Source organism: Manihot esculenta, chromosome 8 (assembly GCF_001659605.2).
Source record: "Manihot esculenta cultivar AM560-2 chromosome 8, M.esculenta_v8, whole genome shotgun sequence".
Classification (NCBI taxonomy): domain Eukaryota; kingdom Viridiplantae; phylum Streptophyta; class Magnoliopsida; order Malpighiales; family Euphorbiaceae; genus Manihot; species Manihot esculenta.
In genome coordinates this window covers 14595647-14667735 of record NC_035168.2, presented here as the reverse complement: position 1 = coordinate 14667735, position 72089 = coordinate 14595647, and the positions used below count along the sequence as shown (strand labels likewise).

The 72089-nt window shown below is 38.3% G+C and overlaps 1 protein-coding gene across 1 annotated transcript; it reads right to left on the bottom strand.

The window, feature by feature from the left end:
* Positions 1-20779: 20779 nt before the first annotated feature.
* LOC110621465 (LRR receptor kinase BAK1) lies at positions 20780-58540 on the bottom strand. The gene is made up of 4 exons (XM_043958905.1): positions 58319-58540; positions 57885-58235; positions 50577-50974; positions 20780-21196 (listed from the first exon to the last, which is right to left on the bottom strand). The coding sequence occupies exons 1-4, from the start codon at positions 58368-58370 to the stop codon at positions 20882-20884; spliced, it is 1116 nt and encodes a 371-aa protein (XP_043814840.1). The 5' UTR covers positions 58371-58540; the 3' UTR covers positions 20780-20881.
* Between the last annotated feature and the right edge of the window lie 13549 nt (positions 58541-72089).

Here is a 72089-nt window from a genome sequence, read left to right as displayed (position 1 = left end):
AAGCTCTACTAACTCTGGCCCTGCAAGAGCCTTCTCTCCTATCTCTTCCCAACAAACAGGGGATCTGCACTTCCTCCCATACAAAGCTTCATAAGGGGCCATCCCAATGCTAGCATGATGACTGTTATTGTAGGCAAACTCCACCAAAGGTAGATGCTGCCTCCAAGAACCGCCAAAGTCTAACACACACAGTCGAAGCATATCCTCTATGGTCTGGATGGTCCTCTCTGACTGTCCATCCGTCTGTGGGTGGAAAGCAGTACTAAACTCTAATCTCGTGCCCATCGCACTCTGCAGACTTCGCCAAAATCTAGAGGTAAACTGAGGTCCTCTATCTGAAACTATCGACACTGGAACACCATGTAATCTTACTATTTCATCCAGATAGACCTGTGCCAACTTCTCCACAGAATAGTTACTCCGTACTGGAAGAAAATGAGCAGATTTCGTGAGTCTGTCCACAATCACCCATATAGAGTCTATCCTGTTGGACGCTGCTGGTAAACCCACTACAAAATCCATGGCTATGTTCTCCCATTTCCACTCTGGAATCGGTAATGGGTTAAGCATTCCTGCTGGTTTCTGATGCTCTAATTTCACCCTCTGGCAAACCTCACAGGCTGTCACAAACTGCGCCACCTCTTTCTTCATGGCTGACCACCAATAGACCTTTTTCAGATCCTGATACATCTTGGTGGCTCCTGGGTGAACACTATACCGCGCATTATGAGCTTCCCTCATAATGTCTTCCTTCACACTGCCCCTATCTGGTACACAAAGTCGACGCCCATAACGAAGGATCCCTTTGCTATCAAATCGGAACTCTGCACTGTTGCCTGACTGAACAGTCCTGGCAATTTTCATCAACTCAGGGTCCTCATGCTGTCTCTGCGCTATCTGCTCCAGAAACACAGGTGTCACTCTCATCTGTGCTATCAACGCACCTGTACCAGACAACTCTAACTGTAACCCCTCTTCTAAGAGCTTGTAAAGCTCCATCACTATTGGTCTCCGCTCTGCTGCTATACGGGATAAACTGCCTAGTGACTTCCGGCTTAGGGCGTCTGCCACGACATTCGCCTTACCCGGATGATACTGGATCTTACAATCATAATCACTGAGCAATTCTACCCATCTCCTCTGCCTCAAATTCAGCTCTCTCTGACTCAAGATGTACTGTAAACTCTTGTGATCCGTGAAGATCTCACATTTAACCCCGTAGAGGTAATGCCGCCACATCTTAAGTGCAAAGATAACTGCTGCCATCTCGAGGTCATGGGTGGGGTAATTCAACTCATGCTTCTTCAACTGTCTCGAAGCATAAGCTATCACCCTATCACTCTGCATCAATACACAACCCAATCCCACTCGAGATGCATCACAGAAGACTGTGAAATCCTCATGACTGACAGGCAGAGCTAGCACTGGTGCTGTTGTCAATCTCTTTTTGAGCTCTGCAAAGCTCTCTTCACATTGGTCTGACCAGACAAACTTCTGGTTCTTCTGAGTCAATTTGGTCATAGGAGCCGCTATCTTTGAGAAGTTCTGAACGAACCTCCTGTAGTAACCTGCCAGTCCCAGAAAGCTTTTAATCTCAGTCACTGTCGTGGGTCTGGGCCAGTTAACTACAGCTTCTATCTTCTTGGGGTCTACCTCAACACCCTCTGCTGATACCACATGTCCCAAGAAGGAAATGCTCCTCAACCAAAACTCACACTTCGAGAACTTGGCATATAACCCATGCTCTCTCAGTGTCTGCAAAACTATCCTCAGATGCTGGGCATGCTCCTCTGCATCTCGGGAATACACTAAAATATCATCAATGAACACAATGACAAAGTGGTCCAGAAACTCACTGAAAACTCTGTTCATGAGATCCATGAATGCTGCAGGGGCGTTAGTCAACCCGAACAGCATCACTAAGAACTCATAATGCCCATATCTGGTCCTGAAAGCTGTCGTAGGCACATCTGCCTCTCTGACTCTCAACTGATGATACCCGGATCTCAGATCTATTTTCGAAAAACAACCTGCTCCAGCTAGCTGGTCAAAGAGATCATCAATCCGAGGTAGCGGATATCTATTCTTGATAGTGACCTTGTTCAACTGTCTGTAGTCGATACAAAGTCTGAGGGATCCATCCTTCTTTCTAACAAAAAGCACTGGACCACCCCAAGGTGAGGTACTAGGGCGGATGAAACCCTTATCTACCAAGTCCTGCAACTGTTCTTTCAACTCTTTTAACTCTGCTGGTGCCATCCTGTAGGGAGGAATAGAGATAGGTCTGGTACCTGGCATCAACTCGATTTCAAACCCTATCTCCCTATCAGGTGGTAGTCCTGGCAAATCATCTGGGAACACATCGAGAAACTCTCGAACTACTGGTACTGTGGCTGGTTCCCTCACCTGACTGTCTAGCTCTCTCACATGAGCTAGAAACCCCTGACAACCCCTCCTAAGCAAACGACGAGCCTGAAGGGCTGAAATCATACCTCTGGGTGTACCTCTCCTGTCTCCTCTGAAGACACACTCTGACCCATCCTGGTCTTTGAGACTCACTAACTTCTCTCTACAGTCCAAAGTAGCACTATATGTAGATAACCAATCCATCCCTAGAATGACATCAAAATCCGTCAACTCTAGAACCACAAGGTCAGCTGGAAGGTATCTACCCTCTATAAACACTGGACTGAAACGACAGACTGACACTGCCACTGATTGGTCACATTTAGGTCCACTGACCCAGAGAGGATACTCTAACTCAGAACTGATCAAACCCAATCTCTCTATGGCTCTCGAAGCAATAAAGGAATGAGAAGCACCGGGGTCCATCAAAGCATACACATCTGAACACCCAATGATGAGATTACCTGACACCACTGTGTTCGACATGTTCGCCTCCTCCTGTGTCACTGTGAAAATCCGTGCTGGGGCTACCGGATTTCCACCTCGGGAACCTGCTGCTGAAGTAGAGGCTGCCCCTCTCCCTCTACCTCTGCCACTACTCTGAGGCATGACTGGAGCTGCTGGCCGTACAACTGGCTGTACCACACTGCCTGAACTCATCTGCTGGGATGGTGCAAAAGTCACCTGAGGACAATCCCGAGCAATATGCCCTTCCTGTCCACATCTAAAACAAGCTGTAGATCCCAACCGACAAACTCCGCCATGTGGTTTTCCGCATCTTCTGCAGACTGGAGCTGTGCCAGAGCTTGAGCCACTATCTATTCCCAGACCTGACTTCACTTTACTCCAGAACTTATTCTTTGTTCCTTTTGCTCTATCCCATCTCTTGCTGCCTGACGTGCCTGCACTGGGGGCCTTAGAACCCGAAGCCTGTGCCTTTGATTGTTTCTGAATATTGGCACTAGCTTCCATTTTCCTGGCTGCGTCCACTATGGTGTGGAAACTCTCCTTTTCTGCTGGAAGAATCAAGGAAGCATACCTGGGATGCAATCTCATAGTATATCTCCTTGCCTTCTTCTGATCAGTATCATAGGCTTGACCCACATACTGAAGCAAATCTAGGAACTTATCTGTGAATTCATCAACACTCATCTCATCTGTCTGTCTCAACTGTTCGAACTCTATTACTTTCATCTCCCTGGAACTATCAGGAAAAGCCCACCCTGCAAACTCATTGGCGAACTCTCCCCATGACATACTGTCCATTCTAGGCTCCACATAATTCTTGAACCATTCTCTGGCTTTCTTGCATTTGAGTGTAAACCCTGCCATCTCAATGGCTCTACTATCATCAGCTCCCAACTCACTAGTTATCATCCTACCTGATCTGAGGTATTCAAATGGATCATCTCCCGTGTTGTATTTAGGAGCATCCAATTTCAAGTACTCCGTCATGTGTACCTTACCTCCAGATGAGCTAGGTTGCTGTCTGTCACCAACAGGGGCTACTGGTTCTGGTGGTGGTACTGGTTCATTTGGCTCTGGGTGTGCTGCACTTGGATGGGTAGGGGAAGATGGATACATAGGATATGGTGGGTAATAAGGAGGATAAGGCATATATGGCATGTAAGAAGGATATGGCACAAAACTAGAGTACTCCGACATACCTCCCATCGGATACTCTGGATAGCCAAAACCTGAGGTCTGAGCACCTCCCTGTGACTCTCCCATACCTTCCTCAAAGCTGCCTATACCCATGCTGTCATCTCTAGACTGATCAATCTCCATAGCTTCCATCCTTTCCTCTGATCTTTCTCCCCTAACTGTTCCTCTTCTGCTCTCGTCTACAGACCTTCTAGGGTCTATTGACGTACCTTCCCTGCTAGATCTCTGAGACCTTGCCCTTGGCAATGCAGGAGGACGAGCAGCTGGTCTCTCATTCTCTGGTGGGACTCCAGTCAATCGAGCTGATCGACGAGTTCCTCGCATCTTTACTCTCTGGAAACAACACATAACATAGCACTTTAGCACATAAACAACACATAACAATAAAGCACATGCATAACTCATGGCATAAAACAGATAGGACGCAACACCCTATCCTAGTGGACATGCTTTCCTATTGTGCTTGACCACTCTCTCTATGAGCCCGACACTGTCTCTATAGGTCCGATCATGTGAACCTAGGGCTCTGATACCAATCTGTAACGACCCCAAAATGGACCGTCACCGGCGCTAGGATTCGGGTCGGCTTAAGGCCGCCAGAACCCGTAGCAAGCCTGCTATACTCTCTGTGTACCTGTAAAACTCATACATGATCATATATTTTCTGTGAAAATAACACTCTTTGCTGAACCAAGGCTTAACCTGTGCATGCACTATATCTGTACTCTGTACTCTGTACTCTGTACCCCTGACTAGAGCTTGCTCTAGAAGGGTTAACTCATACCTGTTAAGCCTGGTTTTTCACATACAGAAAAAAAAACATATATACATATCTAGATCATGTACAACACATATATCACTAAGTCAAGCACATGTCTAACTTTAGACACACAATTATTACATCTCTTTAATATTACATGTCCACTCTAGGCTATTACAAATCTCTTTACTCTTTCCGTACTCTGCTGGACTGTCCCTGTACACTGTACACTGAACCTGCAAAACTGGGGTTAAGGGAGTGGGATGAGCTCTATAGCCCAGTGAGTAGAACAGTAAAATATCTCAGTAAAACATGATCTCATGGAATGCGTCATAACACAAACATTTCACATCAAGAGTAAACCTGTCACCACATAGTCCCAGTAACTCTGTGCCAGGGCGTAGAATCGAGCACCTGGTCTTTCTGTCATATATGTATATGTGTATATAACACCTCTGTACTTACCATTGCCAGGGCGTAGTCAAAGGCTCCTGGTCTTTACTATACCTGCCAGGGCGTAGTCAAAGGCTCCTGGTCTTTACTATACCTGCCAGGGCGTAGTCAAAGGCTCCTGGACTTCCTGTCTGTGACTATTGGATCATTCAGCATTTACCCACATCAACAAATAACTATGCAATGCAACAAAGTCGTGGATACTAATGCAAGCAACCTATGGCATAATCATGATGCATGAGATATGCTAAAACATTCCATTAGTCAATTAAAAGTTTTAAGTTTAGTTCCACTCACCTCTGGCTAACTGGACTGACTGACTCTGCAGGCTCTGAAAACGCTGGGCAGTACTCACTACTGCTCTCTCTGGTTCCTCTGGTCTGTATAGGTACAGATAAACTCAAATGAGGGACCAAACTAACTGCTGACCAGCTCTATTAAACTTCCCAAGGCTCCCCTTAAACTCACTCTACACCTCATGCAAAGCATGCAAAGGAAAGCTGGACAGAACACTTTCGGCAGCAGGTTCGGCGGCCGAAAGTCTTCTCCAGAGACGAAACTCAAGCACCTTCGGCGGCCGAATCTCAAGCTTCGGCGGCCGAACCCCCCAAACAGAGCCGAACATGCAAAACTCGCGGGGGCAAGCTGTGGCAGCCTAAGCCACCATGCAGGAGGTTCGGCGGCCGAATGACCTTTCGGCTGCCGAACCTGAGTTCATCCAGAACTCAGCTTCAACGGCAAACCATCTTCTTTCCTTCAACAACTCAAAGCAACTAATCAACACACATATACTCAGTATATGTTCACAGGGGTCCAAAACTATCTAATAACCCCAAACAACAAATCAAACATAATACATAAACATATATACATACATAACTCATCAAAACCACCACTAATAACCTAAGCATGCATCTCTTTCCTTTAACCCCATAAAACCTTCAGAAAACATATAAACAGGTTCTCAATCTTCCCTTACCTCTGTACACAGGAAGATACACGTACTGAACAAGGGAAACGGATCACCTTCTCTTCAAACTCTCAACTCTCAATTACTTAGTTTTTTTCGTCCAACCTTTCCCTATCTTTTGCACACTAGCTCATTCTTGCATGAGCTGCTCAAACTGAGCACATAAAGCATGGGAGACGTGGCCAAGGTTCTGGATAGGGTTTAGAGCCAACACCTGTCCACCATGCTGACTAAGGATTGCACAAGAGCTGGCTGAGCAACTCAGCTTCGGCTGCCGAATCGCATGCAAAACCATGCAACATTCGGGGGCCGAACTTGCCCTTCGGAAGCCGAACTTTGAGCACTTTCGGCGGCCGAACTTACCTTCGGCGGCCGAACTTGGCTCATCTGCCTTGGGTCATTTCAGCTCAAAACTTAATTCCATTTGACTTGAACACATTAACACACATCAGAACACGTAGTAAAACATAAATCCTTCCCTCCTATAATATTCCGACACCCCGGTTTCCACCGGACGACAGGAATTCCGATGCCGGATTTTAGCCGGGTATTACATACAGTGTCACATCATCAAGAACATACTTCCTTGTGATTTCAAATTAGAATAAAGTTTGTACAAAATTTTTAATTTTAAATTAAATAGCCAAAATTAAAAAGTTGAAATAAAATAGCTAAAGCACATAAATATTTGAATTTTAATATCAATTATTTTTTATCTTTGTGTCAAATGGAATTTGCATTTAATAATAAAAAAGCCATATATATTGTGACATTATCAGTTGTACACTATTCCACTACTAATTTCAAATTAAAATAAAATTTATGCAAAAACTTTCAATTCTTTATAAAATTGCTAAAATTGAAACACGTCGATAAAATCACCAAAAAAATATAAACGTTGAACTTTTTAATACAATTACCAAAACATTTTCATGTATGATTTTGACCGGATTTGCATCAAAGTGAATCATAATCTAGTCTCTTTTTATTTGTCCCTAAAAGTTGAAGTATTTAGGGTATGTTGGTTTTTGTTGTGTTTTTCTATTTTTTATTTTTCATTTGATAAAAAATATAGAAAACTTGTTCGGGGTTTCGTTTTTATTTTTATTACTTGTTAGAAAACGTTTTAGAAATAAAAAATCTAAAAATTAAAAATCACGAATATTGATTTTCTTATTATAGATTCTATTAAACCATTCTTTACAATTTTTATTAGATTATTATAACAATTCAATTTTATCTTCATTAATCAAATTCATTTTTCAAAAATATATATTCATTAATTTATAAAATATATTTTTATTTTATTATTGTAAAATAAATTACTATTTAATCCTTATACTATGAAGATTAACTCTTTAATTTCAAAAAATCCATTAAAAAGTGCTTGAGTTTTTAACAAATTCACTAGTTTTAATTTTGACGCAACTAATCAAATTTTTATACTTTAAATAAATTTTATCAAGATTAAAAATCCAATTTAAGGCTTGATTAAAAAAAAAATCCAATTTAAGGGAAGTGTGCCTCATTCTAGGTGGTACGTTATCTATTTTTTATTATTAAAAGTGGGCCCCACTTTCCACTCGTCTTTTGAGTACTAAATTGAATATTTTTTCAGTTTGATTTTTGATTTGGTTCGATTTTTTCTATTTGTCATTTTTTCATATATTATACATAAAAAAAATACTTTAATATTAACTCATCACTTATCTCATCCCATTGGTCCTTGCTGCCATCGCCTCTTCTTCTTTCTCAATCCCTTGCTATATTGATTTAAGCACAAGTATAACTTCTTCACTCCAGGCATATCGTCCTTCATGTGACAGTAGGAGGAGGAGGTGCATCAATGAGTAGTCGAAGGAAGAGGAGCAATAGTGAAAGCAATCCTCCATGGATGACGGAGGAACTTCAAAGAAGAAGTATCAAACTGTAATACCCGGCTAGAGTCCGGCATCAGAATTCCTGTCGTCCGGTGGAATCCAGGATGTCGGAATCTTTAGAGGGTAAGATTTATGATTTTCTAAAGTTATACAGTATGTTTTTATGTTTTAAAGCTAACTAAACTAAGTGTTTGAAAGAAAAGAACCAAGGCAGAAAAGCCAGGTTCGGCCGCCGAAGGTGACATTCGGCCGCCGAACATGCATGGCTTTCGGTTTCACATGTGGCCGCCGAAGGTGGTCTGGCCAGCCACCTATAAAAGGCCCTCAGTCGGTTGAAAGGATAAACATCACCGTTTTCTTTCACTTTCTGAGGTGAGACCCTGTCCTTTGTGAGTATTTCTTTATGTTTTCATTGACTCTTGCAAAGATTTGATTGAGTTTTATGTTATTTTGAAGGTTTTGAGCTAAAAACACAAAGTTGTGAACTTTGGAGAGTTTGAAGAAGAGTGGCTTCAAAACTCCACGTTGGGATCGTTCATCTACTTGATTTCAAAAGGTAAGTGAAGATCCTGAGCTTGTTTTTATGTTTTCTGAAGGTTTTATGGGGTTTATGGAGAGAGTTGCATGAATAGGTTAAAAAGAGAGTTTTTGATGATTTTGTGAGAAAAGCTTGTTTATGTGTTATGTGTTCTGTGTTGTTGGGGTTGATAGGTAGGTTTTGACCCCTTTGAGCATATACTTAGGTGTATGCAAGTTGAGGAAGTGAGGTGTTGAGTTGGAGAGGAGTTTTGTGCATTTGGCGAGAGGCAAGGCAAGTTTCTGCCCTGCTGATGAACTCAGGTTCGGCAGCCGAAGGTACATTCGGCCGCCGAACTCCTGAGGAGGTGAGAGGAGGTGACTTCGGCTGCCCAAGCTTGCCCCCGAGCTTTTGGACTTTCGGCTCTGGAGGGGATTTCGGCCGCCGAAGGTGCCGCCGAAGGTTAGAGACTTTCGTCTCTAGAGTGCCTTTCAGCCTCCGAAACTAGCCCCCGAAAGGGTTCGGCTGCCGAAAGTTGAGATTCGGCCGCCGAAGGTGCTTGAGTTTCGGCTCTGGAGAGGACTTTCGGCCGCCGAACCTGCCGCCGAAAGTGTTCTGTCCAGCTTTTCTTTTGCATGCTTTGCATGAGTTTTAGAGTGAGGTTAAGGGGATTCTTGGAGAGTTTAATAGAGTTATTCTCAAGCTAGTTTGGTCCCTCATTTGAGTCTTTCTGTGCATACACAGACCAGAGGAACCAGAGAGAGCAGCAGTGAGTACTGCTCCAGAGTTTTCAGAGCCTGCAGGGTCAGTCCGGATAGCCAGAGGTGAGTGGAACTGAACTTAATTCTTTTTACTTGGAGAAATGGCATGTTTTTCGCATATCTCATGCATCATGTTTATAGGTTGATTGCACTAGAATCCACAAATATGTTGCATTGCATAGTTATTTGTTGATGTGGGTAAATGCTGAATGATCCAATAGTCTCTGAGAGAAGTTCAGGAGCCTTTGACTACGCCCTGGCAGGTATAGAGAAGTCCAGGAGCCTTTGACTACGCCCTGGCAGGTATAGTAAAGTCCAGGAGCCTTTGACTACGCCCTGGCAATGGTAAGTACAGAGGTGTTATATACACATATACATATATCACAGGAAGACCAGGTGCTCGATTCTACGCCCTGGCACAGAGTTACCGGGACTATGTGGTGACAGGTTTACCTTGTTGTGGATTGTTTGTGATATGGTGCATTCCATAAGATCATGTTTTACTGATATGTTTTACTGTTCTACTCACTGGGCTATAGAGCTCATCCCACTCCCTTAACCCCAGTCTTGCAGGTTCAGTGTACAATGTACAGAGGGGAATCCAGAAGAGTAAAGAAAGAGAAAAGAGATTTGTAATAGCGTAGAATGGACATGTAATATTAAAGAGATGTAATAGTTGTGTATAAAGTTAGCAATGTGCTTGACTTAGTGATAATCTTTTATTATGTACATGATCTGTATATGTATATGTTTTCTAGAATATGTGAAAAACCAGGCTTAACAGGTATGAGTTAACCCATCTAGAGCAAGCTCTAGTCAGGGGTACAGAGTACAGAGTACAGAGCTAGTGCATGCACAGGTTAAGCCTTGGTTCAGAAAAGAGTTTTTATTTTCACAGAAAATGTATGATCATGTATGAGATTTATAGGTACACAGAGAGTATAGCAGGCTTACTACGGGTTCTAGCGGCCTTAAGCCAACCTGAATCCTAGCGCCGGTGACGGTCCATTTTGGGGTCGTTACACAAACCTCCATGATGGCTGCCAATGACATTTGAAGGAAGACCATCATAACGCGAGCATGGCCTCCTTCAAAATATTGTTGAAGTACAAAACCTCCGAACATGGCCTCTTCTCAGCCGCGACCCACACATAGCACCTTCAAGTGACACCTCATAACCCTCATTATTTGCGTTCTTTTGCAAATTTTGGCTTCCTTCTTTCATATTTTTTTTTGTTTGTAATTGAGTTGTTTCTACTCGAGATATGTGACTTGGAGAAATATACTGTAATATTGATTTGATATAATTTTATATCACAAGGCATAATAATAAAATGGATAAATTATACTTTAGTCCTTGAATTTTAATGTAATTAATGAATCGGTCTCTATATTTCTAAAATCGAACACTTAAATTCCTATAAAATCAATCTGTCCAAATTGGAGGTCTTTTAATCCATAATTCTATTAGTCAACTGGTCAAAAAGAGAATAAATATTTCAAATACCTAAAATACTTTCATGAACACTTAAATCCTTTTCAATATAGGTGAATAATTTAATATTGTGTAAACTACACTTTGGTCCTTAAATTTTAACGTAATTGAAGGATCAGTCCTTATATTTTTAAAACTAAATCCTTAAATCCATCTATATTTAATCTGTCTGAAGTTACAGTTCTTCCATCCATCATAGACATTAGTTCAAAGCTAGTGGATGTTCAAATTTCTTCTGAAAGTATAATTTTTTCCTAAAATACTCTTTATAAAAATTCACAACCTACTTAAAAGGTTATTTGGTATCACTTAAAAATAGTTGAAATTATAAGTATTTTCTGAAAGTTTTAAAGTTATAAGTATTGAAGTATTTTAATGAATGGAAGTTGAAGAATACAAAGTGTCAAAATTAGTTAAATAAGATATTATAGATAAAAGTTAATGGAGACTTAAGTGTTCTTTCAAATAAAAAATGAATGACCAAAATGTTTAAATTATAATAGATGAGGACGGATTGATTATAGAGGGATTTAAGTGTATGTTTTTAAAAATACAAAGACTGATCCATTAATTATGCTAAAACTCAAGGATTCAAGTGTAGTTATCCATTTAAAAAAGGTAATAAACACATTTCAATACTTTTAATGGTAAAAATGGATGAAGAGACCTCTAATTTGGACAGACTGATTATAGAAGGATTTAAGTGTTGGATTTTAAAAATACAAGGAACGATCTGTTAATTATGCTAAAATCTAGAGACTAAAATATCATTTATTTAATTTTAATTAATTAAAGATCATTAAATAATTAAATATAATCTATTACCCATTAGTTTTTAGTAGTCATTCCATTTTCAAGGAGTTGAGAATATGAACATGGAATGTACTTATATAAAATGCTATAAAACACTCACAATCGCAGGATGTCTCATTGAGAATGATTCATCCAGTGTAGACTATCATCTCTATCTACCTTTACTGATTAGTATAGTGATAATGATGATAGTAGAGTGGTGAGTCTCATGCTATAGCATATATGATGTCTGGGAAAATACATGGGTACTCATGGTGATGAGTGGACTGAACTATTGGCGTTAGATGAAGAACACATGGGGTTTATTCTTGTCAATGTTTATTATCTAAATCATAGTAGTGCATATAGTCCTTAGACCTAAGACTATACTTATTAGTAGATAAGGATAATACTAAACCTTCTTCGAGCGTTTTGCAATAGCTTTCTGTTGTATTTAGATGTGTATAACTCCCTTATTTGTAGGATGTAAACAGGCTGTATGTATGTATTTAAGATCATCTATTATTCATAATAATACACACTTTTTCCCATTCTCTTATGGTATCAGAGCTGAAAGCTTAACAATATTTTTTTTCGATCCATTTCTTTTCTACTTGTGTTCCTTTCCTATGTTATGGATCCACCATCTCCTACTGTTGAGAGTTCAACAAATCCTTCGATTGTGCAGTCCCCTACTGTGTCCTCTGGTTCTCAAATTGTTTCTATTAATGCCGCAGCGCAAGCACCTATCAAACTCACCTCCACGAATTATCAATCCTAGCATACACAGTGGTATTCGCTGTTGGTGGGGTATGATTTTCTTAAATATGTTGAGAAACCAAGTGATGTAATCATTGAATCAAATTCAATCTGGTTTCATCAAGACCAATTAATTCGAAGTGCTCTAGTAGCATCTCTTTCACCGGATATTGTTCCTTTTATAGTTGGTGAGAAATTTGCATCTAATGTCTGGCTTACCCTGGCAAAGACGTATGCAAAACCTTCATAGGCTCGGATTATGAGTCTTAGGGAATCTCTGTTCACCACTAAAAAGGGATCCATGACTATCACTGAATTTTTACAGAAAGTTAAAGCTATCACCACCACTCTTGCTGCCGCCGGTGTCCAGATTTCCATGAATGAAGTCATCCTTCATGTTCTTCATGGGTTACCCCCGCAGTATAAGGAAGTTGTTGCTGCAATTGGTGCTCGAGATACAGAGGTATCTTTTGATATTTTGCATAATAAACTTACTGATTTTGAAAGTCAGTTGGCTCATGAATCAGGTTTTGTTGCTGCGCTGACTACGGTTAACTATACTGTCAAATCAGGATCTGTTTGACATCAGTCTCAATCAACTGGGAATCAATCAAATATGTCTGCTGCGGTTTCATTGCCTGGTAATTCTGGAGGAGGATCGACTTCGAAAGCAAAAGTCAAATGCCAATTTTGTGATAGACCAGGTCATACCACCAAGCAGTGCTTTAAACTTAAAAAGTTGCTGCCCTGGATGTTTAACAATGATGCATCCCAGGCTGCAAATAAAACTCAGGTTAATTGTGTGACACAAACTGGGCAGTCTACTGATTCTAAATGGATCATGGATTCCAACGCCAATCAACATGTTGTTCAAGACTTATAGAATTTGGCAATCCATTCTGAATATGATGGCAATGACGATGTTCTTCTTGGTCATGGTAGTTCTTACCCTATAATACATATTGGCTCTGTTCAACTTTTGTCACACTCAAAGCCCTTGCATCTGAATAATGTGTTATGTGTCCTTGCTTTAAATAAGAATTTGGTTTCTGTTTATCAGTTATGTGCTGCTAACAATGTTGAAGTTACATTTAATCCATTCTTGTTTAATGTGAAGGATTTGAGCACGGTAGAGCTGCTAGCGGAAGGGAAGCCCATTAATGGAATTTATGAATGGCCACCTGATCTGTCAGTTCTGTGAAAACCAAGTGTGAATCATACTGTTGCCCATTCACAGTCTCTCTAGCATCCTCTGCTTGGCCATCCCTCTACCCCTGTTTTGCGACTTATTTTGAAGCAGTTTTCAGTTGTCAATAATAATTTTTTTTGTGATTCCTGTAAGTGCAACAAAATGCACAAACTTCCATTTTCTCAATCCACAATGACTAGTTCAAAACCATTGGAATTAATTTACACTGATGTCTAGGGTCCTTCCCCGATTACTTCTGTTGATGGGTTCCGTTACTACCTGATTTTTGTCGATCACTATACTAAATATATCTGGTTCTTTTCCTTGAAACGAAAGTCGGATGTGTCTTCTATTTTTCCAGTTTATAAGAAAATGATTGAGAATTATTTTGACACGAAAATTATTTCAATCTATTTAGACAATTGGGGGGAATTTCATCATTTAAAGAGTTTTTTACAAGATAATGGGATTTTGCATTTTCTCACTCCACCTTATACCCCTAAACACAATGCAATTGCTGAACGTAGGCACTGACATATTGTTGAGACTAGACTCACCTTACTTCATTCAGCTAATTTGCCACTTTCATTTTGGTCCTATGCTTTTCAAACGACATTTTACTTAATTAATAGGATGCCTACTCCTATTCTTGAAAATAATTCTCCTTTCTGGTGCCTTCATAAGAAAGAACCAAATTATGTAAAATTGAAAGTCTTCGGGTGTTGATGCTACCCTTGGGTTAGACCCTTTAATTCCCATAAGCTTGAAAAACGCTCTGTTCCATGTGTTTTCTTAGGATACTCAATCACGCAGAGTGCGTATAAGTGCTATGATCCACTCACTTCGAAACTATATCTCTCTCGTCATGTGGAGTTTGTAGAAACAGAGTCCCCTTTTGTACTCTTGCTCAAAACCTAAAGCGTCCAAATTCTTCTACCACAGATACTTGGTCTCCCATCCATTTTGTTTTACTAATTGCAAGAATTGACAGTCTCAGGGAGCCAGAATTGACGGTGGCTGCTGTGGCTTCCCCTTCTCCGGTTCAGTTGCAACCAACTCCAAATCTGGGAGCCACATCGAAATCCAGATCAAGAACGGATATGGGTATGGGTTTTTATACTAGTTTAATATCTGATAATACTGATACTGTGGATGTATCTCAGTTGAATTTGGTTCCTTAAGTGCAAAATCAGTCTATTCACCCGATGATTACCAGGAGTAAAAATAATATTTGAAAGCCTATTCAGAAGTTGTGTTTGGCAATGATTTCTCAATCTCCAACTATGTTATTTGTTCCTAAAACAGTGGTACAGGCACTAAAATATCCCAAATGGAGATTGGCTATGGAGGTTGAATATAATGCGTTAATGAAGTAGAAGACTTGGAAGTTGGTTTCTCCAGATAAAGCAGCAAATGCTGTGAGCTGCAAGTGGCTATTTTGAATCAAGACTGATGCCCAAGGAAATCCGGTGAGGTACAAAGCCCGTTTAGTAGCCAAAGGGTTCACTCAACGCCTTGGTTTCGATTTTGATCAAACTTTTTCGCTAGTTGCTAAACATCCTACTATAAGAATACTTCTATCTTTTGCTGTTGTTCATGGGTGGTCTTTGAGACAAATTGACGTTAATAATGTTTTTCTGCATGGTGTGTTGACTGAAGAGGTTTTTATGGAGCAACCCCTTGGGTTTGTCGATACTAATGCTCCTCATTATATTTGTCACTTGGAAAAGTTGTTGTATGGACTTATGCAGGCACCAAGGGCATGGTACTCTGAATTAACATCATTTCTTATTAGTGCTGGTTTTGAACAGTCAAAATCCGATAGTTGTTTGTTTATGTCGTTCAAGAATGGTCACTGTGTCTACATTCTTGTTTATGTCAACGATATCATCGTCACTGGTAGTAACTCTGTTTTGATTGAGCAGCTTATACAGTTACTTGGTGGGAAATTCTCTATCAAAGACTTGGGCACTTTGCATTACTTCTTAGGAGTGGAAGTTACAAGAACTGAGTCTGGTCTATTTTTGTCTCAACAGAATTATGTTAGAGAGCTTTTGAAAAAAGTAAACATGCATGAAGCAAAATCTATTGTCACTCCACTATCCATATCTATGGTATTAAGTAAACATGATTCAAATGCTTTAGATGATGTCTCCGAATACAGGGCGATCATTGGAAGTTTGCAATACTTGTTGTTAACTAGACCGGATGTTGCTTTTGTTGTCAATAAACTCTCTCAGTATACTTACCGGCCTACGTTCAATCACTGGGCAGCAGTGAAGAGGTTACTTCGCTATTTGGTTGGAACAATTGATCATGATTTGGTCTTGCATAAACAATCCACATTAAGTCTACATGCATTTTCAGATGCGGATTGGACTAGTGACCGAGATGATCAAACATCAACAGGAGCTCACGTCATTTTTCTGGGGAGGAATCCCATCGCTTGGTCGTCGAAGAAACTGAAATCCGTTGCTAGATCTTCAACGGAAGCTGAATACAGGTCAGTGGCTACAACTACAGCTAACTTGATTTGGGTACAAAATCTACTTCTTGAATTGAAAGTTCAAATTTCGGATAAACCAGTGATCTACTGTGATAATCTGGGGGCGATATATGTGGCTGCCAACCCAGTTTTTCACTCCAAAATGAAATACATAGCACTAGATTATCACTTTGTCAGACAAAAGGTTCAAGCTGGCCATCTATGAGTTATCCATGTTTCTTCTAAAGTACAAATTGCTGATTTATTAACCAAGCCATTGCCAATTACAGAGTTTACAAAGTTCAAGAACAAGATTGGTGTCGGAGCTCGACCACCATCTTGCAGGGACATAATAGATAAGGATAATACTAAACCTTCTTCGAGTGTTTTGAAATAGCTTTCTGTTGTATTTAGATGTGTATAACTCCCTTGTTTGTAGGATGTAAACAGGCTGTATGTATGTATTTAAGCTCATATGTTATTCATAATAATACACACTTTTCCTATTCTCTTACTTATCTCATGTGCAGGTAGTTTGAGTTTGATACTCTCACATACTTGTACAATGTATGGATAAATGACGAGTGTTGGCTCAAGTTAGTTGTACATGGAGGTAAGGAGTCAGTTAAGATGGAATTCATTACTCCGAGTAAATAGGTAGAGTCCTATGATCGAATTAATTATTCTTGATAATAAGTCCTTAGCTGAAACAATATGACTTAATCAGAAAGGGTTTTTAATGTAAATCTTACTAATCAATAATTAGAATTAAGCAATGGTCATATGATCCGTAGTATTGGGAGTTTGACATTTACGCTAATTTATAATTATGGTTCTAATTGAATAGAATAATATATTCATTATTAATGGAGTAGCCATGATATATTACACTAGATACTAAATATGGTTTATGAGAAGCTAAGAATGCATGGGATGTCATTCGAGGTATGTAGAAAGGTTGTTTCCATTTTCCTTGCCAGTTGACTATGAACCTAAGAAGTCACATACATTAGGACCAATCTTGACAAGATTAATTAATTATATTAATTAATAAATTTAATTAGCAACATAAGTTGCAAGTCATTAGCATGACTTGAATTAAATTCAAGCATGATAAGTTAAAATTATGTTAATGGAGATAATAAATTTATATGAGGAATTCTATCCATGTAGGATATGAATCTTAAAAAACAAGATAAATCCATATAATGAATTAAAGTCATATAGAAGCTTGAAAGAAGATAAAAATATTTTATTGGGTCATATTTAATATGGACTTCATTTAATATTAAATGGGTCTTAAGTATATTTTGATAGAAATAAAAAATTAAATCTTATCCTCTTAATGGATCTAAGAATAAATGTTGGTCTAGACCATAGTCGGTCAATATGATTAATTGATAAAAGAATAATTAATTAAATTAATATGATTAGTTTAATTAATTTAAATTTAATAATAGATATGTGTATGACATATGTAAAAATTATTCTTAAAACCATAGAATTAATATATGAGTTGAATTCTCATTCCATGTGGGCTTGAATCACTTAATAGCAAAATGGTTGAAAGGCTAAATTTACCCATGAGCTATATAAAGGAGGTCAAAAATACCAAATTTTAATTTTTCATCCAAATTTATCCTTGAACTATCATTAAAAAGTTCAAATAAGGACGTCACTTATCAGAAACTAAAAGTTTGAGCTACGCTCCACTTAATCTCTTTGGTCTTATTTGGATATATTTGATCTTTTAACGTTAGTTTAGAGGTATTTTTGGATCAAAAATGAAATTTGATCTTTTTTATATTTATTATATAATTCAAAGGTAAATTTGGCATTTTTGTCATAGTAAAATCTCATATTGGGCCAAGATTTAATGTTGATCAAGTCTAATAATTCATTAATAGTGACTAATGAATTTAGTTAATTAAGTTAATGCAAATTAATTTAATTAATTATACTTATGAAGTTGATTAATTAAATTAATAGAGATTAATTTAATTAATTAAATTAAAAAAGAACCAAAAGAGGTTGTTTTAAAGTTTTTTTTCTGACTGGAAGGTACAACCTTACCCAAGACTGTAGTCCAAGCCGACATAAACATTCCAGGATTTTAGTTTTTGCCAGCTGTACAGAGTTCAAAATTGTCAATAATCATCTTTTTGTTTGGATTATGATAAGAGTTATCATAGGAGTAGTATATTTATTTTACTTTTTCTTTTAACTTGTCAATAATCATTTTTTTGTTTGGAAAAAGTCTATATAAAGGCTGCTCTAGAAATAGAAAATCATCTCTTCTCATAATCTACTCTCTTTTTTGGTTCCTCTTGGCTGAATTCTTCTTTCCATTCTTTTTTTTTTCTGCAATTTTATTATGGCCCTTAGAAACTAAATTCTTTTGTCTAGTTGAAATTTAATTAAATTGAGATTTATTTAAAGTTGTGAAATTTTGTTCTTAATTTCTGTTCATCTTATTTCTATTTTCAATTAATTTATATTTTTGAGGAACACCACCCTATTGTTATCCTCTTAGGAATTCAAGAAACCTATTAAATCTTCTAGGAAGACAACATATTGCTAATTAACCCAAGTAAATACGTAATTGTTTAATTGTGTCAATACAAGTAGCAATTAATATATTTGTTTATATTAAGTAATTAATTGATTTGCTTTAAATAATTTGCTTGTTATTATTGATCAAGTTTAGATTCTTCTCTCTTAAAACAATTAATTAATTCATCTACACGCTTGATGGAGTTATTAATTAATTATAAATTGATTTAAGCGCTACACAGATTAATTTAATTATAAAAAAATTGACGGGATTCGCTTATTTGAACACTATAAACAAAGAATAGATAATAAGATGAACTATTTTTTTTAATCAATGATGATCAACTGCAACCCTTTGATCAACCGCAACTCTTTCAATTTTGATTACCTCCAATTGAGTCTTTAATTTAATTATTGATTCTATCATTTTAATTGTATTATTTTATTTCTTTTTAGTTTATTCTTAAAATCAACCTCTCAAATAGTAATTTTCCTCTTCTCTCTTTCTCCTTTAAACGATTTCTTTTTCTAATTTGTCATAAGATCAAACAATTTCAAGATTTATATGGAATCAATACTCATTTACTTTATCTACAAAATCTTTTAATTAAAAGAAAAGGAAAATCAATTTTAATTGATGGATTCGATGTCCGTGAGATTCTCCAAATTTTCTACCGTTTTACTTAATTTTGATTATATTCAGAATAAATCTGATTATTCTTGCTTTATTAAATATAATTTTTTTTTCTTTTATTGCTTTATTATTTTTTTTTTGAAAGAGAGATTTAGAAATTGAGAGAGTAAAAGCTGAAATCTCTCAGGTTTATTTAGATACACTTACCTGTGAGTGCTGCTTTATTAGTCTATTGGGATGATATTATCCTTGCAGGCAATGATACGAAAGACATAAAGAAAAAACTATATCTATTGATAATTCAACAATTTTACTCATTATTCGATACCCAACAAGTGCCATGATGTGTGGATCAAATAGAACCCAACAAATTGAGGAGAAATCATCTTTGTAGTGAGCATTTAGATTTTTTTATTAGAGAACTTAAGAATTTGAGTAGGAGAAACTGATAGCCTTAAAGATGTGAAAGACTGAGATGGCGACAAGTGACTAAAAGGTGAGAGTTGTGCTTCGTGACTCGTGACTAATGAGGCAATAATAAGGATAAAAATGGGAGGGTGACACGCCGATTAAAAGATAGGATCAATCAATTTCATATGAAAGATTAAGAGATTGATGGAGAGGGAGAAGCGGAAAAGGAGATGGATGAGCTTTGAATAAACTGAAAAATATAAATGCCATTAATTGTTTTGGAGTGAATTGAGGACAAGAGTAAATAGATTTTGGTGACTTTTTTATCAAATATAAGTCAGTGATGACGGTAAGGAAGAAAGGAAAGAAAAAAGTAGGATGAAAATGGAAGGAAATCAAGAGGGAGAGAATGAGCGAGGAATGCAAGAGAAATTAAAATTTTTTTTCTAATTATTTAAAATAATTTAATTTATTGCTGACATATTGTAAGGTTTTTCTAGTTATCAAATAGGTCATGCATTTAATAATAAAAATCCACACTCTTTTTATTTATAATTTTAAATTAGAATAAAATTTATGCAAATTTTTTAATATTAAAAATTAAAATTAAAAAATTTAGATAAAATTATAATTTTCAATTAAATTACTGAAATTAAAATCAAATGCTAAAAAAGGTATAAATAAAATTTATGCAGTTATAAATTAAATTATATACAAAATACACTCCCTCAATTTTAATTTTAAATTATAATAAATTTTATAAATCATTTTCAATTTTGAACTAAATTACTTAAATTGAAATGTTTAGATAAAATACCAAAATGTTAAACGATTTGGTTTTTCTTTAATCAATTGCTCACAAATATTAAAATGACATAAACTAAATTGTTAGAAAAAAAAAAAAAAAAGGTGAAATGTGATGCCACTACACTGCTATACAATCTAATATTGTAAATTACCTTTTTATTATTTAATTTTTATCAAAGACTCAAGCTTAAATTTTGATTAGAAATTACTTTACTAACACTAAATTATAATTCATTATTACCATTACATTTTTTTTTCTTCAAAATCTTATTACCATTTAGTGCATAAGTATCCAAAGTATGAAATCCATGGAGTAGAAAAGAATTAAGAACCAAGGAAAAGAGTCATCTTGGACCAGATAACTCAGCAGCTTGTAAATTATGTGTAGAGTCAAAAATCTGAGCACAAGTAGCATTAAGGATTGGGACCATCTGCTGGTCAGAAATTTCCATCTTTTGCCAGTTCTCCCACCTCTCTGCCAACCCAACACCCTCAACCATTCTCACAACTTCTGACATCTTAGGTCGATTCTCTGGTGAGCCTTGTGTGCAAAGTAGTGCAATCTGCATCAGTTGCTCCATTTCAGCCTCTACATAATTATTTCCAAGATTAGGATCAACCAGCATCTCTAACTTATTTTCCTTCACAAATCTTTTCACCTGTCATAATAGTGCTCTGTCATCAAATCTATAAAACTAAAGACTGAAGATGAGAAAATATTAAGATTCATCCTCATGTAGGCTTGCTATTTCAGTTAGCCAAAGGTTTATGTGCATGGATATGATTATATAATCTTCAGTTTTACGTAGTGACAGACTCAGTATTTAGATTAATATAAAAAAATAATTTGAATTTTTTCTTTTACAAGGGACTAAGCATAGGTGTATATTAAAAATAAACTCACACATAATCTATTTTCATTTAAAAATTAAAATTTCAGGAAAATGATAGCTCCTACCTACCTCTTAGGTCAACCAATGGTGCTGCATTAGTATACATTAATTAGATTCTTCCTCTTGAGATGAATTGTTTTTGCATTTATACAATTAGTACATATTGACAAGTAATTTTCAGCTGATTAATAGCCAAAAGATTGAGACCCTTGAATCCCTTATTTTCTCACACATATCACTTGCATTAGGATTTCTAAATGAATAGCTGAACCCTCCTACCTCATACGCACAGAACTACTGATCACTAGTTGTCCTAGTTTACATCCTAGCTAGAGATCAGGTAATCAGCATTGTCTATTGTCAAGTAAAAGTTTACAACAGCTATATCCACTTGATTGTTTGTGTAATAAGATAAGGAATAATTCGGCAATTTCATTATATTTTTCCATTAAAGTAAGTGTGTATATATACAGATTATAAGGTCTTGTTAAGACAACTCCTAATAATCCTCTATCAATCAATTGGCTTATGATTATGTAATCTTCTATAATTATATACATATTATGTTCACACTCTAACACTCCTCCTCAAGTTGGATCATAGATATTTACCATGCGCAACTTGTTTGAAAAATATTCTATTTTAGACCCATTTAAAGTTTTGATGAGTAGATCACCTAGTTGCTCTCCTGTTTTCACATAACTGGTAGAGATTAAATTTTCTTGAATCTTCTCACGGATGAAATGACAATTAACTTCAATATGTTTAGTCCGTTCGTGGTATACTAGACTGGAAGCAATGTGAAGAGCAGCCTGATTATCACACCAAAGTTTCACGGGTAACGCAATATTCATACCAACTTTCTTCAGTAGATGATTTATCCATAGAATCTCACAAGTGAATTGAGCCATGGCCCTATATTCTGACTCGGCACTGGATCTAGATACCACATTTTGCTTTTTACTTTTCCAAGACACTAGGTTTCCTCCAAAAAATACACAGTAGCCTGTAGTCGACCTTCTATCACTTTTGGATCATGCCCAGTCAGCATCAGAAAAACACTCAAGTGCAGTATGTCCATGATCACTGTAGAGTATACCGAGTCCAGGAGTCCCTTTTATATAACATAGAATTTGTTCTAGAGCGGCCAAATATTTCACCATAGGTGCAAACATGAATTGACTTATAACGCTTATTACAAAAGCAATATCTGCTTGAGTCATCACCATAAGGTAGTTCAGCTTTTCAACCAACCTTTTGTACCTTTGTGGATCATCATAAGGGTCTCTATCATCTTTTGTAAGACATATATTAGGAATCATTGGTGTGCTACATGGTTTAGCTCCAATCTTCCCAGTTTCTACAAGTAAGTCAAGGACATACTTCTTTTGAGATAGAAAAATTCTCCTTTTACTCCTTAAGACTTCGACTCCTACGAAACAATTAAGCTGACCCAAGTCTTTGGTATGAAAAGTCACATGCAAGTAGTTTTTGAGAGAAGAGATCCTTGTACTATCATTCCCTGTAATGATAATATCATCAACATATACAACAAGGAGAATAATACCAGTACATGAATTTCTATAGAAGACTGAATGGTCACACTTGCTTTTTTCAACCTAAATTTTTGAACTTCACTGAACTTCCCAAACCATGCACAGGAATTCTACTTCAAACCATACAAAGATTTCTTCAAATGCCAGACTTTTCCATACTCCCCCTGAGCAACAAACCTTAGTGGTTGCTCCATATACACCTCCTCTTGGAGGTCACCATATAAAAATGCATTCTTCATATATAACTGGTGTAAAGGCCAATGCTGAGAAGTAGCTAGGGAGATGAACAAGCGAACTAGCTAGGGAGATGAACAAGCGAACTAAGGTCATTTTTGCCACAGGAGAAAATATATCAGAATAGTCAACGCCACAGCTTTGGGCATAACCTTTAGTGACAAGACAGGTCTTAAGCCTCGCTAAGGAACCATTTGGATTGACTTTGATGGCAAAAACCCATTTACAGCCCACAGCCTTCTTGTTAGAGGGTAAATCAACTAGTTTTCAAGTATGATTTTTATCTAGAGCCTTGATCTCCTTAAACATTGCATAATGCCATCCAGAATGAGTCAGAGCCTCTTTAACTATCTTAGGCAAAGAAATGGAATTTAGAGAGACAATTAAGGAGATAGAATAGGAGACGTGTGATCATAAGACATAAAGTTAGCAACAAAATAGATAGATTTACACTGTCGTTTACCTTTACGAAGACTAATGGGGAGCTCAAGGTCACTCGGTGATGGATCTGATGGTGAAGAATATTCTGGTGCAGGATATTCTGGTGCAGGATATGTATCATCAGGTATTGGTCTCCGAGAGTAAACTTGAACAACTGACGATTTAACAAGAGACTGAGTATTAGGAGGAATGTTACCATCAGATTATGCAGCAGAAGGCATACTCGAAGAGGTCCCACCATCATATATGATTCTATAGATGAGCCACTCATCATCCTCCTCTTGATCAGGAGAGGTTTGTGCAACAGGATAAAAAGGAACTTGCTCGGAAAAGACTACATCTGTTGAGACCAGATGTTTGTTGAGGTCTGGAGAGTAACACCGATTCCTCTTCTGAAGGCGAGACTATCCTAAAAAACACACTTCAAAGCTTTAGGATTAAGTTTACTCACATAAGGTCTGACATCCCAAACATAACAAGTACTGCCAAACAGTCGTGGTTCTAGAGAAAATAATAGCTTCTTAGGAAAGAGGATATTATAAGGAGTATTGCCGTTTACTGTGGAGGGCAAACGATTAATGAGAAAGCATGCAGTAGAGATAGCATCAGCCCAAAATTGCTTAGAAACTTGCATTTGAAACAATAGAGCTCTAGCAGGCTCAAGGAGATATCGATTCTTCCTTTCAGAATACCATATTGAGTTATATAAGCCTGGAATGATTCTGACATATATTCTTTAGCATTTTCACTCCGCAAAATTTGCACAGAAACATTAAATTGAGTCTTGATTTCAATACAGAAGGCAGAAAAATGAGAAAAATACTTCCGAACGATGCTTCATAAAATAAATCCAAGTCATTTTAGAGTAATAATCCACAAAAGTGATAAAATATCTGAATCCAGTCTTAGATCTAACCGAGCATGGCCCTAAACATTTGAATTAACTAATTCAAAAGCATACTCAGCTCATTTATTGACTATAGGACTTAAAGAGCTTCGATAATATTTTGCAAAATGACATAACTCACATCCCAGTAAAGATACCTTATGAAATTGAGGGTATAGCTTCAAAACCGGTAAAGAAGGGTGTCCCAACCGATAATGTGCTTCAAACGAAGACACGACACTAGAGCAGGCAACAGACTACGACACCCATGCAACTAAAATGTAGAGAGCCCTAGATACATGTCCTTTACCAATAATCTACTTTGTCATAAGATCTTGAATGAGATAATGGTCAGGAAAAAAGAAAACACAATAATTTAGGTCTTTGGTAAGTTTTCTCACGGAGATTAAATTAAAGGCAAGATTAAGTAAACTTAGCACAGATGATAGGGTAATAGAAGGAGTAGGTTTAACAGTCCCAAAACCCTCAACATTATAGGTTGACCCATCAGCTATAGTAACAGTAGAAGGTGCTTTATGAGATCGAAAGGTAGTAAAAATATGAAGATTACCTGTCATGTGATCTGTAACACCAGAATCAATGACCCATTTATATGAAGAGAAAATAAGACACATTTTACCTGTCTCAACCACTACTAAAGACGTTGGAAAAATTTTAATAATATGAGTCTTACTGTCAGAAACCATTTCAACCAAAACTCTATACTCCTATATCTTCAAATGAATTAAAAGAAGATAACAAAATCTAACCCAATGAATAATAACTGTCGTGAATAGTATCCGGCATGAACAGTATCCGACGTGAACAGTATCAAAAACTCTTCCACCCAATACTCAAACGACAAATGAACCATATATCTAACAAGGGGACTGCAAGGCTACTTTGGTGTTCTCCCTAGGTAAACAGTGAGAGACAAATATTATCCTAGATGGGTAACACAAAAGAACATGAGCCCTAAGTCTCCAAAAATTTAAAACTTGATGGGAGAGAAAAAATAAATAAATCTCTACGGAATGGCTCTGATACCATGAAATAAGATAAGGAATAATTGGGCAATTTCAATATATTTCTCCATTGAAGTAGGAGTGTATATATACAAATTACAAGGTCTTATTAAGACAACTCCTAATAATCCTTTATCAATTAGCCTATGATTATGTAATCTCCTATAATTATGTATAGATTATGTTCACAGATGATTATATCCAGCCTAATATCTTGGAAAAATTATCAAACACTTGTTTCTATCAAAATGTACAGTCGAGTTGAGCTAGCTGAGTTAGTTACACTAACTTATTTAGTTAGAAATTAGTTGTTGTAAGCTACATGAGCTACGAGTCTTGTAACACTTGTATATAAGCTGCAGTACAATAGCTCAAATGAATTAAGATTCTCTTTTTCTGGTTCACACCAAACTTGTGGCATGGTATCATAACTCTGTTGGGAAATCCCGAGATTATTGCAACCCAGTTGCGCAGCGGAAAAATGAAATCTCTGTTGATTTCCTTTCCCAGAATCCAATTTAATTCAAAAGATGGATATGAGACTAACCTATTAATCTCGTCAAGAAGATACAATGTCGGACTGATGGTGTTGCATTTTCAAATGAACACCCTCAATGGTATCCACACGAACGTCTTCTATCCTTCTAGAGTACTAGCTCTCTCAAGGATGGATAGATTATGTGCTCCACAATCTGCAGCGGTTAGACTGAATTTTCTAAAAACTGTCGTCAACACTCTCTTCGTAGAAAGAGTATTTATATGTTTCAGTCTTTTTGTGCTACTCTTTTCCCAAAAGAGTTGTGTTCAGAACCCACTATCACAATCTCGCAGATACTCAAATATCTTTATGTGATAGAGTCCTTTATCTGTAACAGTTACAGATAGACTGCAGATTTTTTAAATATTATTATCTTATAATAATAAATAATTAATAATAATAACACTTTATTATTATTAATTAATATTAATAATAACACTTTATTATTATTAATTATACTAATGGGCTTTTAGCCCATTAATATAGCACATCAACAACGTTCTTGTGTGTGACCCAATAGGCTCACATTAATTGGCAATAGGCCCAGTCCCACAAGGCCCATAAGTCATAAGTGGCCTCTAGCAAGACATTATGACTACCCAACTAATATGAGGATCAATAGTCCAATAAATCCTAATAAATAGAACATGAATTAATCCCTTTGTCACACGATATCTAGTTTGAACATAAGTCATGGTCAATGTCAAACTTATAATGTTCAAACTTATAATGTTCAAACTTATGATTTCTCGATCTCTAAGTAGACTGATAAATTCAAATGATATTGATCACACTATCAATTCATTTGAGTACGGCCATGCATTTCTCAGTCTCACTTATCGAGGGGCCCAGAAGATATCTCTCTCATAGAGAGGGACAAATCCTATCTTGATTGTTCATTATCCTCTACATAATTTCTATTATGCTCAATCATAACCTTTATGATTATCCGATTAAAGACAACGTTTGGTTATGTCAAAACATAATAGTCCTTATGTTGGAAACTATGACAATCTCAAGTCAAATGATTAAGACATAACTACTTTGAGATTCACTTATGACAATGACCCATATAGTGATCTCAATGCGGGTCCATTCAATACTTTGTTCTCTAACAAATATTTATGATTATTGAATTATATAAACATATACATAATCATCTCATGATTATCAATCAATAATCATACCGGTTATATTTTATTATTATCAACATAATAATAAGTAACCAGGGATGATAATCATTATTATGTAACATGCAAACAAATAATAATGATAAAAACCTCTTTTATTAATAACCAAAACGACATACAAAAAGGTCCAAGATAATGGCCTAGGGCATATATACTAACAAAGTCTTGATCTCTGACGATTCTTTTTCTTCGATTAACTTCCTTTTCTTCTTCGGTTTCTTCCACGGCAGCGTAGGAGATGAATTCTCTTGACCATCCAATCAATTCTTTTGAAGATGACACTTCTACCTCCTATCTTCATCACTTTGAAAACCACAGTTTAGGGATTATAACTTTTGAGTTGGTGCCAAGTAATTTTCTCTCTTGGTGAAGGTCTTGCCGTTTCTGCAAGAAATAAGCAAGGTTTTATGAATGGCTCAATTACTAAGCCATCACCAGAGGATTCTTTGTCCTTGTCGTTGGTCAAATGCAAAAATCTCATTGTCGTGTGGCTTCTCAGGTCGATTTCTCCTTCTGTAGCATCTATATCTTTTATCTAAAAGATGTGAAACAGATTTGTGATAGATTGCATCAAAGATTCCCTTAGTCGGACAACTTATGCATCTATTAGCTTCAAAATCTTCTTTGCACGATTACTCAAGGTGCAAAGTTTTTTATGCCTATTTTACTGAGTTGAATGGTATATGGGAAGAACTTCAAGGTTACAAGCCTCTTCCTTCTTATTCTTGTGGTAAATGCGATTCTAAATGTTTTCAAAGGAATATTGATATTTTACAAAAGGACTATGTGTTTAAGTTCTTGAATAGTCTAAATGAAACATATCAAGGGCTGAGATTGAAACTCATTATCATGAAACCATTTCCTCCATTTGATCAAGTTTATAATATGGTATTGAAGGAAGAAACACAAAGATCATTATTACTATAGACACAATCTTTTACAGAGGCAATGTAATACCCGGCTAGATTCCGGCATCGGAATCCCTACCTTCCGGCGGAATCTCTGTTGGAATCTGGAATTCTGAAGATGCCAGATGCTTCTAGAGGGGTAAAATGTGTTTTCTAAAATATTTTTACAGATTTCATGGTTTTAAATGGAAAAAGAATTGAGTTTTGAAAAGAAAAGACCAAGGAGGCATTTGCCAGGTTCGGCCGCCGAAAGTGAAGTTCAGCCGCCGAACATGGGAAGGTTTTGGGAGCGCTTTTGGCCTCCGAAAGTCTTGTTCGAACGAGCCAAGATTCGGCCGCCGAACCTCAAGTTCGGCCGCCGAACATGCATGAGTTTAGGGGGCACGTTAGGCTGCCGAAGGTCTTCGACCAAGCCACCTATAAAGAGCCCTCAGATCGGAAATGGGCGAGTTTTCTCCCCATTCTCGAGCTTAGGTGAGTTTTTGTCCTCCTTTGGTCATTTTCATGTTTTTCTTCATCTCCTTCATGTTTTCATGAGTTTTATGGCTGTTTTGAAGAGTTTTCAAGCTTAGATCAAATTTTGGGAACTTGGAGACCCAAGGAGTTGGTTCCTCCCATCTCCAAGTTAGAGCTCGCACAAACCCTCGATCTTCAAGAGGTAAGTGTGGATCTATGCTTTCCTTTACGTTTCATGAAGTTTTAAGTGAGTTTTAAGAGGTTTTAATGGTTAAGTATGAGTAGATATGCATGTTAGGCTTTATGTGGGTTTTTATGCAAATGTATGTTTATATATGTTTATGTGATGATATGTTGGAAGTTTAAGCTAGTCTGTGCATGTGGGAGTGAGTATGCATGATGGGGAGAGAGTATGTGAGGATTTTGGTTGTTTTCGGTTTATGTTACCCTTTATGCAAATGTGTGTTTATGTATGATAAATGTAATGTTGTTAGGGTTTAGGATAGTTTGAGACCCCCATGTGCTTGGTTGCATGTTGTAGAATAGTTCATGCATGTTTTAGGAGGTCGGGTGCTGTTTTGGGAAGTTTGGAAGGTTTGGGAGGCTTGTATGCATAAGAAGCTGAGTTCTGCCCTTCTGGGAAGAACTCAGGTTCGGCCGCCGAAAGTAGTTTCGGCCGCCGAACCTGCCTTTGGATGCATGGATTGGCCGCCTAACCTTGCCCCTAAAAGTTGAGTTTTGGCTTGAAAGCAGACTTTCGGCCGACGAAGGAAGGTTCGGCCGCCGAAAGTGCCTGACTTTCGTCTCTGGAGAGGGACTTTCGGTGGCCGAAGGTGCCGCCGAAAGTGCCCGAGTTTCATCTCTGGAGGGAGGGTTCGGCCGCCGAAGGTGCCGCCGAAAATGCCCTGTCCAGCCTTTTCATGGTTGTTTTCTATGCATGTTTAAGTGATGTTTTAAGGGGTTTTTAGGTAGTTGTTTATGAGTTGTTTAGAGTGTGTTTGGCACCTCATTCGAGTCCACCTGTGTAGGATCAGACCAAAGGGACCGAGGAGGCCATCAGTGTTAGCAGTTGCAGAGTCAGTTCAGCGTCTGCCAGAGGTGAGTAGAACTAAACTTAATCTTTATTTTACGAAATCAAATGCCTAAAGCATGTTCATGGATCATGTTTATATGTAATAGGTTGATTGCACTAGTTCCACGAATATGACGCATTGCATTATTTACTGTTGATGTGGATGGACCAAGGCGACCCCAATAGCCCTAACTATGATATGTTAATGAAGTCCTGAGGAGCCCCTTTGAGGGCCGGGCATAATGAAGTCCTGAGGAGCCCGAAGGGCCGGGCATAATGAAGTCCTGAGGAGTCCGAAGGGCCGGGCACCATGTTATGTTACAGATAGAGGGAGTTTTGGTGGTCATGTCCAATCCGTTATGTGAATTGTTTGTGCTGTGGCGCATTTCATGAAAGCATGTAATTAATGAACTGTTTTCTTTGTTTCTACTCACTGGGCTTTTTAGCTCACCCCTCTCCCCTAACCCCAGTGTTGCAGGTCTGAGGAAGATTGGGAAGTCTCTAGAGTTAAGGTTTTGTTAATGTAATAGAGTAGTACTTTTAGTGTGGACATGTAATGTAATTTGAGATAATGAAATGTCATGTAATGTAAAGTATAGTATAGTAGAGTTATGTTTATGGATTAGTACTGTGCTTGGCCCTAAGACTTGGTTAGTCCCTGTTTAATACATGATGTATGTTATGTTCTAGATGTTGAGTTATGTTTGAACTAAACTGGTGGCATGTGTTGTTTACCATGCTAATGTTTGATGAGGACCCTCGTAGAGGTCTTATGTTTGTGGTTTGATGTATGCACAGGTTAGGTTCTAGTTCTTTTGATGTGACTCCGGCTTGATGTATGTTATGTTGACCCAGCTAGAGTTTTGTTGAGAGCTCTAGTAGGGGGTTCCTTATGTTTTCAGTTATGTTGCATACAGGTCAAGCTCGGTCTATACATCATATGTTTCAGTTTTTATGTTAAAATTTTGATCATTTATAGGATTTGACCAGGTGATAGGAGGTATGTTTGGCTTGCTACGGGTCCCGGCGGCCTTAAGCCGATCTGGATCCTAGCGCCGGTAGCGGTTCGGGCCGTTACAGAGGGGTATCAGTTTCCGGGTCGTTACAGAGTGGTATCAGAGCTTTGGGCCTCAAGAGTACGGTGTGTTGTACATCGAAAAGAGGTTGGTTTAGATGTCATAGAAGGGCAAGCACAATAGATAAAATCATGTCCACTAGGATAGGATGTAGAGTCCTGTCTTGTATGATAATGATGTGGAATGCCATGATTTTATGCATGTGCATTAATGTTATGTATGATGTGCTATGTATGCTATGTTTGTTGTAGGTTCATGTGTTTTCATATGAACCGTATGATGCTAATGCTTGTTGTGTGCCTGTGTGTTGTTCTTCAGAGGAGCCAGAATGCGAGGCACTCGTCGATCTGTGGAATCGACTGGAGTTCCATCTGAGAGGGAAGGTATGGGTACCTTTCCCCCTGCTTTGCCAAGAGCGCAGTCGTGGAGAGTCAGCAGATGGGGAACATCAAGGGACCTTGGAAGGTCTTTTGATGTGAGCAGAGAAGGAATGGCTCCAAGAAGGATGTCAGCTAGTATGAGGGAAGTGGAGTTGGGTGTTCAGAAAAGGGATGTCAGTTTGGGAATCAGAGTGCCAGAGGAAGGCATGGGAGATTCTCAGGAGGATGCTCAGACTCAGGATTCCAGGATCTCAGGTTCAGGGGGGATTGATCCCTCCACTCTGAGTACAGTCGCCACAAGAGGAGTGAAGTGGGGCAGAACCCTAAGGGGAAAGAAGAAGAAGTTCTGGAAGAATTTGAAGGCTAGTCTGGGATTAGGTGGTGGTTCGAGTTCTGGCTCAGGCAGTTCAAGATGCTTGAGGTGCGGTAGGCCGCATAAGGGGGTCTGTCTGATTGGGACTAATCTATGTTTTAGATGTGGTCAGGAAGGGCACATGGTACGTGAGTGTCCCATTGCGCCCTGGTTGGCACAGTCTCAGCCAGCAGCTTCAGCCATATTTCAGGTTAGTGGTCGAGGCAGAGGAAGAGGGTCAGCCTTTTCTTCTAAGGGTTTCTGTGGAGAAGGTCCGTCCGCCCCAGCTCGGATCTTCACCCAAACTCAGCAAGAGGCAGACACATCGAACACAGTGGTGCCAAGTATGCTCACTTTTGAATGTTCTGATGTGTATGTTTTTGTGAACTCTGGTGGTTCTCTTTCTTTAGTTGCTCTAGGAGCCGTCGAGAGGTTGAGTTGATAGCTTCTGGGCTAGAGTGTTCTCTTTGGGTCAGTGGACTCACGTGTGATCCATCTGTGGCAGAGTCAGTCTGCCGGTTCAGTTCTGTGTCAGTTGGGGGTAGATGCCTTCCACCCGACTTTGAAGTCCTAAGATTTGACTGTCTGGACGTCAGTTTAGGATTGGACTGGGTTTTTCTGCTCGTGGTGCTATCTGGTCTGTGGAGACAAGGTAGTCGAATTCTGAGGACAAGATGGGTCATAGGTTGTAATACCCGGCTAGACTCCAGTATCAAAATTCCTACCGTTCGGTGGAATCTCGGATGTCGGAGACCTCTAGAAGGGTAGAAACATGTTTTTATAAAATTTTTTAATGCATTTTATGGTTTTAAGTATGAAATAAAATGAGTTTTTGCATGAAAATAGCTTTGGAGGAAAACCCAGGTTCGGCCGCCGAAACTGAAGTTCGGCCGCCGAACTTGCATGTGTTGTGGAGGCATGTTCGGCCCCCGAATGTGGCCTGGCCAGCCACCTATAAAAGGGTCCCTTAGCCGAAATGGGCGAGCCTTCTCCCCATTTTCGGGCACAGCGAGCTTCCGACCTCCCTCTTGCAAATCTTGTGTTCTTCTTCCAAATCCCCACCATTTTCTTAAGTTTTCAACTTGGCATTGAAGTTTTCTTGAGCTTAGAGCAAGTTTGAAGCTTGGAAGACTCAGGAACTCATTTCCTTGGATCTCCCAAGTTCAGGTCGTCTCTCTCGATTTTCAAGAGGTAAGAGCCGATCTTAAGCTCATTATATGTTTTAAACAAGTTTTATGAAGTTTCTTTGGGTAGAAATGCATGCTTAGGATAGTTGAGCTTTGATAGGGTTTTATGTATGTTTATGGACAATGTGTGCTTGATGTATATGTTGAAGTGTTGTAGTTGGGGTTTAAGTTAGTTTGATGCCCCTAGGAGCTTGTATGCATGTTTTGGTTGAGCTCTATGCATAATGAGAGGTTTGGGAGGCGAAATGTGCATGAGGAACCAAGTTTCTGCCCTTTTCGTAGAAACCAGGTTCGGCAGCCGAAGGGATTTTCGGCCGCCGAACCTGCCTGTGAGGTAGCATTTCGGCTGCCGCACCCCTGCCCCGAAAGGTGACTTTCGGCTCTGTCTGGGACTTTCAGCCGCCGAAGGTGCCGCCGAACATGCATGAGTTTCGTCTCTGTCTGGGAGTTTCGGCCGCCGAAGGTGCCGCCGAACCTGCCTGACTTTCGGCTCTGGAGGGACTTTCGGCCGCCGAACCTGCCGCCGAAAGTGCCCTGTCCAGGCCTCTTTTGCATGTTTTTCTATGATTGTTTCATGATGTTTTAGGGGGTTTTTGGGGAGTAGTTTATAGTTATGTTCAGGTATGTTTGGTCCCTCATTTGAGTCCACCTGTGTAGGTTCGGACCCGAGGAACCGAGGACCCCAGCAGTGAGTTCAGCTGCTTCGGTGTTGTCAGAGTCAGCCAGAGGTGAGTGGAACTAAACTTAATCTTTTAAATTGAGAAATTAAATGTTTTACCATGTTTCATGCATCATGATTATGCAATAGGATGATTGCATTAGTTTTCACGAATATGCCGCATTGCATCGATTGTTGTTGATGTGGGTGAATATTGGATGACCCAATTAGTCCATGACAGGAAGACCAGGACCCCATTCTACGGCCTGGCACAATGTAAGGAAAGACCAGGACCCCATTCTACGGCCTGGCACGGTTATGGGACTCGAAGACCAGGAGCCCAGAGGAGGCCCTGGGGCAATGGTAAGTAATGTATGTTATGACAGGAAGACCAGGACCCCATGCTACGGCCTGGCACAATGTTAGCTTGGACTAATTGGTGACAAGTTCACCCAACCCTTATGTGAATTGTCTGTGTTATGATGCATTTCATGGAGCATAGTGTTAATATGTTTTCTATAGTCCTACTCACTGGGCTTTTAGCTCACCCCTCTCCCTTTACCCCCAGGCTTGCAGGTACAGGATAGAAGAGGAGGTCGGTTAGAGTAAAGATTGTTTATGTAATAGATAGAATGTGGACATGACAAATCATAGAACGATGTAATGTAAAAGTACAGTATAGTTATGTAATGAGATGATGTTTATGGATGTTAGAGATGTGCTTGACCATAGATTGTTGTATCCCTTTCTATACATGATCTTAGAGATTTTTATGATGTTTATGTAAACCAACTCAGCATATGTTATGTCACCCATTGGGGGCATTGATGAGATCCCACTGAGGGATCAATGTTATGATTATGTTATGTATGATGTATATGCGCAGGTTGAGTTTGGTTGATGTATATGGAAAGAAAAGTTTTAAATTTTTGTGTATGTTGTTGATCATGTATGGGATTATACAGGTTTTCAGGTTACATGTCAGGCTTGCTACGGGTCCCGGCGGCCTTAAGCCGATCTGGATCCTAGCGCCGGTAGCGGTCCGATTTTCGGGTCGTTACAGAGTGGTATCAGAGCCCTAGGTTCATATGGTCGGACCTAGAGTGTCGGGCTCATAGAGGTTATAGAAGGTCAAGCACAATAGGAAAGGTCATGTCCACTAGGATAGGATGTGGAGTCCTGTCTTGCATGATGATGTGAAATGCCATGATAATATGCATGTGCATTAATGATATGCTATGATATGTGATGTATGTGATGAGGGTTCATGTGTGCCCACATGAACCATATGATGCTAATGTTTGTGCTATGTGTGCTGTTTTTCAGAAACAGGATGAGAGGAACTCGTCGATCTGCACGATTGACTGGAGTGCCACCTGAGGATGAGGGCATGAGCGCCCGTCCTCCTACATTGCCTAGGGCAATGTCTAGTAGGTCTAACAGAGAAAGAGCAGTAAGAGACCCTAGAAGGTCTTTGGATCTGGGTAGAAGCAGATCAGTCAGAGGAACAGTTCAGGGAGGAATGTCTGAAGATATGGGGGATGATATGGATGTAGAGCAGAGAAGGGATGGCAGTTTGGGAGTTAGTATGTCAGAAGAAGGTATGGGAGAGTCCCAAGGAGGCACTCAGGCCTCGGGATTTGTTCAGCCACCCCACTACCCACACTTCTCACAACATCCCGGGTATTCGATGGGAGGTACATCGGATTACCCTAGCTTCACCCCTTATCCCACACAGATGCCATACCCACCTTACTACCCACCATACTCACAGTACCCGATGTATCCACCACCACCCTACTATCCAAATCCAGCAAACCCTACCACAGAAAATGTTGCACCTTCTCCACCATCAGCAGAAACCCCAGTTCCAGAAACCCAATTACCTAGGCCTAGCTCATCTGGTAGGAGCAAGGTCAAGATGACTGAATATATGAAGCTGGGTGCTCCCCAGTTTGAGTCAGGTGATGACCCGTTTGTGTATCTTGAGAGGGTCAAGACTATTACAGAGGAGTTAGGGGCGGATGACAGTAGAGCCATTCAGATGGCTGGGTTCACATTAAAATGCAAGAAGGCCCGTGAGTGGTTCAAGAATTATGTGAATCCGAGGGTGGACAGCATGTCTTGGGAAGAGTTTGCAAACGAGTTTGCAGGATGGGCTTTTCCCGATAGTTCAAGGGAACTGAAGATGATAGAGTTTGAACAGTTGAGGCAGACGGATGAAATGAGTGTAGAGGAGTACACCGACAGATTCTTGGAGTTGCTGCCTTTTGCTGGGCAGAGTCTGGATACAGATTCGAAGAAGTCAAGGAGGTATGTCATGAAGCTTCATTCCAGGTATTCCTCCTTGATTCAGTCAGTGGACAGGGAGAGCTTCCATGCCATAGTAGATATGGCCAGGAAAATGGAGGCCAGTGCCATCATACAGGGGACAGTTAAACAGACAGTGGCACAGCCTTCTGGTTCTAAAACTCCGGGTGGGGGAAGGTTAGATCCCTCTACCTTGAGTGCAGCAGCTTCAGGCAGTAAGAGATGGGGTAAACCCAAGGGTAAGAAGAACAAGTTTTGGAGCAAAGTCAAGTCCAGTCTGGGATTTGGAAGTGGCTCAAGCTCTGGTGCGGATAATGCAGTTTGTGCAAGGTGTGGTAAGCCACACAGGGGAGTATGTCGTTTTGGGATGAACGCCTGTTTCAGATGTGGTCAGGAGGGGCATATGGCTCGAGAATGTCCAAGAGCAGTCCCGATGGCTCAGTCCCAGCAGACAGCTTCAGGCAGTGTAGCGCAGCCAGCAGCTCCAGCCATGACTCAGGCCAGTGGCAGAGGCAGAGGGAGAGGGGCAGCCTCTTCTTCAGCGGGTTTCAGAGGTGAAGGTCCATCAGCTCCAGCACGGATCTTCACAATGACACAGCAGGAGGCAGATGCATCTAACACCGTGGTGGCAGGTAACTTAGTCATTGGTTGTTCAGATGTGTATGCCTTGATGGACCCTGGTGCATCTCATTCTTTTATTGCACCGAGAGCCGTAGAGAGGTTGGGTCTGATGACTTCTGGGTTAGAGTGTCCTCTCTGGGTCAGTGGACCCAAGTGTGACCCATCAGTGGCAGAGTCAGTCTGCCAGTGTAGTCCTGTGTTTGTTGAGGGAAGATGCTTGTCCGCCGACCTAGTGGTTCTAGATTTGACAGACTTTGACGTCATTCTAGGGATGGACTGGTTATCTACCCATGGTGCTACCTTGGACTGCAGGGACAAGGTAGTCAGGTTCAGAGGTCAGGATGGGTCTGAGGTTGTCTTCAGAGGAGACAGGAGGGGTACACCTAGAGGTCTGATATCAGCTCTTCAGGCTCGTAGGTTGCTCAGGAGGGGATGTCAGGGGTATTTGGCTCATGTGAGAGAGCTTAACAGTCAGGTTAGAGAGCCCGCCTCGGTGCCAGTGGTTAGAGAGTTCTTAGATGTGTTCCCAGACGAGCTGCCAGGTTTACCACCTGCTAGGGAGATAGAGTTCGAGATAGAACTGATGCCTGGAACCCGACCGATCTCTATCCCTCCCTACAGGATGGCGCCAGCAGAATTGAAAGAGTTGAAGGAGCAGTTACAGGAGCTGGTAGACAAGGGCTTCATCCGACCGAGTACCTCACCCTGGGGTGCTCCAGTTTTGTTTGTGAGAAAGAAGGATGGATCCCTCAGACTTTGTATCGACTACAGGCAGTTGAACAAAGTCACTACCAAGAATAGGTACCCTTTGCCAAGGATCGACGATCTATTCGACCAGCTAGCAGGAGCGGGTTATTTCTCCAAAATAGATCTGAGATCGGGGTATCATCAGCTGAGGATCAGAGAAGAGGATGTGCCAAAGACAGCTTTCAGGACCAGATATGGGCATTTTGAGTTCCTTGTGATGCCGTTCGGGTTAACTAACGCCCCTGCAGCATTCATGGACCTCATGAACAGAGTGTTTAGTCAATACCTGGATCACTTTGTTATTGTCTTCATAGATGATATCTTGGTGTATTCCAGGAATGCAGAGGAGCATGCCCATCATCTGAGGTTGGTTCTGCAGACCTTAAGGGAACATGGCTTGTATGCCAAGTTCTCTAAGTGTGAGTTCTGGCTGAGGAGCATTTCGTTCTTGGGGCATGTAGTGTCAGAGAATGGGATTGAGGTGGACCCCAAGAAGACAGAAACTGTGGCTAACTGGCCTAGACCCACTTCAGTGTCAGAGATCAGAAGTTTCTTGGGTTTGGCAGGTTACTACAGGAGGTTCGTTCAGGACTTCTCGAAGATAGCAGCTCCTCTGACCAGGTTGACCAGGAAGAATCAGAAGTTTGTGTGGACCGACCAGTGCGAAGAGAGTTTTGAAGAGCTTAAGAAGAGGTTGACTTCAGCACCAGTGTTAGCTCTGCCATCTAGTGAGGAAGACTTTACAGTCTTTTGTGATGCGTCCCGTGTGGGACTGGGTTGTGTACTTATGCAGAATGAAAGGGTGATTGCTTATGCTTCTAGACAGCTGAAGAAGCATGAGTTGAATTACCCCACACATGACCTGGAGATGGCAGCAGTAATCTTTGCACTCAAGATGTGGAGGCACTACCTCTATGGGGTAAAATGTGAGATCTTCACAGATCATAAAAGCCTACAGTACATCCTGAGTCAAAGAGATTTGAACTTGAGACAGAGGAGATGGGTAGAGCTGCTGAGTGACTATGATTGCAAGATCCAGTATCATCCGGGTAAGGCGAATGTCGTGGCAGACGCCCTAAGCCGGAAGTCACTAGGCAGTCTATCCCACATCACGGCAGAGAGGAGACCAGTGGTGAAGGAGTTTTACAAGCTCATTGAGGAAGGTCTACAGTTGGAGTTGTCTGGTACAGGTGCTTTAGTGGCCCAGATGAGAGTGACACCTGTGTTTCTAGAGCAGGTGGCTCAGAAACAGCATGAGGACCCAGAGTTAGTGAAGATTGCCAGGACTGTTCAGTCAGGCAAAGACAGTGAGTTTAGATTTGACAGTAAGGGGATCCTCCGCTATGGGAGTCGTTTATGTGTACCAGATGACATAGGGCTAAAAGGAGACATTATGAGAGAGGCTCATAATGCGAGATACAGCGTTCACCCCGGAGCCACCAAGATGTATCAAGATCTGAAAAAGGTTTATTGGTGGCCAGCAATGAAGAAAGAAGTGGCACAGTTCGTGTCAGCCTGCGAAGTGTGTCAGAGGGTGAAGCTGGAACATCAGAAGCCGGCTGGGATGCTTAACCCGCTACCTATTCCAGAGTGGAAATGGGAGAATATAGCTATGGACTTCGTAGTGGGGTTACCGGCGACGTCCAACAGATTGGACTCCATATGGGTGATTGTGGACAGACTCACCAAATCTGCTCACTTCATCCCTGTTAGGAGTGGCTATTCTGTGGACAAGTTGGCGCAGGTGTATGTTGATGAGATAGTCAGACTGCATGGGGTTCCTGTTTCTATAGTGTCAGATAGAGGGCCCCAGTTCACCTCCAGGTTTTGGCGGAGTCTGCAAAATGCCATGGGTACTAGGTTGGATTTCAGTACTGCCTTCCACCCTCAGACTGATGGACAGTCGAGAAGGACCATCCAGACTATCGAAGATATGCTTAGAATGTGTGTGCTGGACTTTGGCGGTTCTTGGAGGCAGCATCTACCTTTGGTGGAGTTTGCCTACAATAACAGCCATCATGCTAGCATCGGGATGGCCCCATATGAAGCTTTGTATGGGAGGAAGTGCAGATCACCTGTTTGCTGGGAAGAAGTTGGAGAAAAGGCCTTGGCAGGGCCTGAGCTAGTAGAGATCACCAGCAGGGTGGTACCCTTAATCAGAGAAAGAATCAGGACTGCTGCAAGCAGACAGAAGAGTTATGCAGACATCCGCAGAAGGCAGGTAGAGTTTCAGGAGGGGGATCTGGTATTGCTCAAGGTGTCTCCAATGAAAGGAGTGGTTCGCTTCGGGAAGAAAGGTAAGCTGGCTCCACGATACATCGGACCCTTTGAAGTCTTGCAAAAGATTGGGAATGTATCATACAAGCTGGATTTACCTGCTTCAATGGAGAGAATCCATCCGGTTTTCCATGTTTCTATGTTGAGAAAGTTCGTGTCAGATCCGGGCAAGGTTCTTAGTGAGCCTGATGTGGAGATCCAAGAGGATCTCACCTATGTTGAGCAGCCAGTACGGATCCTAGACACCCAGATCAGAAAGCTAAGGAACAAGGAAATCCCGATGGTGAAGGTCCTTTGGAACCACCACAATCTGGAAGAGTGCACTTGGGAGACACGGGAGTCTATGCTCCGGCAATATCCTCATCTCTTTTAAGGTTAGTCTCTATGTGTTTTATGTGTATGATGTGATGATTCTATGCATGTACTAGTTGAGGAACATTCGGGGACGAATGTTCTTAAGTGGGGGAGAATGTAATACCCGGCTAGACTCCGGTATCGGAATTCCTACCGTCCGGTGGAATCTCGGATGTCGGAGACCTCTAGAAGGGTAGAAACATGTTTTTATAAAATGTTTTAATGCATTTTATGGTTTTAAGTATGAAATAAAATGAGTTTTTGCATGAAAATAGCTTTGGAGGAAAACCCAGGTTCGGCCGCCGAAACTGAAGTTCGGCCGCCCAACTTGCATGTGTTGTGGAGGCACGTTCGGCCCCCGAATGTGGCCTGGCCAGCCACCTATAAAAGGGTCTCTTAGCCGAAATGGGCGAGCCTTCTCCCCATTTTCGGCCACAGCGAGCTTCCGACCTCCCTCTTGCAAATCTTATGTTCTTCTTCCAAATCCCCACCATTTTCTTGAGTTTTCAACTTGGCATTGAAGTTTTCTTGAGCTTAGAGCAAGTTTGAAGCTTGGAAGACTCAGGAACTCATTTCCTTGGATCTCCCAAGTTCAGGTCGTCTCTCTCGATTTTCAAGAGGTAAGAGCCGATCTTAAGCTCATTATATGTTTTAAACAAGTTTTATGAAGTTTCTTTGGGTAGAAATGCATGCTTAGGATATTTGAGCTTTGATAGGGTTTTATGTATGTTTATGGACAATGTGTGCTTGATGTATATGTTGAAGTGTTGTAGTTGGGGTTTAAGTTAGTTTGATGCCCCTAGGAGCTTGTATGCATGTTTTGGTTGAGCTCTATGCATAATGAGAGGTTTGGGAGGCGAAATGTGCATGAGAAACCAAGTTTCTGCCCTTTTGGTAGAAACCAGGTTCGGCAGCCGAAGGGATTTTCGGCCGCCGAACCTGCCTGTGAGGTAGCATTTCGGCTGCCGCACCCCTGCCCCGAAAGGTGACTTTCGGCTCTGTCTGGGACTTTTGGCCGCCGAAGGTGCCGCCGAACATGCATGAGTTTCGTCTCTGTCTGGGAGTTTCGGCCGCCGAAGGTGCCGCCGAACCTGCCTAAATTTCGGCTCTGGAGGGACTTTCGGCCGCCGAACCTACCGCCGAAAGTGCCCTGTCCAGGCCTCTTTTGCATGTTTTTCTATGATTGTTTCATGATGTTTTAGGGGGTTTTTGGGGAGTAGTTTATAGTTATGTTCAGGTATGTTTGGTCCCTCATTTGAGTCCACCTGTGTAGGTTCGGACCCGAGGAACCGAGGACCCCAGCAGTGAGTTCAGCTGCTTCGGTGTTGTTAGAGTCAGCCAGAGGTGAGTGGAACTAAACTTAATCTTTTAAATTGAGAAATTAAATGTTTTACCATGTTTCATGCATCATGATTATGCAATAGGATGATTGCATTAGTTTTCACGAATATGCTGCATTGCATCGATTGTTGTTGATGTGGGTGAATATTGAATGACCCAATTAGTGCATGACAGGAAGACCAGGACCCCATTCTACGGCCTGGCACAATGTAAGGAAGACCAGGACCCCATTCTACGGCCTGGCACGGTTATGGGACTCGAAGACCAGGAGCCTAGAGGAGGCCCTGGGGCAAATGGTAAGTAATGTATGTTATGACAGGAAGACCAGGACCCATGCTACGGCCTGGCACAATGTTAGCTTGGACTAATTGGTGACAAGTTCACCCAACCCTTATGTGAATTGTCTGTGTTATGATGCATTTCATGGAGCATCGTGTTAATATGTTTTTATAGTCCTACTCACTGGGCTTTCAGCTCACCCCTCTCCCTTTACCCCCAGGCTTGCAGGTACAGGATAGAAGAGGAGGTCGGTTAGAGTAAAGATTGTTTATGTAATAGATAGAATGTGGACATGACAAATCATAGAACGATGTAATGTAAAAGTACAGTATAGTTATGTAATGAGATGATGTTTATGGATGTTAGAGATGTGCTTGACCATAGATTGTTGTATCCCTTTCTATACATGATCTTAGAGATTTTTTTATGATGTTTATGTAAACCAACTCAGCATATGTTATGTCACCCATTGGGGGCATTGATGAGATCCCACTGAGGGATCAATGTTATGATTATGTTATGTATGATGTATATGCGCAGGTTGAGTTTGGTTGATGTATATGGAAAGAAAAGTTTTAATTTTTTTTTGTGTATGTTGTTGATCATGTATGGGATTATACAGGTTTTCAGGTTACATGTCAGGCTTGCTACGGGTCCCGGCGGCCTTAAGCCGATTTGGATCCTAGTGCCGGTAGCGGTCCGATTTTCGGGTCGTTACATAGGTGGTTTGCTGAGGGGACATTGTAGGGATGCCTCGAGGTTTGTTGTCAGCCTGTCAGGTTCATAGGGTGCGTAGGAGGGGTTGTTAGAGGGTTTTAGTTCTTATTGAGAGTTTAGTAATCGGGTCGGGGAACCAGCCTCAGTGCCAGTTGTAGAGAGAGGTAGTAGTCAGAGTAGGGGCTAGTCTTGGTAGACAAGGGTTTTATCCGACCTAGTACCTCACCCTGGATTGCTCCAGTGTTATTGTGGGAAAAGCAGGATGGATCCTTGAGACCCTGTGTCGACTTTAGGCAGTCGGACGAGGTCACTACCAGGAGCAGGTATCTCTTACCTGTTGAGAGTTAGAGAAGAAGTTAGGTTAGTAAAGATGAAGAGAAGAGTAAGGATCAGAGAAGCGCAGTGGAAGCGTGTTGAGTTCAGGAGAAGGTTGGGTATTGCTTATGGTGTCTCCAATGGAGAGGGTGATTTCCTATGGAGAGAATCCATTCGAATTCCATGTTCCCCTGTTATGGAAGCTCGTGTCAGATCCAAGTGAGGTTCTTAAAGAACCAGAGGTGGAGATATCAAGGGATCTCACCTATGTTGAGCAGTTAGTGCGGATCATGGACACATAAGTCAGGAAGTTGAGGAACAAGGAATCCTGATGGTGTAAGTCCTTTAGAAAAACCACAGTATGGAAAGGTGTGTTTGGAGGACCCGGGAGTTCTTACTCCAGCAGTACCTGTGTCTCTCTTTTAGGAGAGTTTTTTTTTTTTTTAGGTTTTGCTTGCTTGTTTGCTTGCATGTTCATGTATGTTTGATGCTATGTTTTATGAATGCCTGTTTGTTTGTGGAACATTCGGGGACGAATGTTCTTAAAGGGGGGAAGAATGTAATACCCGGCTAGATTCCAGCATCGGAATCCCTACATTCCGGCGGAATCTCCGTTGGAATCTGGAATTTTGAACATGCCAGAGGCTTCTAGAGGGGTAAAATGTGTTTTCTAAAATGTTTTTACAGATTTCATGGTTTTAAATGGAAAAAGAATTGAGTTTTGAAAAGAAAAGACCAAGAAGGCATTTGCCAGGTTCGGCCGCCGAAAGTGAAGTTCGGCCGCCGAACATGGGAAGGTTTTGGGAGCGCTTTTGGCCTCCGAAAGTCTTGTTCGAATGAGCCAAGGTTCGGCCGCCGAACCTCAAGTTCGGCCGCCGAACATGCATGAGTTTAGGGGGCACGTTAGGCTGCCGAAAGTCTTCGACCAGGCCACCTATAAAGAGCCCTCAGATCGGAAATGGGCGAGTTTTCTCCCCATTCTCGAGCTCAGGTGAGTTTTTGTCCTCCTTTGGTCATTTTCATGTTTTTCTTCATCTCCTTCATGTTTTCATGAGTTTTATGGCTGTTTTGAAGAGTTTTCAAGCTTAGATCAAATTTTGGGAACTTGGAGACCCAAGGAGTTGGTTCCTCCCATCTCCAAGTTAGAGCTCGCACAAACCCTCGATCTTCAAGAGGTAAGTGTGGATCTATGCTTTCCTTTACGTTTCATGAAGTTTTAAGTGAGTTTTAAGAGGTTTTAATGGTTAAGTATGGGTAGATATGCATGTTAGGCTTTATGTGGGTTTTTATGCAAATGTATGTTTATATATGTTTATGTGATGATATGTTGGAAGTTTAAACTAGTCTATGCATGTGGGAGTGAGTATGCATGATGGGGAGAGAGTATGTGAGGATTTTGGTTGTTTTCGGTTTATGTTACCCTTTATGCAAATGTGTGTTTATGTATGATAAATGTAATATTGTTGGGGTTTAGGATAGTTTGAGACCCCCATGTGCTTGGTTGCATGTTGTAGAATAGTTCATGCATGTTTTAGGAGGTCGGGTGCTGTTTTGGGGAGTTTGGAAGGTTTGGGAGGCTTGTATGCATAAGAAACTGAGTTCTGCCCTTCTGGGAAGAACTCAGGTTCGGCCGCCGAAAGTAGTTTCGGCCGCCGAACCTGCCTTTGGATGCATGGATTGGCCGCATAACCTTGCCCCCGAAAGTTGAGTTTTGGCTTGAAAGCAGACTTTCGGCCGCCGAAGGAAGGTTCGGCCGCCGAAAGTGCCTGACTTTCGTCTCTGGAGAGGGACTTTCGGCCGCCAAAGGTGCCGCCGAAAGTGCCCGAGTTTCGTCTCTGGAGGGAGGGTTCGGCCGCCGAAGGTGCCGCCGAAAATGCCCTGTCCAGCCTTTTCATGGTTGTTTTCTATGCATGTTTAAGTGATGTTTTAAGGGATTTTTGGGTAGTTGTTTATGAGTTGTTTAGAGTGTGTTTGGCACCTCATTCGAGTCCACCTGTGTAGGATCGGACCAGAGGGACCGAGGAGGCCATCAGTGTTAGCAGTTGCAGAGTCAGTTCAGCGTCTGCTAGAGGTGAGTAGAACTAAACTTAATCTTTATTTTACGAAATCAAATGCCTAAAGCATGTTCATGCATCATGTTTATATGTAATAGGTTGATTGCACTAGTTCCACGAATATGACGCATTGCATTATTTACTCTTGATGTGGATGGACCAAGGCGACCCCAATAGCCCTAACTATGATATGTTAATGAAGTCCTGAGGAGCCCCTTTGAGGGCCGGGCATAATGAAGTCCTGAGGAGCCCGAAGGGCCGGGCATAATGAAGTCCTGAGGAGCCCGAAGGGCCAGGCACCATGTTATGTTACAGATAGAGGGAGTTTTGGTGGTCATGTCCAATCCGTTATGTGAATTGTTTGTGATGTGGCGCATTTCATGAAAGCATGTAATTAATGAACTGTTTTCTTTGTTTCTACTCACTGGGCTTTTTAGCTCACCCCTCTCCCCTAACCCCAGTGTTGCAGGTCTGAGGAAGATTGGGAAGTCTCTAGAGTTAAGGTTTTGTTAATATAATAGAGTAGTACTTTTAGTGTGGACATGTAATGTAATTTGAGATAATGAAATGTCATGTAATGTAAAGTATAGTAGAGTTATGTTTATGGATTAGTACTGTGCTTGGCCCTAAGACTTGGTTAGTCCCTGTTTAATACATGATGTATGTTATGTTCTAGATGTTGAGTTATGTTTGAACTAAACTGGTGGCATATGTTGTTTACTACGCTAATGTTTGATGAGGACCCTCGTAGAGGTCTTATGTTTGTGGTTTGATGCATGCACAGGTTAGGTTCTAGTTATTTGGATGTGACTTCGGCTTAATGTATGTTATGTTGACCCAGCTAGAGTTTTGTTGAGAGCTCTAGTAGGGGGTTCCTTATGTTTTCAGTTATGTTGCATACAGGTCAAGCTCGGTCTATACATCATATGTTTCAGTTTTTATGTTAAAGTTTTGATCATGTATGGGATTTGACCAGGTGATAGGAGGTATGTTTGGCTTGGTACGGGTCCCGGCGGCCTTAAGCCGATCTGGATCCTAGCGCCGGTGGCGGTTCGGGCCGTTACAGAGGGGTATCGGTTTCCGGGTCGTTACAAGCAAGTGCTATGGTTGTAAAGAAAGGGAAAAGTAATTTGGTTTGTTTTCACTATGGAAAACTAGAGCACATCGAGGCATAGTGTTATAGACTCATATGCTTTCCTCTGAATTCTAAGTTTACACAAAGTCCAGCAGCATTGAAGGTGTGAATTCAAATAACAGTCCAAGGCAGGTTTCTGTTCAACAAGTTTATGATGGGTCCACTTCCATTTTTGTTAAGGGTTTTCCTCAATTGGTCTTTCTAAAGAATAATTTCAAAGGTTAATGAATTTGCATAGTGACACTATTATTGCTTCAAGCTCAGTGCCTGCTAATTGTGTTCAAGTTCCTTCTCCATAAGTAATATTGTAAGTATAGATGTCATCTCTCAAAATTCTTAGGACTCTAATAAAAGGGCTTCCATTGATTGGGTAATAGATACGAGTGCTACTGACTATATCACTTTTGATTCAACCTTGTTTGTTGAATTCAAATATGTGACTAAGTCCTTTGTTTCACTGCTAAATGGACATAAGGTTCAAGTACTAGCTGTTGGAACAATTAATCTCAATTATTTACTTGTCCTTAATAATTTGTGTTGTTTGTTTTCGAATTCATCTTTAATATGTTGTTAGTGAGTAAGTTGATTGCTACTAGGCAGATTTATTTTGTTTTCATAGCTAATCATTGTCTTATTCAGGACCTTTCCTCATAGAAGATGATTGGGTTTACTAAGCAAGAAGGTGAATTGTTCATCTTAAAGACTCAGTTTGTCTAGTTTTCTTCAGTTATTTCTCGTTCAAGGTCAAATGCAAATTATTCTTCTTTTGATGTTTGGCATCCCAAGCTGGGGCATCGATCTAATGAAAGGTAACTTTCTTTACAATCACAATTACTTTTTCTTCTAATAAGACATGTCCTTGTCATACTTGCTCAAGGGGTAAGCAAAAGAGGTTTCCTTTTCTTGAATATGTTCTTGCCACTAATTATGCTTTTGAGTTGGTACATATGGATGTATGAGGGCCCTAATCTCAGTTTGATATTAATAAGAATCACTACTTTCTCACAATAGTAGATGATTTCTCTAACTTTGTATGGACCTTTCTCATGAAATCAAAACCAGAAATTTAACTCCTTATGCCTCAATTTTGTCAGTATGTTAAAACTCAGTTTCATGTGTCTATCAAGCAAGTCAGAACTGATAAAGGCAGGGAGTTCTTTCTCCATTCTTTCTTTGCTTCCAATGGCATCATTCTTCAAATAAGTTGCATTTATACACCCGAGGAGAATCAAATGGTTGAGAAAAAGCATCAACATCTCCTCAATATATATAGAGAGCTTTTGTTTCATTCCAGTCTTCCTGTTTCCTTTTGGGAGCATGCAGTCCTTATAGTAAACTAACTTATTACTAAAATTCCTCTTGCCAAGCTCAATGACAAGACTCCTTTTAAGTTTCTATTTCATAAAACTCCTATTTACACACTGATAGAGCTCTGCGTCATTCTTCAAGGATTCCTATCAAGAATAAAAAGTATATGGACTAAGTCTTGTTCTTAGACCAAGTCCTGCTGCTGCCTGCTGTTTATTTTATTTGCATTTATTCTTTTTTTATTTTTACTAGAATAAGTCAAATTGGCTGCTGAGATTTTACTGCAGCAAATATTTCCTCTTTTTATTCATTGTGTCGTTTGTGGCCTTAAGTATAGGATGTGTCAGTTATTTCTTCTGCTATTTATTCATTTGTATTGGCAGCAGTGGTTATGAAGGAAATACATTCCAAATTTCTCATTCTGAGAACCAAATTCTTTGTAGCTTTGACTAGGACCCATCAGTGGTATCAGAGCTGCGTTCTTTTCCTTTTCCTTTTCATGGCAACAAACAAAGAGCGAATCAAAAATTTGGAAGTTGGCCTTGGCCAGCTCCAAGACAATCTGTCTAAAATGGAACGAGGGCTTAGCGATGAACTGCAACAAATCAAAGCAGCCATCACTAAATTCTCTGAACTTTCGCTTCAAGGCAAAGAACCCGCTAGCAGTGCAAGTGACCGAGCTAGCTAAGTTCGCGTTAATCAGGATGAATCCAGAGATGGAGGATGGTCGTTTTATTCCGCGAAAGTAGCAAAATTGGAGTTCCTGAATTATTCAGGAGATGATCCAACTGAATGGTTCGCAAGGGTGGATCAGTTTTTTGACTACCAAGGCACTCCAGACTCAGAAAAAGTATCTTTGGCTTCTTATCACCTTCGGGGAGAGGCAAACGAATGGTGGCAGTGGCTTTGCAAGACCCATACTGCTGCTGGAACGACAGTAACATGGGAAATCTTCTCTGAGGAATTGTGGTCTCGATTTGGACCTACTGACTGTGAAGATTTCGATGAGTCTTTATCAAAAATTCGCCAAACAGGCCTTTTACGTGACTATCAACGTGAATTTGAAAGATTAGGCAACCGAGTAAAAGGGTGGACCCAGAAGGCATTGGTGGGAACATTTATGGGAGGTATTAAAACAGAGGTTGCGGAAGGAATAAGAATGTTTAAGCCGAAAACTCTAAAAGAAGCTATCAGCTTAGCTCGAATGAAGGATGAACAATTACTGCGATAAAAGAAGGCAATTCGTCCATCTTTTCAGACGAGTTACTCATCTCCAACAAAAAACAAGTCGTCCACACCGGTAAAGCGACTCTCTTGGGATGAGATGCAGACTCGGCGGGCAAAAGGGTTATGCTTTAATTGTGATGAGAAGTTCATTTCTAGACACAGGTGTGCTAAACCCCAACTTCTTGTTCTTAATGGTGGGTTCGACATTGACGAAGATGACGATGAGGATGAACCAGAAATCTCCCTTCATGCACTTACTAGATGGTCATCATCAGGTACCATGCAGGTTGTTATTCAAATCAGATCCTTCGAACTAATTTGCCTTATTGATAGTGGGTCCACACACAACTTCATCAACGAAAAAGTGGTTGAATCTCTCAAATTGCTGGCTGAACCAACCAGACCCTTCAACGTGAAAGTGGCTAATGGGGATCCTCTGTAGTATAGTGGGAAATTTAGAAATACTCCGGCTCTCTTGCAAGGTATTCCCTTTTCCATTACATTCTATTCATTGCCACTCATGGGATTGGGTGTGGTGTTAAGGGTCCAGTGGTTGCGACAATTGGGAACAGTCCAATGTAATTGGGACAGACTGACTATGGACTTTATTTGGAATGGGGAGCAGCGACACCTGCAGGGTTTAACAGAAAGGCACATTCAATCTTCTTCTTTGAAGGAAATGTCTAAGGAGTTGCGGCAAAATAGCTGACTTTTTGCCATTTGTGTTGAAACTTTGTCAACAGATTTGCCCGAAGGAATTCACCCGGAAATACAAAAATTGCTAGATCAATTTCCAGATGTTTATCATCGGCCAAATCAGCTTCTTCCAGAACGCATTATTAGCCACCGTATCAACCTCAAGGAGGGAAAAAAATCCAGTAAATGTCCGGCCGTAAAGGTACGCCTACTTCCAGAAGGCGGAGATTGAAAAACAGGTCTAGGATATGCTTAATTCTGGATCAATTCAGGCCAGTACCAGCCCTTTTTCTTCTCCTGTTCTGCTTGTTAAGAAAAAGGATGGTTCTTGGCGTTTTTGTACAAATTATAGAGCCCTCAACTCAGTGACAATCCGGGACAGATTTCCAATTCCAACCGTTGAGGATATGTTGGACGAACTTCATGGAGCTGCTTACTTTACTAAACTGGATTTCATTGCAGGATTCCATCAAGTTCGAGTACACCATGCTGATGTCCACAAAACAGTATTCAGAACACACAATGGCCACTACGAATATTTGGTGATGCCTTTCGGCTTATGTAATGCTCCCTCGACGTTTCAAACTTTGATGAACACAATTTTTCGTCCATATTTACGGAAATTTGTGTTAGTTTTTTTTTATGATGTCTTAATATATAGTCCAACTTGGGGTGAGCATCTACAACATGTGCAATTGGCTCTTGAGTTGCTGCGACAACATCAGTTCTACGTCAAGCTTAGCAAATTTGCCTTTGGTCAGCAACAGGTTGAATACTTGGGACATATTATCTCTGGTGTTGGTGTACAGGTGGACCAGGGGAAGATTAAAGTTATGCTTGAATGGCCTAAACCCACTAATGTGTCTGACTTACATGGTTTTTTAGGCTTAACAGGCTACTACAGGAAATTCGTGCGGAATTATGGAGTGATCGCTCAACCTTTGACTAATTTGTTAAAGAAGGGGCAATCTTCTTGGAATGCCGAAGCCGAAAATTCCCTTACCGACTTGAAAAAGGTGATGACCACTACTCCAACGCTTGCAATGCCTAATTTTGATGAGCATTTCTTCGTCACTTGCCCTTGAGATGGCTAGATCTAGTAAAGTGAATTTTGAGTGCAAAAACAAAATGCAGTTCCTTTTGAAGTAAATACGAAGTTGTTATACTCAACAAAAAGTTTGCTTCCTGATCCTACTGTTTATAGACAGTTGGTAGTCAAACTTATGTATATTCAGTTACAAGTCCAGATATTGCCTATAGTTTACACATGATTTCTCAGTTTATGGACAAGCCTTCTTAGGCACATCTAAGTGTAGCTTACAAAGTGCTAAAATATTTGAAGATTTCTCCTAGGCAAGGTTCTTTTCAGCTGCGAATTCAGAGTTGAAGTTGGTTGCATATATACTCTGATTGTGATTAGGGAGGTTGTGCAGAAACAAGATTTTTAACTGGTTTTTATGTTTTTCTTGGAAATTCCTTAGTTAGCTGGAAATCAAAGAAACAACCCACTGTTTCCAGAAGCTCAGCAGAAATTGAGGACAGGTGTATGGCATGTACAGTAGAGCTGAGCTAACTAAGTAAGACTAAATATTTAGACTAACTTGTTTAATTAGATCTGGTTAGCTGTTGTAAGCTACACGTAAACTATGAACATGTGAGTTGTGAGCCTAGTAAGACATGTATATAAACTATGAACAGTTTCAAGCAAAATTTAAATGCATATCAGAAAAAAAAAAAGGGGAAATATTGTGTGAGCACAGCTTTTTTTTTATTGACGAAATCAAATGGTATGTTATGTAAACGTACCCAGTCAAGAAGCATAACATTGTCATCATCTTTTGAAAGTCGAGAAAGGTCGAATGCCTTCTGACCAGTGATCAATTCTAGAAGCATAATTCCATAGCCATAAACATCGATCTTTTCTGAACATCTTCCATTGGAGAGATATTCTGGAGCTATATGCCCAATTGTGCCATCTACAGTACAAATGATTTGAGTCTTGTTGAAGTTTATCAGTTTACATAAGGCAAAGTCCCCAACATAAGCCTGAAAATCCTCATCCAAGAAAACGTTTGCAGCCTTCACATCACAATGGACAATCCTTGGCTTGCAGTGTTCATGCAAATAAGAAAGACCCTTTGCAGATCCCAATGCAATTTGCTTCCTGATTGGCCAATCAAGTGAAGGTTGTGATGGACGTTGATCTAGGAGAATGCAATAGTGAAATAATGCATGAATGATCGAGGATGTGATTAGAAGTCCCGCAAAAAAATTATCACAACCAATCTATATGAAAAATGTGAGGATTGAGGACTAAATAAAAATAAACTTAAAGTTCCAGTTGTTTCACTGAAAGTTTTTTCATAATGTTCTCTTTTTCAACATTAACATTCAAAAAAAAATTATAAATAAATCATTTTTAAAGAAAATTACTTTCTTATTTACTTTTTTTTCTAAAAAAAAATTATTTTCTCAATTTTGAGCAATAGATTAACACCACTAAATTTTCTATACATATATTCTATTAACATCCCTTATTTTTTAAAATAATAAGTAAATAATAAAAAAAAATTATTTTTTGGAAAACATTTTTCACCTAGAAGTTATTCTTAGCAAAATAAAATATATAGAGTCTAGATGCACAAACATGCCAAAAGGTTAATAAAAATGATACCACAAAATCAATTGATTTAGAATGGTCCTATTTAGCTAAGACCTATGCAACAAAATTGCTTGTTTTTACCTGTTTTCAACATATAATTTCTTTTCAGAATAATTTTTTATTAATATATTTAAAACAATATTTAAAAAAAAAAGGTGGAGTTGAACAAGTTTTCTTGCCAGTTTCAAAGTTCTTAACATACTGACATTTTGTTAATTTTGTATTCCTAATCAGACAATTAACGAAATTGCATACAGGTCGACAGCCACAAATAATTTTTTTGTTAAACTCCACTCAAGGCAATATACGTTAACATTTTGTGTTCCACGCAACCACATCGAGTGTAATCTTGACACATAATTCACAATCAAAAGAAATTTTATCTAAAATATGGAGTAATTTTCCATGATCACTAAACTTTAGTCATTATTCATTACGGTTACTGAACTTTGATTTGTTTTAGAAAATTCATCAATGTTTAAATATTTTATTGAAATAGTCACTCAAATAAGATATCGATAGATTTTTCGGTGAGACTGTCCCATTATAAAACCTAAATATTGAAATAGAAGAACTATTAAACTTAAGTTGTACTATTCTAAAGTTGGGTAATTAGTTTAAGGGGAGATGCTAACTTAATCCCGAGCTAATTAGAGGAGGTACTAACATATCCATGGCTGCTTGACACACCTATAGATAGAGCACTAAAGTATTTAAAGGTTCAACTTGTATTTCATATAGAGTTATACATGCAAATACAAAGTTAAAATAAGAATGATCCGTAACAATATTTTAATATCTTTAAACTCTGATAACTAAATCATAGGAACCCCAAATAAGAAAACGGATATATCTTTAAATAAAGCAGATAATGTGATAAGCAAGTCGGAATCAAGTAACTTTCAGGAGGTGCTTAAGGATTTTCCGACATGCTAACTTGAGGTGCTTGTTAAATCCGACGTACTTACCTAAATGAAATGAATTTCTAAAGGTTGAAAGTGTAATTTTAGTAGGTCAATCTATGAATATTGAAAGTTTAAAAACTAAATTGAAATATGGAAAAAAGTTTAGTTGGTTAAAGTGTGAATATGGAAAGTTTAAAAGTAAATTTCAAGTTTGGTTCTCCATTTTTCCACCTCTTCACTTAAACCCTCCATATGTTACCTAATTATACAAGGAAGAAATGACTAAGAAAAAAGAAAAAAGGTGGTCCTCCATTTCCTTCATGTTAGCTGAATCTACACCAAAAGAAAAGACAATTAGTTTTTCTTTTTTTCTTATATTTCCACCTTATTTCTCCATAAAAATAAGATTTCCATTAATGCAAATATTTTTCTAAGTGAAATTAACCAGCAAAGGAATCATAGAAAGAAGGAAAGAAGGAGAGAAGTTTAGGTGCTTAAGTGGTAAGAGATAGAAATTGAGAATTAGGTTAGGCAAACATGTTCTTTCATACTTTAAATCAATTTTATGTTGTTAAATGAATTAAAATACTTGTTTTTCTTATTCTTTGTAAAAAATGAATTCAAAAAGAGAAAGGTACATCAAAGGGTATAGGCAAGAAAAAAGAATGACTAAGGTGTATCTAAAGTTTTTGAAAAGAATTGTGTAAAAGGTTTGATATTTATATGAATTTTTATTTTTCATTGATTTTCTCATGAATATATAAAATTAGGGATTGGTTTTGATTGTTAGAAGTATTTCTTTGATTGTATGAATGTGTAATATGAAAGTTGAAATGATGTTTGGAATACTTCAAGCAAAAAAATTCAATATGGGAGCTAAAAATGCAAATCTAGCGGAATAGGTTTTAATAGAACAACTTGTGTTTGAAGTTTCATAACTTATTGTGTAATTGTTGAAATTAAGCCTAATATATACCAAAAGAAAACTGAGACAAAGAGCTAAAACTTTCATGAAGTGAATAAATTTTGAATCTACAGCTAAGTATATGTAAATTGCTAGTGAACCTAAACTGGTCACATGAATAGTATATCTGAAACAGTCTATATTATTTATACCATAACTAATTCTTTACTTATTGAAATAAGTTAACACCAGTGCCAAATGAACCCTGAGAAGTACACCTAAAACTTTGTAGAATAAAATTAAGCTTGAATCTGTATGTAAATGTATGCATATGATATGTTTTGTTAGATTAAAAACAGATACCAAAATTGTATTGGTTAGTACCTGATTGGACAGTTTGCAAAGAAAAATTCATAATTTAAGTTAGAAAAGTCAAAATTAGATATAATATATTTTGTTAGCAAGTTAAGACAAATATACAAAATTCATGAAGAAAATTTAGTCTAATATGTTCATAAGACATTTGAAAATGTGACATAATTTCAAGCAAAAACAAACTTAAATCTGAATATTAACCTGTAACGACCCAAAAATCGGATCGCTACCGGCGCTAGGATCCAGATCGGCTTAAGGCCGCTGGGACCCGTAGCAAGCCTGACATAGAACCTGTACCACCTGCTAGGGAGATAGAGTTCGAGATAGAATTGATGCCTGGAACCCGACCGATCTCTATCCCTCCCTACAGGATGGCTCCAGCCGAGTTGAAAGAGTTGAAGGAGCAGTTACAGGAGCTGGTAGACAAGGGCTTCATCCGACCGAGTACCTCACCCTGGGGTGCTCCAGTCTTGTTTGTGAGAAAGAAGGATGGATCCCTTAGACTTTGTATCGACTACAGGCAGTTGAACAAAGTCACTACCAAGAACAAGTACCCATTGCCAAGGATCGATGATCTATTCGACCAGCTAGCAGGAGCGGGTTGTTTCTCCAAAATAGATCTGAGATCAGGGTACCATCAGTTGAGGATCAGGGAAGAGGATGTGCCAAAGACAGCTTTTAGGACCAGATATGGGCATTTTGAGTTCCTTGTAATGCCGTTCGGGTTAACCAACGCCCCTGCAGCATTCATGGATCTCATGAACAGAGTGTTTAGCCAGTACCTGGATCACTTCGTTATTGTCTTCATAGATGATATCCTAGTGTATTCCAGGAATGCAGAGGAGCATGCCCATCATCTGAGGATGGTTCTACAGACCTTAAGGGAGCATGGCTTGTATGCCAAGTTCTCTAAGTGTGAGTTCTGGCTGAGGAGCATTTCGTTCTTGGGGCATGTAGTGTCAGAGAATGGGATTGAGGTAGACCCCAAGAAGACAGAAACTGTGGCTAACTGGCCTAGACCCACTTCAATGACGGAGATCAGGAGTTTCTTGGGTTTGGCAGGTTACTACAGGAGGTTCGTTCAGGACTTCTCGAAAATAGCAGCTCCTCTGACCCGACTAACCAGGAAGAATAAGAAGTTTCTGTGGACCGACCAGTGCGAAGAGAGTTTCGAAGAGCTTAAGAAGAGGTTGAGTTTGGTGTATGAGGAATGAATGAAAGAAAAGTTTTAATTTTTATGTATGATTGTTGATCATGTATGGGATTATACAGGTTTACAGGTTCTATGTCAGGCTTGCTACGGGTCCCGACGGCCTTAAGCCGATCTGGATCCTAGCGCCGGTAGCGATCCGATTTTCGGGTCGTTACATAACCTATGAGGGATTGACATGTTAGCTTTGCGGCCAAATTATGCATGTGTTAGTTTGACGTGCCTGCTTTGCACACGTGCTAGCTTAATAAACTAAAACTTACATACATGTTCTTAATGAAATAATAGTATGTCCATGACTGAATATGGTCTACTATACACACGTATACTTTTAAAAACTCGTTTTATCAACATGCTTGCTTATGAATACTGAATATAGTCTATTACACAATCGTATGCTTTTAAGAACTCATTTTATCGACATGCTTGCTTATGAATATATAATTCGACATGCTTACTTGTTTCGATATGTTAAGTATCTAAATAGAAAATTTTAGTATAAATAAATATTTAACATGTAAATATATATTATTGGCCCTAGTAAATCTCGGTGGGAGTCATAGACAGAATGAGTATGGCATGCCATATACAGTTTATCAGTACTGCGCCCTAATGGATTACATGATATGATATTTTCGACACACCATGTATCATATGGTTTTCGGTTTTAGAGCCATACAGGCACAACATTCGGCCTCCAAGACATACAGTTTGGCACTTTGTACTATACAGACACAGTTTTTCCTTATCTAGCTAGTTGATCCTGCTAAGAGTTTATAGAGACTAAGATTTAATTATATAACTCGTTAATACCTCATAAGCATGCATACAAGATGGTTACTATAATATGAATGATCTTGCATGTATACAATTGTCTGACTTAATTTGCTCACTTTTTACCCACATATACGCAAAATTTCCACACATTATTATGAAATAATTTTCTTGTATCTTTCATGTGTATTCTTGTTTATACATTATATGAATATATTATTAGTCACCCACTAGGTATAAGCTCCGATCATTGGACTTTTCCACTTGCAGATAATAGACAAAGGAAGTGACAAACAAAAACTCTGATTCTACATCAGAACGGAGAACATTATCATAATCAATTAATCTCAAGTTTTATATAGAAGTTGTTTAACTTTGGTATATACATAAGTAGTATACCAGAAATCTATAAATGAGCCTTGATAATAGTAAAAATATAAATCAATATATTTACTACTTTAAGTATATGTGTTCCATTTATAGATTTAATAGTGTGAATTGAGTAAATATTGAGAATTTATAGCTTTTTTTTTTTAAGACTCTTTCAGTTTCTCCTTTTAAAATTGTTAATGTGAATTAACATATTCAAAAAAAATTAAATAATAACTAATAACGTAGAAACTAATTTAATTATATATGTGTAATTGCATATAGTATATTATGTGACACCCTTTACTCAGTTATTTAATAAATGGGTAAACGTGTTATAGAGACTTATACGTGGCCTATCCTACATGGTTTAAAATAATAACAATAATATTTTTTTTTAATTTTTAATTACTACTATTTTTAATCTCCAAAATTTTAAATTTTGATGACTAGGACACCGCCTGAAATCTAAGTATGTTTTTATTTTATAGTTTATATATTGCAATACAAAACATTAATAATATATATTTATTATTTTTAATTATATAATTATATAATTAAAAATAGTAATTATAAATTAATTATTAGATTATATTTTCTATAAATTTATTTATATTTTTTAATTAAAAAATATTTAATTAATTTTTATGTAAAGATACTTGCACTCTACTCATTATAAAAAAGTTGCATATATATCATAAAATATGTGAACTGGTAGCAAATATCATATCAAGGTAATTTACATTAGTGAATTTTTTTTTTTAATTTGATGTGATTAAAAAAATAAAAAAAAAACAGACCTATAAATTTTTTTAAAAAAATTAAAACGAAAAAAAAAATCTTTATTAATGAAATTAAGGAGTGTTGAATGACCCTATAAATTAAAAAAAAAAAAAATCTTTTATCAATAAAATTAAGGAGTGTTGAATGACAATAGTTATTACAACTTTTTTTACAATAGATAATAATAAAATAATGTAAAAGTATTTTTTAAAAATAATTTAAAATAAATAATTTTATAGTATTTTTAATGAATTAAAATTTAATTAATAAAAAATAAATATATTTTTAGTATTTTATTAAAAATAAATAAAAAAATTTAAATTAAATAGTTTAAAAAAATAAAAGAATCATTCTTCATGTTTTCTATATTTCATCGTCTCAACTTTTTTAGAAAATTTTTATTTCAGTGAATTTTTTATAATTTTTAATAAAAAAATATACGAGAGTTCTTTATAAGTTGATTTAAGTGGCTAAAAAAATATTTATTTATTTATTTTTATTTTATGTAATAAATAAATTTTTTTATTATTATTTTAAGTTATATAAAATAAATTACATATATTTTCATTAAAAAATTTATTGAAATATTATTTGAATGACTATTTTATATAAATATTTAAATATTAATAATTTTTTTAAAATAAATTAAAATTTAATGATCGTAAATGAAGTAATAATTAAATTTGAATAATCATAAATGAGAATTATCCGATCGATGAATATATTAATTTAAAATATTAATTTTTTGTACACCGACAGGTGTATAATTATTTTTTAAAACTATACAAAAACAACAAATTTCGAATTGTGGGCCCTTTGGAAGGCAACACCTTTACTTTCGTCTTTGCAGTATGAAATGGGCCAGAAATTAAACATAAATACAAAAATAATTATCGATTTAAGTAGTAGTAAAAACTTAACTGAAAATCATGAAGCAGACAAGATCCTACCATGTAATAATTTCATCAATCTATTTTGCGTAAAATGCGGGTTCACATATGCATAACTATATCACTCATAATAATTTTCAAACAATAGAAAGCAAGTCATTTTTGGTGAAAATTTCTCAATGACAAATTATTCTCAGCGAAACAAATGGAGCCTAGATGTCCAAATTGATGACAAGGCTTACCTCTTAATTGGGATGCAGCACTTCCATTAGCCATGAAGGGATAAACCAGCAACCGTTCAGTTGGTGTGATACAGAAGCCAAATAACTTAAGGAGGTTCTGATGCTTAGCCATGGCGATGGTCTCCATTACTTTCTGGAACTGAGCCTCTCTACCAGGAGTACGTTCACTTTTCAATCTTTTTATAGCCACCAGAGAACCATCTTCAAGAACACCTTTATAAACTTTACAAAATGGTCCAAATCCATCTCTACTGAGAATGTTCTCATTGCTAAAGTTATCTGTTGCCACTTTTAACTCCTGCCATGAGAACTTCTTAAGCTGACCAAGATCAAGTGTTGTATCTTCTTCCACTGAAAGGAGACAAAAACAAACAATAAGAACAACTCGTAAAACTTGTCTGAATCCACACAGTTTCCTCAGATAAAATACGAACCAGAGGACAAATTTTTTTGAGATTTCCGGAGACAACAACATGTAAAAGCCATCTCATGGGCTTTGCAGCAAAGCTGAATTAGGAACAACTTGTTCTGCAATTGCTTTGTTGCAACTTCAGTGATCACCGTTTTGAAAGAAATCCTATATCAGATGGTAAATTTAATCCTCCACCAATCTCAGCTGCTGGGGAAATAAAGATGTAGACAAGTCTCTGAAAGTGACAAAGACAAGAATAACAGCAACAGGCGGTTAGTTTAGCATCTCGTCTAGTTTTCCATAAGCAAATCAACTCTGCTGCATGGTTGACTTAAACTTTTTAGGTCCGTGGGTGGACCCGCCTCTTTTATTGTTCTAGCTTTTTCTCTTTCGATTTTATCCTAGTTTTAGGATGCCTTTGACGGAAGTAGAAGAGAAAACTTTTCTTCCAATGATATAATTAATAAATCTGTTTTAAAATAAATATTTTATTTTTTAATTTTAATTCCATTCAATTATTTTATTAAATTAATAATTTTAATTTAATAAAAAAGAGTAAAAATATTTTATTTCTATAAATACCCTCGTCACTGAAAGAAAAATTTTCAACTCTTTAATCTTTAATGTTATTATTCGTTTATTTGATAAAAAAGAGGGAATATTTTATTTCCACAAATACCTTCGAACACTGAAAAAAAAAAAAAATCAACCCTTTAATTGTTTATCTCCTTCGTTACTCTTTTCTCTTGAGAGTGAATTCATTTTTTTCAAAACTTTTTTATAATAAATACAATTATTTATTTAAAATATTTATTTTAAATGTTAACAAAAAAATTTGATAAACATATAGCAATCAATATATTATAACAAGTACAATTATTATACTAATTAATTTTACATGTTACAATGTATATTAGGTAATAATTAACTAATTGGATACATTTAAGTAAATTTAAATATTATCTAATAAATTAAATTAAATTTATTAATGGTTTATTCTTTTTATGGATTTTTCAAAATAATTAATAATAATTTATTACAATAATAAAATATTAAATTTTAATAATTATCAAATTAATGTACTATATAAAAATAATAAAAGATAATATTTTCATTGAGTAATGAATGCACAAGTGAATAATATTTAAAGAATATCTATAATATTAAAAGTGAGACAAATTTCTTATATTAATAGATTTAATTTTATTATAATAATAAATTTTAATTTTGATAATATTAAATTATTAGATAACATTTTCAATCTAAAAAAAATAAAATTTCTACATAAATTTATTTTATCTCTCCATTAATTTTAATAATTTTGAATAAAATTTATAAACATTAGAATCATAATCTACTCTTTATTAAAAATAAATTACAATATCACCTAATTTATTAAACATAATAAAAAATATTAAATCATTTTAATAGTAAATTTATTTAATTCTTTAAAAGATGACACCAAAATATTAGATAATTAAAATTAAAATATTACATAATAAGTTTAAATTTTATAATTCTTATTATTATTATTTATATTTAAATTCTTTCTGTTATTTTTTATTATAACTTAAATTTATATAATATATATATATATATATATATATATAAATTCATATATATATATATATATATATATATATATATATATATATATATATATATATATAAATTCATATATATATATATATATATAAATTCAGAAGTATAAAAACATGCGACGCACAACTAGTGATTATAAATAATCGTTAATTATTGCAAATAAATATTAGAAAACGTTGCAACCATTACAATCCAACAATTAAGCTATTGATGCCAACGTAGAGAGTAAGAATTAAATATTTTATTTTCATTTTAATTTTTGGTTTAATAATTGTCCTTTTAAAAATATAATAAGTAATACTATTTATGTTCTATAATTTTTATCATAGATAAAAAAAATTATATTTAGCATTATATATATATATATATATATGGATGGATAGTGATGCAGTATAATATCTGCTCAAAATAAGTTATGAGCCGTCACCATAAGGTAAGGTTACGTTGCAATATCTGATAAGCTAACATATGGTCACAAAGGTCTCGGCCATAAAAATGAAGATCAAGACACCGTAACACTCGGTGTATCAGCAAGACTCATAATCTCTTAAGCAAGTCGAGTTTTTATAGAAAGTTACCGTTAGCAGATATAATCCAGCAGATCTCCATTATACTTATAATCGCGAGATACCCTATCCACTAGCCAGTACCAGTCAAGTTGTCAGGAGATGGGATAACTAACTCCATCTCTTTATAGTATAAAAGCTAATGTACTCAGAGATAAGGTACGCATTGTAACACACTGATTCTAATCCTAAAGCAATTCATTACGTGCGCCCATTCTATCAGTTTACTGAATTAAGAGTCATAATAGTTGTCCACAACCATATCATTTGGTTCCATTGCCAGGATATCTATTGAATTCTTCCTGTTCACTTGGATTAAATCTAGTTTCCTGTTCACTTTTTCTTCTTTTCTCTTAAATGGCTAAAGATTTATGAGCTGCTGCTAAATCTTTTGCCAACAAAAGGGTCGTCATCTCTTTCACTTCTAGCAGCAGACAAAACACACCATCCATAGTCAATGAGGCAGAGCTTAACAACCTCAATAATGATTAGATGTTCTAGTACATTAAAAAACTATAGGAAACTCTTGAGAAGTATAAGGCTCGGGATAATGCCTTATTCATGACTCCTAGAATAAGGAAGGAGGCTTCCATCGACACCCCAAGAACTCGAATGGAAGAAATCCAAACGCAATCCAAAGGGAAGGCTAAGTTGGAGGATGAGAAGTCATCGGACGAGGCTCCAAAATACGCCAACTGGAAGCTGGTCTGTACTGTGGAGAGGTAACAGAAGGAGCAGGAGGAAGACTATAGCCTGGATAATGCCTCGCCCTTATCGGAGGAGATCCTAGCAGAAATCTTCCCTACTAAATTCAAGCTGCAAGTTTGGACAAGTATGACAGAACAGCAAACCCCAGGAGTCACTTAATGATTTTTAGAACAATAATGCAACTTCAAGACGTCAATGACTTTATGTTGTGCCGAATGTTTCTGTCTACACTCATAGGTTTGGCTCAAAAGTTATACTAATATCTGAGTCTAGGTTCTATTCTGAATTTTACTCAATTTGCTATGATGTTTAAATCTAGATTTATCACTTGAAGTCCTCCTAAAAAACTCTCCTCTGACTTATGAAAAATCCACCAAGGAGAGGGTGAGTCTTTAAGCAGTTTCATTTCACATTTCAATGTTGAAGCGGTACAGGTGAAAGAATTAAATCATGAGATAGCATGCGAGACGCTGAAAAAATAAACTCGCAACATCAAATTCATGGATTCGTTGATCAAGAATCTCACCACTACCTATCAGCAGCTAATGGATAAAGCGCAAAAATATATAAGGTTTGATGACGAAGTCTAGGCACTAAGGGAAGATAAAAGGACGAGTCAAAAGCAAACCCAGAAGCCAGAGAGGTGAGGATATGAAGGAGACTGAAGGAATTATCCAAGTGTCTCAAGGAAGAGATGACTAAGGTAAATATAAGAGTTATACTCTACTAAATGACTTACGAACACACATTCTAATGTGGATCAGGAAAAACGACAAAGAAGTCAGGTGGCCCTCCAAGCACAATCATGAGAAAGTAGGCAGATGAGACAGGACCAAGTACTGCCGCTTCCACGAAGATCACAGGCATATAATGGAGGAATGTCGGCAGCAAAAGGACGAAATTGAAAGATTGATAAGGGACAACACGCTTCAAAAGTTTGTTAGAAAGGACAAAGAGGAAATAAACTCGAGCCTGAGGTAAAAACTCCTAAAAACACAATTGACAATGAACCCATGGGGGTTATACATGTGATTGCAAGAGGCCTTCAAAAACAAGCGTGTCGATGAAGGTTTCTTGTTTGTAGAACAAGAGCCATGGGCAAAACAGGAGATAAAATTTAGACTTATAGATAGAGCGACAAGGTTTTTCCACATTAGTCATTAGTGTCTTATTAAATTGGTATGATGTGAGATAGGTCTTGATCGACACAAGTAGCTCCATTAATCTCATCACCTTAGATGTTTTTAATAAATTAGGATTAGACAATAATAACCTTACTAAGGTCTCCTACCCGCTAGTGAAATTAGGGAACAAGACTGTGGCAGCATTAGGCACTATTAATCTCCCCCTTATGCTAGATGATGAGAAGCACAAGTGCGAGCTATATGCAGACTTTGCAGTGGTGGACATTCCACTCGCCTACAACATAATACTTGGTCGCCTAGTCTTAAACTGTCAGGGGATAGTTATTAACATGGGTACTATGTGTCTAAACATACCAACTTCAGAAAGATTAACTGTTGTTTGAGGTAGCCAGAAATCAGCGTAGGAATGCTACAAACACTCTACAAAAAGCCTAAAAAAAGTGAAGATGCCCATCGATCTATTGGAAAAACCAGACTCCTATACAAAGCTAAAGCCAGCAGAATCGGTGGAACAAGTCCAATTAGAAACGACAAAAAGGTATGATTTGTTAAGTGATGAAATAAAACACAGTTTAATAGAATTGCTAAAATGCAGAGTGACCACTTTTGCTTGGTCTCCAGAAGAGGTAATAGGTGTTGACCCAACGCTTATCACCTATAAGTTGTCTATCGACGAGACAATAAAACTGATACAACAAAAGAAAAGAAAATTTCCACCAGAGAGGCAGCAGGTGATTAAGGAGGAGGTTAATAAGATATTAAGTGCAAGGTTGATAAAAGAGGTCCAATATCCTACATGGCTCGCCAATGTAGTACTAGTTCAAAAGGCAAACGGGAAGTGGAGGATATGCTTGGACTTTACCGATTTAAAAAAGGCATGTCCAAAAGATCACTATCTACTCCCATCCATCGATAGGTTAGTAGACTCTACCTTGAGACATATAGTGGTTTCTTCCTTGATGCTACTTCGGGTTACCACCAAATCCTTATAGACGTCGAAGATGCAGAAAAACTGCTTTCATTACCGATGGATTTTTTGTTACAAAGTGATACCGTTTGGACTAAAAAATGTAGGGGCAACCTACTAAAGGCTGATGTCAGGCATCTTTAAAGACTTGGTGTGGGTAAAGGTTGAAGTATACGTGGATGATATAGTAGTGAAAAGTCGATCCTTAGAAGAATACCCCTTCGATATTCAAATGGTCTTTGACATTCTGGATAAGGTAGGTATGAAGATTAATCCTGAAAAACGTACCTTTAGGATAAAAGTATAGAAGTTTTTAGGGTATATAGTTTTTGAGTGAGGCATAAAAGCAAACCTAGAAAAAATTAAAACCATCCAAAACATGGAGGTATCCAGGTCTATTAATGACATACAGAAATTAAATTGTGGGATCCCTTATCTACTAGTCAGTACCAATTAAATTTTCAGCAGATGCGATAACTAACTCCATCTCTTTACAGTATAAAAGTTAATGTGCATAGAGATCAAGGTACACATTCTTACACACTGATTCTAATCTCAAAGTAATTTATTACAATGCTCATTCTATCAGTTTATTGACTTAAGCGTCAGAGTAGTTATCTACAGGCGCTAACCACCTTACATTTTCTCTTTTGCAGATTAACCAATTGTAGCTTGACTCTATTTTCAGTCACATCAGATAGATAGATGAGGACATGAAGTTTTATTGAAATAATCAAATCATTATTAATAATATTTTATTTGAATTAAATAGCAAGAAATCATTTGAATTCTTATTTGAAAAAATAAAATTTCATTTGAAAAAAATAAATAATTAATGAGGGATTGTATTGAGAGTATGATAAAATAAAGTGTTGTAATAGTCAATTTATGTATTAACAATATTTTAGAACAGCTAAAAATATAAAGATCGATAAAAATTATGCAACGGAAATAGTATTTAATTTTAGATAAAATATAAACTATCATAAGTTTTCGTTTGTTTCGTGGAAAATTTTTCACATTTTCTGATGTTTGAGACACTAAAAAAATTTAGTTAACGGACTATATTTTTTTAATTAAAAGAAAAATAAAAAAAATAATTTACTTTTTTCAAAAGAGAAAGTCATATTCCACGATTTAAGAATTTTATTAAAATCTTTACATAAATTTGTTAATATATTTTAATTTTTAAATTAAAATTAAATAATAAAAAATTAAGTAATTTTTTCCAACAGAAGACATTTTCCATAAAATATTTTCCATGAAAAATATTTTTCAAATACAAATGTTTTTTTACAAATAAATGGAATCTAAATATTTATAAAATATTAAACTAAAAAATAAAATTCACAACTAAAATGAGTGATGACTTCTCAACATATAAAGTAATTAAGAGAGCAGGTCAAAATTGAAAATTGCACTGTAATTACAATAACCCTATAAAAAGTTTTCGGTAGTATTTCGCTCGTTTCAACATATAAATTTAAAAATAATAGTTATTTTAGCTAAATGACAAACTTTTTATATTAAGTTTTCAATTATACTCACTTTTATTTTAAAATAAAGTGGCTTTTAAATTTTCTCTATAACTGTCGTGTGACTTGTAAGTTTTCCCTATGACTGCAATGTGACTTTTTCTAGTTACAAAAAAAAAAATTGCTATATCGAGGTGTTATTTTTAGAATTGACATATAAAAAAATATAATTAGCATGCTATATATATATGACAGCATTAAATTTTATTAAAATAATCAAATCATTATTAATAATATGTGATTTGAATTTGTTGAATAAAAATGCAGCTTTAACAATTTATCAGAGAGAAATTAAAGCAGCAGAGAAAGCAAAGAGGAGCTTGACTGCAAAAGTCTAATTAATTTCAATGTAGACTTGTTTAAATATAAGTAAACTCAACTAAAAAGGAGAAAAAAAGTTAAAACTATAGCTAACACATCTGAAATTAAATTGAACAAAATCCATAATTTAGGGAAAAAAAATCTGGAACAAACAGAACTGCCATCCTAAAATTAAGGTAAAATATCACTTATGGATATTCCACAAATTTGCTTCGCTTCCAAATCAACTAAAAATCTGCAGATTCTTGAGACATACTTCTAACACTCCTCCTTGGATCAAAAGCTGCAAACTCCAAGTTTGTTTCTCAGGAACTCCAACTTGCTTAATGAAAGAGACTCTGTGAAAATATCAGCTATTTGCTCCTCTAGATTGACATCTCTATTTTTTTGCACTTCTCTTAAGAAAAAAGAATTTCATATTAAAATGCTTGGTTTTTTCATGAAAAACAGAATTATGTGAGATTGAAATGGTTGCCTATGTCCACCAAGATTTTTGTACCTTGCTCTTGTTCTAAACATAGATCTATAGAATTTTTCTTAGCCAAATAGCTTGATTAATAGCTGCAATAAGTTCAGCTTCTGCTGTTGAATGAGCGATAATTTCTTGCTTCTTGGAACACCAAGAGAAAGCACCCAATTCCATGCTAAAATAGTGGCCTCAGGTACTCTTCATGTTATCGAATGAACCTGCACAATCACTATCTGAATAGCCAAGTAAACTGACAGTTCCTTTGATATATATCTTATAATTCTTTTGGCTGCCTTAAGATGCAACTCACTTGCACAATGCATAAACCTTGACAAAACACTTACTGCAAACAATATATTTGGTCTTGTTTCAGTCAAGTACATCAGACGAGCTTCATCAACCTTCTCAGCTCCATCATCCTTGCAAAACTTCTCCTTTTGGTTCATAGGAGTAGTCATTGCTTTATAATCATTAAAATGAAATTTTTTTAGGGTCTCCTTTAGCATATTTTTGCTGGCAAATTAAGATTGTATGCTTCCCTTGAGTGACTTCCATTCCCAGAAAATGAGTCATAAGACCAAGATCTGCCATCTCAAAAACATTCATCATTTCTTGCTTAAACTTATTAATAAGTTCAGTGTTGCTACCAGTCACTAATAAATCATCAACGTATAAAGAAATTATTAGAATTTCTACATTAGAGTGCTTGACATAGAGAGTAGATTCAGATAGGCTTCCTTGAAAACCCAAACTCATTAAATAATCATCAATTTTGTTGTACCGCACTCTCGGTGCTTGCTTGAGGCCATAAAGAGCTTTTTTTAGCAAATAAACTATCTTCCTGCCCTTTGGTTGCAAAGCTTTCTAGTTGATTAACATAAATCTCCTCTTGCAGGATTTCATTAAGAAATGCTGACTTGACATCCATTTGAAACACCTGCCAACCCTTTTGTGCAGTAATAGCAAGTAGCAACCTCATTGTATCAAGCCTAGCAACAGGAGTAAACGTATCAGAATAATCTACTCTAAATATTTGTGCATAACCATTTACCACAAGTCATGCTTTATACTTCTTAACAGAACCATCTAGATTTAACTTGGTTCTAAACATCTATTTGATACCTATGACATTTCTATCATGAGGTCTTTGAACAAGCTTCCAAGTCTAATTTTTTCAATCATTGACAACTTTTCTTACATTGCAACTATCCATTTCTCGTCACTTTTGGCTTCGTCAAAGCTTGCAAGTTCATAAACTACTACATTACATCTTTGATAAATGCCAGAGATCAGTCTAGCGCCCCTAGCAGAAAGTTCATCCTTTGTATTTTCAAGTACTAGCTGAGGATGTGAATTTTCAGCTTCCTATGGATTTGTCCAGCTCCATTGTTTTTCTAATGCACATCTTTGCTCACAAGGATTTTCTCTGTTTGAGGCTGGAAAATCCTATAAGATTTAGAGATGGTGCTATAACCAATGAATATCCTCGGTTCAACTCTTTTGTCAAGGTTATCACACTTGATCTGAGGAACATATGAGCATAAACAAGCAAAAATTTTTTAAAAATCCAGAGAAGGTTTGAAACCAAACCAAGCTTCAAAAGGTATTTGATTCTGCAAAGCTCTTGTTCGTAGCCTATTTTGAATGAATACTGAAGTATTTACAGCTTCAGCCCAAAATTGTTTGGACAAACTTTTTTGATGTAGCATACACCTAGCCATCTCCATGATTGATCTATTTTTTCTTTCACTCATTCCATTTTGTTAAGGAGTGAAAGGGCTGTAAGTTGACGTGCAATCCCAGCTTCAATGCAAAACTTTTCAAATTGATTTGAAGTATATTCCTTCCCATCATCAGACGTTAAAACTTGAATGTTGCAACTACTTTGATTTTCTACTTGAAGTTTTTGTGTAGCCCTCCAAACTCCTTTTGGAAATGATTTCCTTGTTTACTTTCCATATCGACAAGTTTCAAAATCAATCTGCTGCTAAGGTAGGCACCCCTTGAATCGGATTATTTTTTAGCATGTAGGATATTCCAGAATAATGGAAATGACCCAACCTCCTATACCAAATGTCAGTTAAGCTTATAGTTGTTGAGAAGGCAGCCTGCTCCTTCTTCATTGGCTCAAGTGAGAAACTCTTGTCTTTCATTTTTACTCTGAACATTTCCTGGCCTGTTGGATCCTTAATCATGCAACAATTATCTTCAAAGAAAACTTTGAATCCACTTCCAAGTAGCTATACAACACTAAGTAAATTTTGGTTAATTTCATGTACATATAAAACATCTGCAAGAGTTTTTGTACCTGTGCAGCTTGTTATAGCCATAATGTCTTTTCCCTTTACTGGAATATATTCACCATTGCCTATTCTGACCCTTTTGAGCTGCTGCTTGTGGAACAGGTTGCAATTTGTTGGTGAGAATTTTCTTTGCATATTATAGCTTCATGCCCCATTTGATTGCATTTTTCATTAGTGTCTTCTCCAACATTTGAAATGAGGATGTGATTATAAAATATGAATAGATATTTTTAAAATATTAAATTAAAAATAAAATTACAACTTAATTAAATAATTAATTTAAGCAATAATTAGGAAAATTCAAATGGAAATTAATTATTATTTAAATTTAATTTAATTAAAAATAAGTTTTAAAAAATATAAAAAATGGAGACTCGTGAAATATTATTATAATATTAAAAGTTAAGTTTTCAATAATTATTATTAAAAATAAATATTAAATTTTCATTTGATTGATAATAAATGAGATTGCCATTGATGCCTCTGAACATGTCGTAGAAAAAAAAAAAAAAACGACGAAAGTTGTAATTATAATAACTCTATATATTTATTTATAATTGATGACCGCTGGATTTCTCCATCCTGGCCCAGGGCCTGGATCATAGCCAAAAGCCCATCTTGTAAAGGCCCACGCACCTGATATGCACAACAAGCCTGGCTCATTCAACCTTCAAGGCCGGGCTCAACCAAGCTTCTTCACCCAAATCGGCCCAGTCCGCGACCAGCAGGCCCTCTCCTCTCAGACTCAGCGTCCGGCCCGACTCTCGGCCCAGCCCAGTATCCAGAGCCACACCCAGACAGCCTAGCAGATCCGCTCGAACGTACGCACGAGGAGAATCAGAGGCCGTTACGCATGAAGCAGGCTGCTGATACCCTCGTACATCCGAATCTGTATGTCAGAGACGCGTGTCCCAATCATGGAAAGGCCTTTACACGTCATCAGCAAGCATAGCAAAATGGATAAAAGGGGGAACCCCCCAGAAAGTTTAAGTTTTATCTTTTAATACAAAAACCCTTGTAAAACCCTACTCTATTGGATCTCAGATCATCAATTGGCGCCGTTTGTGGGAACGACGGAGATCTTTTCATCACCGGAGTTTTCACTTTCAAAACCCACTGAGATCCACGATGGCAAACCACCAAGAAAGTAACCTTAACATTCCAAATGACCTGAGCTCTGCCCAAGATGGGCAGCAGTTCTCCTTCTCTAGCCCTACAACGTTGAATAACCAAACGCCTATTCCTCTTAATCCCTCGCCAAGCTTGGCAGGGAATACTCCCACCATGACTCTGTCTAACCAGGACATTCAAACTATGGCCCTCCAGCTACAGACTACTACTCACTGGTTGGGGCAGATAATGCAACAGAGGGGCCTTAGCACCCCAGTAAATGCACTTCCAGTAGTGGAGGAACCCAGAACCAATGAACCCCGACCTACCTCTGACCGCCTCCAAACTAACAGCCACGATGCCGGGGAAGAGGAAGTACTGGAGGCCCGAATCCATGGGAGAAGGGCAAGAGAGTTGATAGAAAATGAGGAGGCGGACAACTATTCTGCCGGAACAACCAGGGAAACGAGAACTGAAACAGAGGAGGAGGAATACAGCTGGAGCAAAGGATCCAGCCCGGAAGACGAGAAAATGAATCAAAAGTTGAAAAGGTTGAAAGAGCAGCTCTTAACCGAGCTAGGTAAGAAAGATCAGAGCTAAACCTCTTTGCCCACCTCTTCTCCTTTCTCAAAGATAGTGCAGCAGGAGATCGTTCCCAAGAAGTTTATGATGCCGCCAATGGCTGCCTATAATGGAGCTGGTAACCCGAGAGAGCATGTCATGAACTATAAGACCTTTATGGAGTTGCAAACCCTGTCAGATGCCTTAATGTGTAAGGTGTTCCCAAACAGGCTTGGGAGAGAAGGCCGGAGAGACACGAGAAGAAACATGGAAAGAGGCCTGAGCCGTACAAACAGGCTTGGGAGAAAAGGGATCAAAGGCCTCCACCTCCTCCTCGGGCTCTTGAACCAAGAGTGCTCCCTCCTTGGGTTCCCGAGAAGCCAACCCCCCTCAACGCTTCCAGAGCCGAAGTGCTCATGGCAGTCCAAGATAAGGAGTTCCTCCAGTGGCCCAAACCCATGAAGTCGGAAGCAGATCAAAGAAATCCTGACAAGTATTGTCAGTACCACCGGAGCCATGGGCACGATACGAATAACTGTTTTCAGTTAATCGCGGAGATTGAGAGGCTAATAAAAAGGGGACACCTCAAAAATTTTGTGAAAAAACCAGAGGGACAGAGGCCTCAGTCTGGTCCGACAACTCAGACGCCTAGAAGAATAGGACCTGGACCAGTGAATGATGGGTCCAGTGGGACCATCCACATGATTGTTGGAGGAACGGGAGGACGGATGAGCCGCCGAGGAAAGAAGAGAAACTGGGAAGGAGAGACTAGCAGTAGTGAAGTCATGCAAATCGTTAACCACTGTCCCATGATCATCACCTTCTCCCCAGAAGATGCTCAGGGTATTCAGATGCCCCATGATGATGCGCTTGTCATTGAAGCTTTCATTCATAATTATCGGGTAAAGAAGGTCTTAGTGGATGATGGGAGTAAAGTCAACTTGCTACCATACCGAGTGTTTCAGCAGATGGGAATTCCAGAGGAACAGCTGGTTCGGGACCAGTCACCAATCAAGGGGATCGGAGGAGCACCGGTTCTTGTAGAGGGAAAGGTAAAGCTGGCTCTTACCTTGGGAGAAGCACCCAGAGATCGCACCCATCATGAGGTGTTTTTGGTGATCAAACTCCCATTGAGCTACAATGCGATTTTGGGGAGGCCTGCACTGTTCAACTTTGAAGTTGTCACCAGCATCAGATATTTAGCACTCAAGTTCCCAACAGAGGAAGGAGTGGGAATGGTTCGAGGTAGCCAGGATGAAGCACGGGCAGTATACTTGGCCACAGTAACAGAGCCGAGCTCAACTGAAGAAGCACTCGACTCGGAAGTTCTGGAGGTCAGGGATGAAACAAAAGAAGCCCGGACAGAGCCAGTTGGAGAATTGGAGACCTTCCTCTTGTCAGAAGCAGATGCAAACAAGGTCTTCAGTCTTAATGTCAGCCTCACCAAAGAACAAAAAGGTGAAGTCATGGCCCTGATCCGAAGTCACGCGCCGACCTTCGCATGGAAGCCTTCAGACATGCCGAGAATTGACCCCAAAGTGATAACACACCGATTGAATGTTCTCCCCGAGACCAGACCAGTAAAGCAGAAGAAGAGAGTAGTGGGAAGAGAGAAGTAGCAGGCCACCCGAGAAGAAGTGCAGAAGCTAGAAGAGGCAGGCTTTATTAGGGAAGTTATGTACCCAGAGTGGTTGGCAAATCCTGTGTTAGTCAAGAAAGCCAATGGCAAATACAGGATGTGTATAGATTTTACCGACCTAAATAAGGCCTGCCTTAAAGATTGTTATCCCTTACCCGATATTAATAAAATGGTCGACTCAACGGCCAGTTTTGATTATATGTCTTCTTTGGATGCTATGTCGGGTTATCATCAAATCCCAATGGAAAGGTCGGATGAGGAAAAGACCTCATTCATAACTGAAGATGGAACTTATTGTTATAGGGCTATGCCCTTTGGATTGAGAAATGCCGGGGCAACGTATCAGAGGTTGATGAATAAAATCTTCAAAAATCAGATCGGTAGAAATCTGGAAGTGTATGTAGACGATATGGTGGTCAAAAGTTCCACTTTCCAACAACACATAGCAGATCTGAGGGAGGTATTCGGGGTGTTAGATCAGTACAGAATGAAGTTGAACCCGGCAAAATGTGCCTTTTTCATTAGGGGAGGAAAATTTTTGGGGTACATGGTGAGCGGTAAAGGCATCGAGCCTAATCCGGAGAAAGTGGAAGCCATACTGAATATGCCAGAACCGACCTGTGTAAGAGATGTTCAGAGACTAACCGGGAGAGTAGTAGCGCTTAACCGATTCATGTCGAGGTCGGCAGAGAAATGCTTGCCATTCTTCAAAAAGTTGAGAAAAGTACCGAATTTCGAATGGACAGAAGATTGCCAAAAGGCCTTCGTAGAGCTTAAAAAATATCTCAGCTCGCCTCACGTGCTCAGCAGTCCCATAAAAGGAGAAGAACTTCTGATATACCTGGCGGCCTCAGAACAAGCAATCAG

Coding starts and splice junctions, on each gene's coding strand:
- LOC110621465 (XM_043958905.1), bottom strand. CDS start 58,370: ATGGCTTTTACATGTTGTTGTCTCCGGAAATCTCAAAAAAATTTGTCC. Junction 50,975..57,884: donor TGCTGCATCCCAATTAAGAG/GTAAGCCTTGTC, acceptor GCATTCTCCTAG/ATCAACGTCCATCACAACCT. Junction 21,197..50,576: donor ATGTTATGCTTCTTGACTGG/GTACGTTTACAT, acceptor CTATTATGACAG/GTGAAAAGATTTGTGAAGGA.